General features: G+C 30.8%; 2 protein-coding genes across 15 annotated transcripts; both read right to left on the bottom strand.

The window, feature by feature from the left end:
• Positions 1 to 10,769: 10,769 nt before the first annotated feature.
• On the bottom strand, positions 10,770 to 36,955 carry LOC148619712 (uncharacterized). Of its 14 annotated transcripts, XM_088579915.1 has the most exons (26): positions 36,834 to 36,955; positions 34,745 to 34,852; positions 33,772 to 33,885; positions 32,252 to 32,368; positions 30,640 to 30,753; positions 28,671 to 28,784; positions 28,218 to 28,331; positions 25,267 to 25,380; positions 24,657 to 24,770; positions 23,844 to 23,957; positions 23,367 to 23,480; positions 21,486 to 21,599; positions 19,413 to 19,526; positions 18,533 to 18,646; positions 17,885 to 17,998; positions 17,531 to 17,644; positions 16,631 to 16,744; positions 16,013 to 16,129; positions 15,597 to 15,710; positions 14,963 to 15,076; positions 14,636 to 14,752; positions 13,605 to 13,721; positions 13,141 to 13,254; positions 12,707 to 12,823; positions 12,203 to 12,310; positions 10,770 to 10,839 (listed from the first exon to the last, which is right to left on the bottom strand). In XM_088579915.1, exons 1-26 carry the CDS (start codon positions 36,901 to 36,903, stop codon positions 10,811 to 10,813), a joined length of 2,838 nt encoding a protein of 945 aa, XP_088436041.1. In that variant the 5' UTR covers positions 36,904 to 36,955; the 3' UTR covers positions 10,770 to 10,810. The 14 variants fall into 14 exon arrangements, with proteins under 14 accessions (XP_088436041.1, XP_088436046.1, XP_088436045.1 ...); XM_088579920.1 differs by lacking the exon at positions 25,267 to 25,380; XM_088579919.1 differs by lacking the exon at positions 23,844 to 23,957.
• A 3,582-nt stretch (positions 36,956 to 40,537) lies between these two features.
• On the bottom strand, positions 40,538 to 48,224 carry LOC148619713 (uncharacterized). The gene is made up of 12 exons (XM_088579931.1): positions 48,120 to 48,224; positions 47,447 to 47,557; positions 45,726 to 45,839; positions 45,300 to 45,416; positions 44,959 to 45,072; positions 44,556 to 44,669; positions 43,984 to 44,103; positions 43,380 to 43,499; positions 42,664 to 42,783; positions 42,163 to 42,279; positions 41,467 to 41,577; positions 40,538 to 40,615 (listed from the first exon to the last, which is right to left on the bottom strand). Exons 1-12 carry the CDS (start codon positions 48,184 to 48,186, stop codon positions 40,599 to 40,601), a joined length of 1,242 nt encoding a protein of 413 aa, XP_088436057.1. The 5' UTR covers positions 48,187 to 48,224; the 3' UTR covers positions 40,538 to 40,598.
• Between the last annotated feature and the right edge of the window lie 3,027 nt (positions 48,225 to 51,251).

Genomic DNA, 51,251 nt, shown 5'->3' on the forward strand with positions numbered 1-51,251 from the left:
AATAGCTCCTCCAAATGTGACAAATTGGTTATCAATGAGAAAATCAAGCAAGCTACAAGAAAATTACTCTTGAGATGTAAAAAAATATGTCAATTTGTAACCCAGAACATAATTTCTCGAATCATGAAACGATGTACGAACTAAACTTACTTTGGCAGTTTTTCCCAGTGTATCCATTGTTGCATTTGCATTTGTAACCACGGTAATCAAGAGGTAGACATTCACCTTCGTTCTGACAACGTTTTGATGCGCATGGATTAGGCATAAATACAAACAAATAGAGAATTTTCACATATTAATCTTAAAACTAGCAGATGTTTGAAGCTACTTGCATAATATTTGAAAAAAAAACAGAAAATAATGACGTTTATTTTACAAAATAAATTCGCCAGTACATATATTTTGATTGAAATAAAAACCCTCCATGTCTAATTCGCGGCAATGGCGAGAACAGTAACTCTAAATCATATAAAAGAAATAACAAAGGCAAATAAGGTTAATCAAAAACTGACACAAAATAAAGTACTCTTTGTATATAACATTCATCTAAATAAGCAGCATATAATACTTCGTAATCTTACCTTGACAGCGTTGTCCGGAGAGGCCGTTTACACAAATACATTTATAATACTATGGTGGATAAGTAATAGCAGCGATGCATTTTCCACTGAATTTGCAAGCAGAACATGTAGATGGATCCTCTGAAAGTGAAATAAAAAAACTATTACAATATGTCAATATTAATTTTCTGAGAGAAACAGTAGCATTGTTTTGGGTTAAAATGAATAAAGACATTCAATTTCTTCTTGTAGCGATGGCATTTTTACAGATCTGTTTATGTGATTTAAAATCTGAATAATATTAAAGTTCGTACTTACTGTCACAAATTGAACCAATATATCCATTCTTACAAATACATGCATAGTAAGAAGCAGGAGCAGAAAGCGAACAATCATCACCGTTTTGACATGGCCCAGAACTGCAGGCATCATCTAGAAGAAGAAAAACGATTCTATATGGATGTCGGGTAGTTAAACATAAACATACTAAAAGCTTTGCAATTTTTGTCCATAAGGTGTACAACATACGATGTAGCAACATATTTTAAATTTGTGAGTATTTTGTAGAAGTCTAAGGTAATTTTTTTATGTGGTTGGTTTTACAGCATGAAATATTAGTGTTGTGATTGTTGATGGTTATTTGTTATCAATGACAGAAGACAGACCACTCCCTAAAAAAATACCCTTAACTTTTAAACCTATAATGAAAAGTCATATAATAATTTTGAAAGTACTGATGACTGATACAATTACAAGTTAGCCAAAAAAAAAAAAAAAAAAAATAAAATAAAATAAAATAAAAAACACAACACAAATATAAACAAACAAACAAACAAACAAACAAAAAACTAAACAAAAAAAAAAAGGAATTTACTTTCACAGTTACTTCCAGTAAATCTGTTTATACATGCAAATTTATAGTATGGAGATGAAGTAACTAATAAACGCTTTCCATTGTTTTGGCACGGTCGAGATCTGCAGGGGCTAGCTGTAAAAAAAAATAATATATACATGTGGTGTTTCCCGTGGCAAAAAGTAAAGTTGCAAGCTATGGACCTTCAACTAGATGTTACATTTCTAATTTTATTCGTTCACAACTACTTCATCATAAAAGCATCCATTTTTACATTAAGTATTCGATAGAGTTCTTACTTAAACTACCAAACATTGTTATTGCAAATACATTTTACTATTGCTAGATTTTACATTTGCAATGAAAATATTTCTGCTGCCAAAACAGGACACGTTTCCCCTCTGAATATCTTATATCACTCTCAGATTTATTTAGGGAGTTCAAATCGCAAATGTTAATTTCTTTTGTCCTTTCTTGTTTTCATCATATTCAGTTTTATTACGTTATCATACTTTTGTCTACATGATGTCTCTGTAGAATCTATACATTTTCTTTGGAATATATTCAAAATATATCATACAATTGATGATCTGCTAAATGAACGTTAACAATCTGTTAAAATGATCATAAATCTTACTTTGACACTTGTTCCCTGTATAGCCATTCTTACACACACATTTGAAATAAGGAGATGAAGTACTCATATAACATTTCCCGTCATTTTTGCAGGGTGAAAAATCACATGGTGTACCTGTAAGACAAATTTACTATTGCTTTATCTTCCACTCCTAATTGTTATTTTGTCAATAATCTGGATTTTCTCTTGAAATAAATCCACGATAACAATAACTTTTACTACAAACAATTTCCAGAAATTGAAAGTTTGTTACATTTCGATTTTCATTGTTGATTCTTTTTTATCTTATCATAAACATATTTATTTACATTTACATATTTATTTGACATCTGTGATACGGTATATATCGGGTTCCGATGCAAGTTCCACCGTTGGCACATCCGTTAGGACTACAGGCTTTACCTAAAAAGAAACCAAATAAAATTTTTAAACTGTATATTTATATTTCTCAATTCACCGGATGCATTTCGCCCTAATGTAGCTTCGTTCAGTTAGGTACAGTTTAAACGAGCGATGAGACTAATGAAAAAATAGCAGTCTACCCGAGAATCATGCACGTTTGATATAAAGGGCAAACTAAGAAATACAAATATATTTACATCAAATATCTTGCTTAGAATAATTCAAAGTAATATAAATGATATACGGTTATCATTTTTTCTTCTGAAAAAAAAATAGAAACATTTCTTTTAACTTGGGCCGTCTTGAAGTTTTAGTTTTTAACATTGTAGATATGCCATTCAAAATTATATGCAGCGTACTCATCTATTTTCCCACTGGTGACTTTCGAATATCTACAAAGGACAAATGGGAAGTTTTTAATGGTACTTTGAAGCAAATTCACTCATTTTGTATAAATGAAAGTGTGTATCATATGAGAGGCTCTCCTTTAACATTTCAAACTGGATTTTATTTCAACATTTCAAATAAAAATGCAAGTATAGTTCCACTTAAATCGAATATATGGAAACCAACATGATTATCAAAGCTAATGTATTCTTTCCCTGATAGAAATCAGACACAAATCAAACTTTCAGAGTTCATATTTTCGCAGTAAGGTCCATAAAAACATTGGCAATGACACTAGTAGGGTCTGTAGACAACGGTTGAACAATAGCCTCCATTTTGGGATGGTTTGCTTGCACATGGGTTTGGTTTACCTATCATGAGAAAATATTAATTCTAGTCGGGGAAATATGATATTAGAAGGTTAAGAGTCCATTAATCCGATACTTGATATCATATTTAAGTGTCCTTTTGTTCCGATAATAACAATTGTGTAATCTTAAGAACATAGGAAAAAGAATAGTACCTGTAGAGCATTTTACACATTAATATTTAATGGTTTACAGCTCTCAAATGTTCCATCATTGTCATTTTTTTTAAAACAATTTTCGTTCGATGTTATTTTCTTTATACAGAACAAAAAGATCCTCAGAATATTAATAACTTGTTAATTTTTTTTGTAAGGAAATAAAATTGATGGAACATCAGAGAGCTGTAAACCGTTAAATATCAATGTGTAAAATACTCTACAGGGGAGTGTAATTAACGTTTGCAATACTTAAACATCTACAGAATATCATCGTAATGATTATGACAGAGAGAAGTGAATGCCGCCAGACCTCTATATTCAGATGAAAGAACTTCCAAATCTATGTAAGATTAATTTGGAGTTCATGGGCCATTTATAAATTAGATGACCTTATTCAGATATTTCGTGACTCAAGTTTGAGAAACTGTTTTATTGTCTATAGAACAGAAATTGACCTATGTGCAACCTTGAAACTACTGTAAACTATGAACAATTCTAATTCTGTTTTGTGGATTTTTGTGGGTATTTTTTTTTATCTTTTTGAATTATCTTATTACTTAAAGTATAGGTTTTTTTTCTAAACTTTCCAGCAACATTTCTGCTCAATGGTGAGTCCATACATTAAAATAATATTTAAGGTATAAGGACAGTTGTATGAAAAACCTTTCCAAACCCCACAAATCAGTGATTTATTAAAAAAATTACATTGTGTGCCTTTAAATTGTATAACTTAAATAAACAACATATTGAATTAAGTTTAAAATATAGAAATATAGTTTGAAGGTAAACAAACATGTAGCAAAGTTTTTTTTCTGTTATTTTCTGTGCAATGATATTGTATATGAATTAAGTGTAACAGTTTAACTATTCGTTTTCCGAAAACTCTAGTATGGACGGAGCAACAGCAAAGTCCTATATATGTAGAAAGTAGGACCAGAACTATGAATGGCTAAAAATTTACTGACGGAAGTCGAAATTTGTCACGGAAGTAGATGATTGCGCAAGTGCGGAGGCGCTGTATTATCGATGGATACGATTTTATATCTACAATGTATTTATGTATTTATTTATTTAAAACAAAATTGGAAATTGTTGGCTGTGAAGAAATGTGTTAAGCTTTCCCAGGAGAAAGTCTCTCATAGAATGAGACTGCGTCCACAGCAACATGCGGTAGGTGGAATTAAAGACAAGAAGTCAAAATAGGGGAAAATGTACGTTTTAATTCCTTTTTTGTTTTTATTCTGTGGACTGTAAACATATAATGAGCTCCGGCCATCATAGGCATAGCCTAAAGACACACTAGTACTTATGAATATTCATGAATTAATAAAACTATTTAAATTTTGTAATTGAGATTATTTGGTTTGAAAATATGATTTGTCCGTTCGATTATTTGCAATAGGTGTGAATTCGATTGATCTTGTCCGGAGACGGATTTTGGAATTAGATTGTACTGACGTAGTGATGGAAGTAGTCCTGATTACATTGAGTTTGACATAATCATGTTCAGTTGAACGACAATTGGCATGGTGTATATGCCAAAAAGACAATCCATTGATTTTCAATGGACGAGATGAAACCAATTATATACACTTTTAGGTTATTTGTTCCGATAATTACATGTAATTAACATAAATGTATATATTAATATATATTTACATGTTGTGAAAAAATAAAATCTTCTAGTCGCCATGAAAATAATCTAAAAAAAATAATAAACCCTTCTAATGGTTTTCATTTACAATAACTTATTAGCATAGCTTCATTTATTTATATACTAGTTATTATTAGAGGGTACTAAAATATCCTAACATTGATATTGCACATACATGTTTAATATTAACTGGATTTTACTGACTTTTTATATAAAGGCCTTCAAGTATATACATATACTATATACGATACTATACTAGTAGACAGGACTGGACCATTCTAACATATTTTATAATTTGCATCTCTTTTACTCTTATCATATAAAGTTACTTGTATAAATAAATTAATTTCAATCTCTCTTTTCTAGTCAACTTTAGTTTTCATCGCTATTTAATGTGAAAAAATTAGAGAGATAGATTGTTTTCATGGCAGCTACAATATTTTATTTTTCACAGTATATATATATATATGATGGTATATATTTATCAAATAAAACCTCTTAGAATTGTTGAGTTGGTTAATTAAACCATATTTGGCTATGTCAACACATTTTTGGTTCAAATAGTCAAAAATGTCTATGCCAACGCTTATTTGGATGGAGTGAGACGGACTTTTTCTGAGTCAAAACTTTATGCGTTGAAGTGTATCCATATAGAGCTATTCAAGATAACAAAGCTGTTCTATCCATAGTCCCATAAAAGGTTGACTTAGGAACTCGAAAAAAGTAAATTTCATCACATAAAACTATTTTTATATTAGGAATTAAAACCTTTGTTAATACTGTAAAATAATAAAAAAGTTTATATTCCAACAAATTGATTCGTGAATTAGAGGTATAAAGGTGACTAAAAATCGTTTGAAAATTTATTCATGGAGAGATTGTAATCGTATGCAATTTTTGACAACTAATGGAAAACACAAGAAGCACGGTGAAAAACCGGAATTTTTCATTAAGCGTTCAATACTATTTCAATTTATAAGGCATTGAAACCGTTCTCAGTATAAGTACAGAGGGACATGTATATAATCTTAAATACTGATCTGTATGTATTCATATCATATAATCAGTATTTCAATAGTTGCGTAGAAATAGTTCTTTATCGTATTCCTATAACCTTGGTTCCATTGATTACTCTTTTATATTGTTTCGTAATGAAAGTGCTGATGATTGAGATGAGTAAAAGTATATCTAATTCCCACAGAATAAATGTATTAAATACATATTAGCTGTCTAAATGAATTGGTTGTAAATAGAGCTGTAAAGTCAAAATTTCTTTGTAACAAAAACCTTATTTTCACAGTTACTTCCAGTAAATCCGTTGACGTATCTACATTTATAGTATGGAAATAAAGTAACTAATAAACTTTTGCCATTGTTTTGCAGGGGCTAGCAATAAAGAATAAACATATATCATTGGTGTTCCCCGTGGTAATAGTTAAGCAAACTATGAACATTCAGGTAGATTCAGCCATTTTAATCTTACTCATTCGCAATAACTTCACTATCATAGCTTCATCTATTTATATACTAGGTATTAGTAGAGGGTAATATTGAAAATGCATTTTGATATTAGCTGGGTTTTGCTCACGTATTATATAAGGAGGGCAGCTAGTAAAGCTTGACATGCTTATTCTTTTGATACATTTGATGTCATTCCCGGATTTTGTGTTGTATTTTTGTTTGTTTTCCACGTGAACTGTTCTTTGTCCCTTGATTACATTCTTTTAAATTCCGAAATGATTTCCTAAAACATTTACTATTTTTATAAAAAGTCATACGATTGTGGATTTGTTCGTTTTTCTGTTCTCAATTTATCAGCTGGCTAATGTAACCTAAAAGAAAACTGGAAATTACTTATCGCAACATACTTTAACAAGTAAATAAAAAACTTTATAATTGCAAAACACGTTTGGTATTCAAAACGTAATAACTTTCTAAAGTTGGTGACTGAAACAATATTACGCCAATGTCAGCACCATGAAAACTGATTTATTCAACGGATCATAGTTTTCCTTCCCTCGTTTGTCTATCCCGGACTTGACTTTTTATGAGCAACTCGGCGGGTGTTTCTAGAAAAGCAGAGGACGCTTACCCTACCGGTGCACCTGGTCTATGCTCCCAGTTTTTAGTGGAGTCCGAGTTGCTCATTTGCTTTTGTTACTTTGTATGTATGATTTTAGTTACTTTATGTTCTTTGTTGTGTATGTCTGTTTTTTATGTATGGTCTTTGTCCCTGGATTACATTCTTTTGATTACCGCTATAACCTTGGTTCCCTTGATTACTCTTACATTATTCAAATATCTTTTGCATCAATAGATAGAACCAATTTAAGCAGATCATGAAGTAGGGTTAAGCATTTCAAGAACTTCATACCCAGAGGAAAAAGTATATAAACCGCTTGGTTATGCTGGTAAAAGATCATTTCTACAATTTTCATGAAATAACTATGATCAAGCTACGAGTATTGGCAGTGATATTGAGTTGAGGTTACGTGCATGCGTATTATAAACAAAGTAACTATTTTTACAAAGTAGACTATTCATATTTCAGTTTATTGATATATTATTTTAGTAAGCAAAATGACGTTTATGCATAAAATACCGTTGCAAACTTTTGATACAATAGCTACGGTTCGTTTGTTTTTTTTTCATATTATCATTATTTTTTTTAGTTCTTATTTTCGTTATCTTTATTTTTTTAATGCATTTTATTATTCGGTTCACCACATTGTTTATGCTTACATTGTTTAGTCTTTGTTTCATGTTTTTTTTTTCACGTTTAGTTCATGTACTTGGTTCTTAATTGTCAAAAGAAAAAAAAATCTCCTTTGGCGCAGTTTCATGAATTATATGTTTACTTCAGTAATGTTTTTTCCTGATACTGATACTGGTAAGCGTCTTATGTCATCCGCCGAGCTGCTCATAAAAATTCAAGTCCAGAGTAGACGAAAGAGGAAAGGAAAACTACGGCACGTTAAACAAATCAGTTTGTATGGCGCAAATGAATACACCGTAGCGATCCACGAGTTCAATTTGGTAAAACATAACCCTGTTCCAGAAGCCTAATTGTAAGAAGTTTAGCGCGATACAAAGTCTGCGTAGTTACGACAGGCTCTGGCATAACGTATGAAAACTACAAACGCACGTGCTGAAGGGATGTTACCACAGATGAAAGGAAAGTTGAACATACGCAATGAAAAGACATCGCGTTTGTCGTACTGATTGGTTAATAGTTTTCCTTTGTCATCAAGTGTAGGTCATGATATGAGGCTGTCTTCACAGTGTCTGTTCTACCCTTATACTAAGTTTTCTGGAGTAGATGCGATGTATCAAATTCCGTAACTCTGATTGTTTAACGATGATACGTCATCCAAATAGAGGAATCTGAGATGAATATTTCCAGGGGGCATAATGAAGACAAATTTTCATTTTTTCAATATTATCTTCAATATGCTTTTACTACTTCTATGTGTCCACTAACTTTCATTTTCATATCTGGTATTTATTCACATTAAGAGAATAATTGTGAAGTGTATATTATACACATATTGCTTGCCGTAAAAGTTGGTACGCCAAAGTAACACACGAGCTAGATATGTCACCTCAGACATAGTCGAGGGTGATATATTTTCTAAGTGTGTTACTCGGTGTATCCCCCTCTGCTTCATGCAACATGTGTAATATTATACTAAATACCCTTTTTAATACATCCCGCTTTTATGAATATGTGCATAACATTTAAAAAACACAAGTGTAATTGTTACAAGATACAGTGTATAGTTAATTGCAAACTAGAATGAACTTTACAAGTGTTTTTTTACATTTAAATTAATCAACAATAGCAAAATACATGTAACAAAAATGAACACTAATTAGAAAAATAAATAGTGGACGTCTATTCATTTTCCTAATTAAAGTCATCTTGAATGAAAATGAAAAGTATGGACATACGGACAGGAGAGGAATATATCGTGATGAAGGTGATATATCGGGTTGATATATAATAGTGATATATTGTAACTACCAATCATTTTTAGGGAAATGTGTGATTTTTGTATGAAGTATAATATGAAATATGTACACAATTTAACTGTAAATCTACATATGCAATAAAATCACTCTTTCCTTTTGTTTTAGATTCAATTAGAATCATAACGAGATTTGTATGTATACACTATACACAAAACTATATTTAAGTTTGTACACACATCATTTTAAATTTAGTTAAATGCATGAATGATATGATTTAGAACAACTTGAATTTATCATTTTAAACATTAAAACAATCATGGTCTCACCAATTGTCTGAAATAATTGTATCATTTAAAGTGTAGTGACTGTCATCATTATAACTATACGTCAAATATTTAAATTCTATGAAAGTTTCCTTTTTTCAAAGAAAACCCATGCTCATCAAATCCATGTGCCAATGGTGGAAAGTGTAGAATAGCAGGATACGGTTTTAAGTGTATCTGTATACGGGATGTAGGGGGACAAGATGTGAACGTAAGTATCACTGAAATTCTTCTGTATTAACGCGCTTCAAAACCTGGTTAAAAAACCCAACATCATCGGAAATGCTTGTACAGAGACTTTGCAGTGGTTTCCAACTTTCCTTTTTCTATCTTAAATCGCCATTGTTTTATACAGACATTCCAATTTTACCTTTCCTTTTGACTAATGTTGAAAACTTTATCATTTCGGTAATTTTGTTATTACCCCTTACCGTCTACTGTATCAGTTTCCAGAATAGCTGGCCAGTTGTTGTAAAATTACCAGAAATTTTGTTCATTCAGATAGAAGAAGATTCTAACACTAAACATATCGTAACTAAATAAATGGAGTTATTCCCTTAAATCACAATCAAATGAAAAGTTTCAGAACTTCGTAAAGATAGAACATTTTACTCTTTAGAGAAGTTCATTGATTTGTCGGATTTATACAATTTTCTACCTGAATCTTGTCTGATTTGTATCGATGTTTGTGCATTTGAAGAAACTTTGAGTTAGTCTACATTAATGAGAAACTATCACATGAAGTTAACGAAGTAACATTTTGAAATTAAATGTAAAGTAGGTGAGCTATTACCTGTAGTTTAGAAAAGGATTTTAAAAAACCTATAGTACCTTAAAACAAAATATTCTCCATTTATTTATGTTATACGTGATATTTGTAATTTATGTTTTTTTTTAATCTTTATAAGAAAAAAGATATCTTGTTCGCATGAAGTATATAAGATTACAAAGGGCATAGCCACTGCTGGGCAAAATGGTTTTAGTTGCTAAATTTCAGGTGTACCAGTAGGATAAGCGTCCTATGCTGATCAAGGATTACCGAAATAAATGAGAGGAAAGGAAACTTATGAAATGGTGAATAACACGGTTCTTATGGTGCAGATATACATCAGCCATCCACAATTCGCGAAGATGACCATTAAAATTTTGTTTTGCTGATTTTATTATTGTAGCAACATGACAATGTTTCTGAAGCTTGATTGTAAGAAGTCTTGCACGGTACAAAAAGTCAATTTTGACAAACTCTGAATTAACGCATGGTTTCTGTTATGAAATTTCCGCTCGCATGCAGTGATTAAAAACAGCCTTTTATTGACTGTTTAGTGTTTGAAATATTTTTTGTGTCTATTACTGTATGGATTCTATCGCTCTGTTTTTCCTTTGTCTTTTCACGTCAAATTTTAAGAAAAGCAAGAAGAGATGAATGTGTTTGGTAGGGAAAATTAGACAAACACGTTAAACAGAAGCAAATTTAATTACTGTCAGATTGATTTCATTTATCTTTTATAGTAGTACTTGGCTTTACCTGTAAGAAGAAAAAATAATACAACTGTATTACGCCCTGCAAAACTAAAGTCTTTAAATGTCATTGACATGTACATCTCATAAGAAAGGTAACGATGAATGTTTGATCTGTATTGTTTACATTCTATGTGGACATTTGCTACAGTTTGACTTAAGCCCCCAACTCTGCCTAAAATGCTGTGAAAATTTCGTAATGCAAAGTTAAAAACTGGCATAATTTAAGTGCAAAAATGAAATATCTTAAATCACATAAAGTTGAAAAAAGCAATCCAATGGTCAAAAGTCTTCGTTTCCTGAGAAGTTTATTGTATTTAAGCCTTAAATGCCAGTTAATGAAATCAAATTTTAAGTGAAATTGCCTTTATATAATAAATCTTGTCGTTTTTCGTTCCGAAAATTGCATCGATCTATTCCGACTTAGGGTAACTACACATTTTACTACTCTTTAAATATTTTTTTGCGTGTCGTTTATATAGTAAATCAAAATTATGTGTCTTGATAACAAACTAAAGTGGTCATGCACATCGTGTGATTATGGAGAGTTGTGAGGACCACTTGTGCATTCCCCCAAGCTTATCAACATTATTATGCATATATACTATACATGACATAGGATGTTTGAAAAATAATTTAACATAATGATAACCACGATTAATTTGAATGTCAAATTAAAAATGTATACCCCCTTTCAGGCGATTTACGTATTTTTGCTTTTTTTTATTATGATACGTCAAACTTCTTAATTGTACTTACAAGGTTGGTGTATATTCTGAATATTTTTAACTTCATAGATTGCTTACATTTTAATTACTTAACTGAATTTGAAACAACAGAAAAATGATACACCTTCCACTTTATACCTAGAAACGGAAACTTAAACAACACAAAACGTTTGAAATTAAAAATATGATTCATTGTTTTAATTCTAATGTTGATTTCTAGTGTATGTGTTCGTATGAATCAGGTAAAATAGGAAAAATCTGAACAATACATGTCAAAAAACCAATAGATTTGACAATATAATTTCACTCATTTATACTTTATTTGAAAAGATCGACCATTAGTTGATCTCTGCATCACTGGATTTGCTCAGAAACACCTACTCATATTACCGATTTATCAATCCTTATAGTAAAAAAATATCAGAAAGCACACCCGACCAATTAAGTTTCTTTTCATTCTTGTCTTTATTGATATTGTGAATTGTTACATTTTTTTTACATTAGCAAACCATATTCTGTCTTTCTATTGCATTTCAATTTTCATAGTCATTTTTCAAGTTCACAACTGATTCTGTACTTTAATCAAGTAGGTTGAAGAAAGTAATGATCAGCAGTTCTAGGTGTACTTAACAAATGTCTTACGTTGACAATGTCCACCGGTAAAACCTTTTTGACACCGGCAACTCCATTTATATTTGTTGCATAAACACCTTCCACCATTGAAACATCCTCCGCATTTATCAACTCTCTCTACGAAAATTCATTTGACTGTTAATTGTTTTGGACTCCATTTTTGTTTAGGTCTCTTTCATTTTAGTTGATTCGTTATTGTTACAGCTGTTTCAGTATACACGATTATAATTGCAGTAACGTATTTTATCTTTTTTTCATAAGGTTTGAGTATCTAAATTATTTATTAGTGTGTTTATCTTCCATTGAAAAAGAATGATTCCTCGTACTTGTTGCTTTGCTTGTAATATAATATAAATCCTTTCACATTATTTGAATTCGTGTATGCATCATATAAAGGATGATGAAAATAAAATAATATAAAGATTGTATCAGGTCCATATTACAGTAAGATTAAGACGCCGTATATACTATGAACAACGAAAATAAGTTCTAGTATAATATTTTAAATCTTACTTTGACACCTGTTTCCAGTCCATCCGTCCCTGCAGCGGCACTTGAACATAAGGCCACCCAAGCATTGACAAAAGCCGCCATGTAGACAAGGTCTAGCATCACAAGGATTAATTTTTTCTGAAAATAACATGCATGATTATTTTATTTTAGCTTTCAGAGTCCGTTAAGTTATGAACTTATCATACTAAATATTCTACTTGTTTAACTACAATTAATAGTGGAAATCGATTGACAATTGAAATATTTTAAAAATAAGGACAGAAAATCAAGGTGCTATGATATGAAATCGAAAATAAGTTCACCTTCATCTTAGTTTGTTCAAATTTATAGGAAACAATAACTAAAACAATGTACAAGGCACGATTTGAATTCAGACTTTTTTAATTTCGCCTTTTATATTCTGTTTTTTTTTTACCAGATTATTCTAATCTTACTTTCACAGTTGTATCCGGTATAGCCTCGTTTGCATGTACATTTGTAGAATGGTTTACAATTTATTGATGAACAGAAACCACCGTTTTGGCATGGCTTTCTACTACAAGGGCTTACTACAATACAAAATTGCTTTCAATTGTAATTATAAGTTGAATACATATGAGACAAGAAACAAAATTTGCTTCAAACTAAAAACTGATAGTTAATTGCAAACACATAAAAGTATTACGTTTTGAGAAATTAACAACAGGTACCTGGATAAAAAAAAATAAATAACAATATCCATGTTACGTTTATGTTCTTAATCTTTTTGTTTACATTTGCCAGTGTGAGAGGGATAAAAAAATCACTGTAAGATCTAAGATGAACACTTGTGGAGGGCATTGATTCATTGAAATTTTACGGTATGTAATACTTTTTGGACTTATGTTCGCTTGGTCCATTGCCCTTGTATTAAACTTACTTTCGCAGTTTTCCCCAGTGTATCCATTGTTGCATTTGCATTTGTAACCACGGTAACCAAGAGGTAAACATTCTCCCTCGTTCTGGCAAGGTTTTGATGCACATGGATTAGGCTTGACTACAATGAATCAGAGAATGATTTGGTGAAATGCAACAAATACAATATCGTCTAACCAATATCGTCTGACCATATCTGGTCATTAAAATGAACTAAAGCCTTTAAACATTCATTTTCCGAATATTTATATAGTATATTATGGTTTGACTAGTATTACGTTTCAAGAAAATCCATAGTATTTTGCCTGTACACCTTACAAAATTTATAAATATCATTTATTTTTATTAAAACATACATTTTCTGTACATTTATTACGATTATTATTGTTATTGTTGTTTAAATCAATCACTTTTAGCCGACATGCATACACTTAATCACACCCCTAGACGAATACCGCGCCTCTACTCGTAATACACTTGATGTATAGTAATGTTATAATATGCGACTAAAGGCAATGACATGTCAAAATCTGTATCACATGCAATATCAACGTTCGAACTATATCCTCCGAGAGCTGGCTGCCCTTGGAAAAATATAGGAATCTCGGGTTTAACGGCACGTGATACAAATTTTGACATGTATTATTCTGTATATACACAGTATTACTTTTGTTTTTGTGTTTACAAAACATAGAGGACACTATATAGTAAAGAACATAATCTGCATTAGTTCTATCGTATAACTTTAAAACCACTGAGCGCAATATTTGAGTCCGACAGGTAGTAGATGTATTCTACTTTACAAAAATAAAAGACAAAATACTGGTCAGTTCGGAGCCCAGGAAAGTCGTTGCAAGTTAACAAGGAACTAAGGCGTCACTCAACCTATGGTCAGTGGCATATCTACCGGTATAAACGTTCCTGCTAATAACTTTATTTCCTTTTAGGTTACAACAAAAAATAGAAACAAACTGAAAACAAATGATTAACCCCTTCTCTATGAAACATATGTCCCGTGTAACTAGTAAATCTTACTTTGACAGCGCCGTCCAGTGAAACCGTTTACACAAATACATTTATAAAAGTATGGTGAAACTCCAGAAATGATACATTTTCCACTGTTTTCACAAGGAGCACTATAACAAGGGTCCTCTGAAAGTGAAAAAAATGATCCATTAATGATAGGTCGTTATCCATTTCCTAAGAGAAAGAATAGTACAGCTCTTGATTTAAGGAAATACGTACAGATATACTTTCTTCCTGTCTGTAGCAATGATATTTGTGTCACTTTTTTTATCTCCTGCCTTCATATCTGTGTGCAAATAAATGAATAAATCACCTGATATTATAGCTGAAACTTACTGTCACATATTGAACCAGTATATCCATTCTTACAACTGCACTTGTAGTAGGGATCTGTAGCAGAAACTGAACAAACACCTTTGTTTTGACAAGGTCGAGAATAACAGGCGTCATCTGAAAAACAAAGGAAATCAATTTTGTCTACTTGTTATTTAGCGAACAACTAACACTAAATTGGTGATACAACATTAGCCATGTATTCGCGTAAATAACACATTTTTTTCTCTGTGGACATATATACCTTAATTATTACACATGAAAGTTGGTAAGTTGGTGTCCTTACTTTTTTAAATTATCAAATGGTTAGTAAAATATTTGTGAAAATATAGAGAGTAGATTTCCATTATGTATTCAAAATTTTGAAATTACATAATGACAATGATTACAGATATGTTTTACAACTTCTACAGAAACAAACACTATATTACTGTATCGATCGGTTAAGGTTTCAAGCATCTCCGATATAATCTTATACGAGAAAATAGAGAAAACAACTGTGACACTCACTGTAACGATGCAATGTAGCAATAGGTTAGCTTTTCTACACTTAATTAAGATCTTACTTAGTTTTGTAGAGAAAATAAAAACGCATTTATTCATTAAATGATAACTATAAAAAAACATCATGTCTTACTTTGACATTGATCTCCTGTGTATCCATCCTTACAAACACATGAGTAGAAAGGTTTAGAATTTGTAGCAGTGCATGTTCCCTGATTTTTACATGGATATTTACTGCATGGACTCTCTACAAGACACCAAAGTCAATATTTGATACCAGCCTTATTCAATTTTTTATATGTTTGTTGCGCAATCTAGTCAACAAGAACATGTGGTCATTCCGTTTTTTTACCAAAGGGGACTTCCCTGTTCTGTTGATGTTATCCTGAACAAATGAAATATGCAAATTTAGTCCAATCTCGATGAAAACAGAAAGTGTAAAATAATGTTAGAAAAAATAAACTAGATGTTAGTTTTAGTTTTAAATAACGGTATCCTTATCATTACATGTTATGTCTGCTATAAAATAATTAACATGTGTTATAATACCTGTGCACTGGTCTCCTGTGTAACCATTAACACATTTACACTTGTAGTTGTAGTAACCAATGCGAATGCATTCACCTTCATTAGCACATGGCTTGGAAGCACAAGGATCAGGCTTGACTAGACAATGAGAAATAAAATACATTCGCAATAATAGTCGTTGGCATGTATTTCAGTATTTGATAATTGTAATTAACATAATCTTTGTGGGCTTATATTTTAAATATTCAAAAAATAAAAGATATACTGTTACCAACTACAATCATAGATAAACGCCTGAGGTTTCTCGTTAAAGGTTAATTTCTATTTCAAATTTTTTATGCATTGAAATTGTCCATAGCCGAACTACCCTTATATATATATTGAAATAATAATCTATATACAGTAATATTTTTAAATCATACTTTTTCTAATGTTGCATAGAAACAAAAATACTCATCCTATTCCATTTTAAGTGTTTCCAAAATGGAAATATTCATGATGAGTAAAAGATCATTAAAATTAAGCCAATTGCGGAGATTATCTTTTTTTACAACGAGTGCAATATTCTAAATTATAACGGTTTTCCCGAATAATAAATGAATGAAAATGTCAAGCCAAACTATTTTTAAGAACTCTTACTTTCACAGTTACTTCCAGTGAATCCTTTTATGCATATACATTTATAAAATGGATTAGAAGACGCTAATATACATTTCCCATTGTTTTGGCAAGGTCCAGAATCGCAAGGGCTAGCTGTATAATAAATTAAAGAATATCATTGTTATTTTTTTTCTTGTGATAACAATTAAAGAATGTTCTTTTTTTTTTGTAATTTTCTAACATTAATTGTTTTAATGTGTTCAGAGGACAAGCAAGTATTACTGGAAATTTTGAAGATTTTAATTAACTTCTACGAATCAAATACATATATTAACTAATATTACCATGAATCACCACTTGCAAGTTGCATATATACGTTCGTAATTTTTACACGTAACAAAACATTATGGAATTTTGAAATATCTCAGTAAATAATTTTTATTTTTCAAAAATCTAAATTTAGCTTTATCTTTTTCTTTAACTTTAATATTTTACATATATCTATGCATGAAATGTAAGTAATTTCGTGTGCCTTTTATTACAGAAACTACGAAAAACAATATCCTTATTATTTAGCGTTGAAAATTGATATAAAACATACTAACAAATAGAAAAAGAGAATCAATATATGCTTGTATTATATTTGTTTTCCAACTATTAAGAAAAATAACCTATGTTTGTTTTATATCGATGCTTGTCTTAAAAAACTCGTTTAAGACATTTTTTAGTTACTAATTACTAAAATATTATTTTGTTGTTGTTACGATTATACCTGAACTACACCAATCATAGAAATACGTTATGTTTTAATGTTGAAATAAACACTATAATATACGATTGTTTTTGAACGAATGAAAATTTATTAATCGAGTTATAAATAAATTTGAATGATTTTTCTTATTTAACACTAATTTGAATTTGTTTTTCGAATGTCCTTACTTGTACATGTGTTCCCAGTGAAGCCATCTCGACAAGTACAAGTGAAGTAAGGAGCAGAAGTAGATATAGAACATGTACCACCGTTCTCACACGGACGAGAATCACACAGACTTGCTACAAAAGACACCAACTACTTATATTAAGTTATCATTGTGCATTCTTTTGTGGCATTCATTTTGATAAAATTGAATGAGAATTGAATGTCTGTTATGAAACATAAAAGAAGTAGAATCATTGTAATAATTTGGTCAGTAAGATATATTTCATCATTTTAAATTATCAATATAATAAAACAGAAATAGTAAAAAAAAGTGATATTTATAAAACACTCTGAAAACTAAATTGAAACCTTACTTTGACATTTGCCCCCGGTATAGCCACCTTTACAAGCACATTTGTAGTAAGGTGAAGAACTAGATACTGAACATGTACCTCCGTTTAAGCAAGGTCCCGAATCACAGGGACTAGCTACAAGAAAATAGGATCTTTACGTAGAAGAAACTTTGATATTAAACAAGTAACCTATTTATTTTCAATAAATATTACTTAACTTTTACTTTTATTCTGAGATTTAAAAGCTTCAAATGTCGTTCTTTTTTTTTATCTACGTCGTACGTATAAGTAGACTTATGAAAGAAATTCCTGTTCGAAAATTGTTATATTGTTTTGTTTTATACAAAAGTATAATGGTTAAAAACTTTGAAACTATTTTTTTACACTGCACAGGTATAATTATTCTAATCTTTCCGTTGACTCCTTTTTTACAATTATACAATAAGAAATAAGAAGGAATTGACAGTAATACTGCCAATTGTTCGCGGATTTAATTCAATTCACAAGGATAAATTTGTTGTTGCTAAAATAAGTTTGTTTTCACCCAATTATGTTCTTTTTATCAGTTAATTTTTTTTCCATGGAAGGAAAAACGGGTTGAAACAATAAGCCAGTTTATAATATCCTTCATTTCGTGATATCGTTAACAATGATTAAGTGAAATCTTACTTTCACATTTGTCCCCAGTATAACCATTTTTACAAATACATGTGTAGTAAGGTGCAGAACTAGATACCGAACATGTGCCTTCGTTTAAGCAAGGTCCAGAAGCGCAGGGGCTAGCTGTAAGATATAATTTAATTTCAATTTATGCAAAATGTACTCAAAAATTTCATTTTACAATGCCCTTGTATTTTCGAGAAAAAAAAAACCAATTATTCACTTAAAATATTCAGTTGTTATGGCTTGTAACAATAACTTAAAAAATCACTCTTTTATTCGATGAAGGATGATTTTGAAAAAAAATGTTTTGTAATTGTTGGAAGTATTTGTCCTATGCTGAAATTGTAAAGCTATCTATATACTTAAAACCATTTTAACTCATGTTTTCTTTGTATTGGGAATAAGAAATTATGAAAAAAATACATTGTTGCTGCATTATTTTATCTTTAATAAAAAAGAAATAAATATCTTGAATACTAAAAATATTAAAAAAAAAACAATTACTGAGCCACAAATACCTACATACTTTTTAATAGGCGCTACATTTCATTTTGACATGAACACAGAGAGTAATTCAACCATATTTGCAGTAAAGAACAGAACAAAAACCTTAATGTTCGCAATTATATTTGTGTAGAATGATGGTGAAAGACATGTCTTTTTATCTCTCGTTCATCGATTATATTTTAAGGAGGTCATTCGTGTTAGTAGGAATCCTTCAATACGGGAAATTCCTAGAATTATTTTTTGCAATTTAAGAAAGGCCTTTTTACTACGGTTCGTCTTTATCCATATGAATAATAATCTTTGACATAATATCTGATAAAAAAACCACTTTTATTTTTCCTCTCTCGTAATTTAATACACAATAAAAGTGAAATCTTACTTTCACATTTGTTCCCACTATAACCATTTTTACAAATACATTTGTAGTAAGGTACAGAACTAGATACCGAACATGCGCCTTCGTTTAAACAAGGTCCAGAAACGCAGGGGCTAGCTGTAAAAGGAATGTTATTTCAATTTATGCAAAATATTAAATCAACATGCTATTTTACAATCCTTTTTATTTTGAAGATGACTTTTGAGAAAAAAATAAAAATGATAAGAAACTGTTTTGACGAAGTGCAATACAAAGAAAATTAAGACCAATATTGTTTAATTAATCAAGCCGTCGTAGTTGGTGCAATTTGGCCGATATCTTAAAATTGTCAACCTGCAAAAATAATTTTAAAATCAATTATCGTAAAGTTCTCCGTATTGGGAATAAAAAGGTGATGCAAGAAAACCAATAGTACAGCCTTTGCTGCAACATTATAAACAAGTTGGACTGGAAATAATTATTAAATATTCAAATAATTACTTAAATATATTAATTGTTTTTTTTAAGATACATTATTTTTTTCTCGTACTTTTACATTAACTACTTGTATAGCGATTTTTTCCACCATGCAGTCAGCAGAAATACAAATAAAAATAAAATGAGAAATCCCACCGATTTTGCACAGAATTAAAGGAATTAATACCAGCAATCTGTGTTCTTTCTCTTTCGGTAAATTCTACATGTATATTTGTTTTCGAATGAGACAGTTCAACAGTGTCAATAATGGTCTTCCAACGTTAATTTGCAAATTGATTTATAATTAAAGTAGTAGACCTGGGTTACCTCCAAAAGTTTCCCATAATTTAATTTTCTTTAAATATGAACATGACATTACACTAACTGTAGCGCATCATTTGTCAATGTTTTAAGAAAATTTATCGTGCAGATTTTGAACAATGAAAACTAAAATATTGTTATTTTAAGAAATATAAACCATTAGACAAACTGAACCATATCTGGTATTTTAGGGTCATTTTATTATATATTTAGATAAATAACTGAATATTGAGTCAAATTCACTTCAAAGGGATTTATACATCAGATTTAATATGGAATTTGTTTTATCCATTTGTAGAAGAGATACTAGGCTTTTAATATACCAAAATAACAAAGAAGGGGGAAGTTTTCAGCTATTTGCTTAAATAAAAACCTCTATTTTGCAATAAAAAAAAATCCATGATTCAATTTTCATACTAAACTTATATCATATGGGCTATACATATGCAAATCAATAAACACATTTTTAGAAAAGCTGATAGTGTATTTTTTTTTTATTGATTATAGTGTAAGGCATTGGAATGTTTTTGAAAATAATATATCATTATGGCTAAAATCATGTCAATATTCAATAAAGTTACCAAATATCAAAATATGATAACTTATATTGATGAAAAGATTGATTGATTGTTGGGGTGTATCGAAGGGACATTCTGATATGCTTAACATAGTTTAATGCTCGATCACAGTGTGCTGGATAGAGTAATATGCTGACCAAATTATCTAAATAAAAAAGGAAGCTTGAAGTCTCGTACAAAATTATTAAAAAAGTATATTTTTGTCTCTAAAAAAGCTAATGAGTTTTGACAAGGTTATTGTTTAGCCATAGTGTCTCATGACAGAGATTATTTTCACATTTCAAAATTAATTTTTATTCAAAGATTTGCAGTAGAAGGCATCATTTCAAACGTTTTCCCACCTTATAAAAATATAGCCCTCAAAGTACCCATTGGAAATATTTAATCAATACTTTTAAAAAGCAGAGTTATTGGGACTGGCATCTGTTCTAGAAGTTGAACCCAGGGAGCTATTTCCCTTTAACATCAGTATCACTTTGAAGCTTGTATACTATAAGTTCTTCAAACGCACTAATGACTAGAATCCTTTTAGTTTGGATTTCCTCCCTTACCCCAGGTCTACTACCTAAATGAAGCAACATTTTACAAAAATCGATCATGCAACTGAATGTCTTTTATCAAGAAGAGAGAGAGAGAGGGAGAAAACACTTTCAATTTATATGAGAACAGTATATAGTTTTAGGATTTCTTGATATAATGAACAATAAAAATTAAATCTTACTTTCACATTTGTCCCCAGTATAACCATTTTTACAAATACATTTGTAGTAAGGTGCAGAACTATATACTGAACATGCGCCTTCGTTTAAGCAAGGTCCAGAATCGCAAGGGCTAGCTGTAAGATATAATTTAATTTCAATTTATGCACAAATACAACACCAAAACTTTATTTTGCAATCCTCTTGTATGTAAAGGTTATTTTTTTGTGAAAAAGACGAGAAAAAGTAATTGAACACATATGTTTCACCTCCTAAAACGTATGGCTTTCCCTATTGTACGTGTATCGAGCGCAGCTTGTGTGTGTATCTTGAGATCCTGTAACGTGCAGAATCAGAGTTTGTTTAATATCGAAAACAATAATATGTTAACAAATGCTTGTTTTTGTCATCCGTAAACGTAATGTGCATGTGTATTTTATGAAAATTTAATTTATTGTTGATAATTTTATGACCTCACACCAATCAAAAAGGTATCATTTAAATGTGTTTCCATTGATTCATGTATGCCAAAATTTGCATTTTCAAGAGTTTTTTTTTAAGACCAACAAGAAGATGTTAAAATTATCCGAAACGCTATAGTACTTGAGAATCGGGAATGTTTTAACAAGTTTCTGAAAGTTTGAAATTTCATACACTCAGATCAATGAAAATGCATTCACAATGTAACATTCATGACATAAAACGACATTAAAAAGATAAAAAAAACTCCACCCTCTCCTTTTTTATAAAAAAATTTAAATATACCTATATAACACCGAAAAGGAGTATATGTTACCAATCCTTTATAAAATGTTGATATTCATATACTCCATATACCAAAGAATTGTGTTCCCCATGATCCAAATGTAACAAATGTGGAATTTGTTAGATGAAAATTTCATATTTTTTATTATCAGTCATTCAACCAGTCAAAAATACTATATTACCTAAAATATTGAGTATACTTTATTATATCAATATTTGTTTACTACAAGACCAAAGAAAACGTTTTTTCCAATGTACTACGTGTAATTATTTCTTTTTTAGACAAATGAGTAGGGATCGCAGTAGTTAAAATAACTATATTACATCATAATCAAGTATATTGTACCAAACATGTATAAAAATTTGATGTTTTCGTACTCCCAGATCAATGAACCAATGAAAATGCGTTCCACGTGATTCATATATAACAATAAAATGACTTTTTTCGCAAAAAAGTACATTCTGTTCATGTTCAAATAAACTTGATGGAACTCAAAAATACTTGATTACCTAAACTTTAAGTTTATTTTATCCCAAATATATAAACTTTTGGTATATCTATATTTCTAGATCAATAAAATGGTTCAATGGAAAACAAAAATTGACAGTTTGCAGATACTTTTGTCTTCGGTCGTTCTAAAGGTTTTATTATAGAACATTAGACTTTTTTGATAAAATGTTAGAATGTTTAAACCCGGAACAAATTTTCAAGGAAAACAATAATACTTATTGCGTTAAACCAATATCGAAATTACACGAAGAAAGGATATCGCATCTTTTATGAAACTTTTAAGTATGATGGCAATGTTAATTTTTTGATAAAGATAAATAGCGAATACATCGAATTGAAACCCAGAACTGTTTGAATGTGTAACAGTATTGACGACAGAATCATATTTTCGTAAATTGTTTGTGATTGCATTGTAAAACTGTATGATTATATAAATGACGATGTTCTCTTCATGCTAAAAATACGTATAGAATACTAGATCGTCAAAGTTACGTTTCGCAATTTGATATTGAAATTTAGCAACAACCAAAAAGAAAACTTACTCTTGACACGATCGGGTTTTTGAAAAATGAATTTTGGTATTTTTTTCCATATTGTAATATTATTCACCATAAAAATGAAATCTTACTTTCACATTTGCTCCCGGTATAACCATTTTTACAATTACATTTGTAGTAAGGTGCAGAACTAGATACCGAACATGCGCCTTCGTTTAAGCAAGGTCCAGAAGCGCAAGGGCTAGCTACAAAATGAATTATTGTATTTTAAATAATGTAATATATAACCATATTTTAATTATAAAAGCTGTGATTAAAACATCAATCAACTTGAACTTGTTATAGAAATATTACTACTGCTCATGATGAAAGTTATGCTTCTATTATAATGTATACTATTGAAAGAAAATATATTGCTATTATGATTATTTTAAGAGATAAGTTAATTAAATAATACTGCTACTTTCATCTATCCCAATGTTCAATACTTAATACACATGCACAAATGAAATAGAAATACGTTTCTTTTATAAAAGCTTTACCGAACAATAAATGTTTTTAATTATGACATTTGTAACAATATGACAAACGACTTTAGAAAACCTTACTTTGACATATGTTTCCAGTATATCCGCCTTTACAAGTACAAGTGAAATAAGGAGATGAATTTGAAACTGAACATGTGCCGCTGTTAAGGCATGGTCCAGAATCACAGGGACTAGCTGTAAAAGAATAGCTTTAAATATGCCTAAACGTTTTAAATGTTAACACTAATCAATGACATTAATGTGATAGGTTGATAATTCTTTAATTGAAACTCGTAAAAATGCACCTAAATATGTTTTTTTAAATTGAAAGTATCCATTAACTGTATCCAGAAACATAGCCAAAAGAGCAACACAAAAGTAATATAAAAACTAAATTTAAACCCAAAAGAAAATGTCTAAAACTTATTTAACACAAGGTATTATCGTTTTTTTTACAGAGCACAAATTTTGTTATCCCAATTTGCATTTGTATCTAGGGTAAGGACTAATACATTTAAATTTATTGTAAGTAACAGAACGATAAGCTAAACGTTATCGTTTATTAAGGGTTTGAATTGCATGTATAGCTAAAATTTTACTTGTACTTAAGTTGGATTCCATTTTTACAGTTAGGTTGTTTGAATTGCCAAAAAAAAAAAATATATTTATATATATCCCTTTAAAGTTTTTATCCAATTTATTTGGATTCAAACACGATGCCATTATACTATCATGATGATAAACTATAAAAAAATGTGTTTTAAGATTTCAATTCATTCCTAAGATACCAGTATTTTTGATGATTAAAAAACCACACAAGCCAAATTCGTTTTATAATATTTAATACATTCGCATATATAAGTCATTGGAATGAAAGCTAAAACAAAACCTTACTTTGACATTTGTTCCCAGTGTAGCCACCTTCACATATACATGTGTAGTAAGGGGCCGATTTTGAAACTGAGCATGTGCCACTGTTAAGGCATGGTCCGGAATCACAGGGACTGGCTACAAGAAAATTCCTTTATTCAGTTAAGTATGTTTTTGCTAAATACTTATGAAGTTGCTTCGATCTATGTAAAACGACCACCTTCCATGGCTACACCATGTTCAAAATTCCAAAGTAATTGTGCAAAACAATTTACGTTTACTACAACATATCTTATAACTTTTTAGGATCACATTAATTCCTATCTGTGCGTTGACATTTGTCCGAGACAAACTATATATGCAACCACATTTGAAGTAAAAACGGAACGAAAACTCTTCAATGTTTTAGCGCATCATGAATAATGCAAATATATGCGTTTCTTGTCCACAAAATCGGATGATTTGTGTTACGAATCCTAAGTAAGGCAATTTTAAAAACACCATAAAAACAAATATCTTCTCTTTGTGGAAAAATAATCCCAAATTATTATTTTACTATTCTGTATAGTTCTATAATTAATATCTTTTCAAAAGTTATTTTGCAATATCAAGCACAATGAAATTGAAATCTTACTTCCACATTTGTCCCCAGTATAACCATTTTTACAAATACATTTGTAGTAAGGTGCAGAACTAGATACAGAACATGTGCCTTCGTTTAAGCAAGGTCCAGAATCGCAGGGACTAGCTGTAAGAGAGAATTTGATTCCACTATCTGAGAATTATAAACCAACATACGTGTATTCAATCTTTTTATTCGTATGTTTTATTTTTGGGTAAAAGATGAAATATAGTTTGAAAGGTCAGGTAAGTTTTGACAGTTGGAAGCATCACATACATGTATGCCGCTATTCGTGATAGTTCAATATCACAGGAACTATCCACAAATGTAGATTTTTTTAAATTAGAGAACGCTAATGTTTTACAATTGGTCAAATCGTTACAGTAAGTTTTGGTGGATATTCTGAAATTGTAAACATGCTAAAATTCATGTACAACAAATGTATATTTACGTGTTCTATATTTGAAATTTGAGGTAATGAAAAAAAAATTGAAAAAAAAAATCCTTGCTGGAAATAAATCGAAGAGTTTTATATAGAATGCAAGAGATAAAAAAAATAAAAAGCAATTTCTTGGACAAAACTCTTTTTGCCTATTTAAAAAAACACTTTTAATTTACGTACGTTGACATTTAACACCAGAAAAGCTAGTTATATTTTCATATTTGTAAAAAAAAATCAGATGCTAAACATACTCCACTACTTTGGAGCATAAGCAGATGTGCAGGTCCCAGCTGTAAAATGGAATGTAATTTAAGAGTTAGTAAGGGCACCAAAATTCTAGCGGAAATCAAAAGAATTAAATCCAGGGACAAAGACGAGGCACGGAAAACAGATAAACACGACAAAGAACATAAAGTAAATAAAATAATATATACAAAGTAACCAAAGTAAATGAGCAACTCGGACACCACTGAAAACTGAATGCATGGACAATGTGCACTGGTAGGGTAACCGTCCTCTGCTTTTCTAGAAACACCCACCGAGTTGCTCATAAAAAGTCAAGTCCGGGGTAGATGAGAGAGGAACAGACAAACTATAACAGGTAGAAAAAACCAGTTTAGATGAATATACCGTAACGATCAACAAGTTCAATTTCAATAGCGTCATAAACCTGTCCCAGAAGCCTTATTGTTAGAAACCTAGTGATACAAAGCGTCTACGTTGTTACAGCAAGCTGTGGCATAAAGTATGGGTTGTGATATGAAAACCTCATACGCAGGTGATAAAGGGATGTTGTCACAGATGAAAGGAATGTTGAAAATTCTGAATAAAAATTCATCACGTTTGTCGTAAAGTCAATAGTTTTACTTTACCATCGATCTCTAAGTGTAGGTAAAGATATGTGTCTGTAGTATCCTTTATCTCAAATTTTTTGGGGTAGATGCGATGTAAAATATCCCCGAAACTAAGATCGTTTCACAATAGTTTATTTTATTTGTTTACTATCAAAGTATGAACAAAAACAAACTTATTAAGTTCATTGAGATATTTCATAAAATTGGCTAACATTTGAAAGGTGATTGAAGAAATCAGACGTTATAAGGGTAGTTCATTTTACCTTTAATCCAATGTTTTTTTTTCTTTTGATTACATTTGTTTAATCTATCCTAGATCATTTACAAATGTGATGATGTAATAAATGTTTTAAAATATCGCAAAGCCATATATATGGATACTTGCAATTCATAATGGCATTTTATGTTTTATAAAACGCATTTGGATTGTAGTTTGACAACCTATTTCTAAACAGTTTGTACCGGTAGGAATATACTTGATGTCTTTCTTTGACAAATATCACCAATATAACTATTAAAAAAAATACAATATGATTTAAAAGCGTGAAACCGGACGCAACAAATCTTCAACACAACGCAATATTACACATCTACTTTATCACATTGCTAGAGACGTGTTACAGCACTAGAAAAAAAAACATCAATCACAAATACACACGTACGAACATATCTGTCAGTCGTAAGCTAAAATGTTATCTATTAAAACTATTTAATTATGAATCATCAGCAACAAAGCACTTTCATTTCATCGACTGGTTTGCAACATAAATGTCATTTGATAAAAACATACATATTATTCCAATTTTTACACCTTCCTACTTTGAGGTCATGTACACACAAACATTTGTTTTACTGGAAAGAACCAAAATTTATTCAATTTTCCAGTATATACCGTCAAAAACGGGTCAAAGATAGAAATTGCCGAGTTTCATTAAACAGGATGTAGATATCCGACAAGCATGACCTCGGATGTCACGATATGAGACCCGTACTTGATGCTGGATAGCAAATATCAACACGTTTCTGAGAAAAAATGTTATGAAAAAATTGCCCCACCTGTCCAACGCCCAACGCCCGCCCGACCAAAATACTATCACCCGATTTTCACTATGTAAAATTCTATAGAAAGCACAAAATATCATACAAATATATTAAAAAGGTAAAAGGATGACACAAGTCTTCCAGAACATCGAGAATTTTCTTTTTTACTATTTCCGACAGAAATTGTCGGTATAAATGATGGAAATTACTCATTCTTGCAAAATATACTTATAATGCGTAGACGCACTCGGAATTTTTTTTTATGTGAAGATTAAAGGAATGATTGATTCTTTTTTATTTTGAAATGTTTGTTTTACATCAGATTTAACCGTATTTATAACACAAAGTGAAGACCACTTTTTAAATGATAGAAATTATGAGTGGAACTTTTATAAAGAGGTTTTATCAAAGGTGATTCATGGTAAAATTTAACTGTATTGGAAAAGTGTAGTTGCAAACATTAACCCCCAATGTTGCATTAGATATGATTAAAACAATAACGAGAAGTGACAACATTACCGAACTGATTTGCAAATCTCAATCAGCTTTTTTTTTTGTTTTATCAAATTACTAATGTCTAATAGTCAATTAAAGTACCCCTCAAATACGAAGAATTTACGTCTTACTTTGACAGTTATCACCGGTGTAACCTTTTGTACAAATGCATGTATAATAAGGAGCTGAACCGGACACTAAACATTTTCCTTCATTTTGGCATGGTCCTGACTTGCATGGGCTGTCTGAACGAAAGCAATGAGAAATAGAAATAATGACCTTTTACACAAGATCGAATCTTATTGAATTTATTGTATCATTTGTTTTCATTTAACTTAATAACAAAAATAGCAACACACATTAGACAAAAAAAGAAATCGAAGTTTTAATTGTAATTAGAAGGAAGTAAGCAAAATAATATTTATATTTAAAAGGTCTGTCATTCGCCATTTAAGGATGTTCATTTTCAACCTTTAGACGACTTTCGTTCCATTATCGATAATCAAGTATGGTGTCGCCTTTTGTTTTGATTTGTATATTAAATGATGCCTTGATATGTTCGATAATGCATAAATAATACCCACTTTCACACCTTGGTCCGGTGTAGCCATTTACACATTTACATCTGTAGTATGGGAAAGAACCATAATTAAAACATTGGCCGCCGTTTAAACAAGGACTAGAGCTGCATGGGGGTACTGCAAAGAAAACAAATTAATATGAAATGGAACAAAAACATGTTAGCTATTTGCACATGAACAAGAATTATAGGATATCTTGTAGCTATTAGGTTGATGCAAAATGACGAAGAAACTTGAAGATTGACTAAAAATCAGGGTAAAACATTTTTTTTCAGCGCAATTTTCTAACAAAATATTCTAGTTTTCATTTTCAGAATTAAAACGCGTAAACGGTTGTTTTCAACACATTTAAAATATGAGGAGAAGAATAAAGATATAATGATTGCTACAGAAATGGACAGATCACTTATTCGACGTGGCAGTGGTGGTGTCTGTAGAAAGGTTGTCCTTCAAGTCATGAAAGCCTTTTTAATTGGTGTTTAATACTAGATCAGCTTTTCAGAGTCATTTCAACGTATGGAGAAGCACATTGTATTAAAAATGATTGATATTAATTCTGATTTTCATCAGTTCAACTTGATATAAAAGGAAGTGGGAGCGTGGTTTGTGTCAAAAAGACACAATTGGAAAAAAAAGATAAGACTACAAATAATCATGGGGTTTCAATGAACAGTGAAAACTTTCCCCCACACACACCGTCTGGATACGACTAGACAATTAAAACAACTAGTTCAGATAAACAAGTATCACACAATACCCTATGAATATAAAAACAAAATTTAAAATCACAATAGATAATGAAACCGTAGAGGTTCCTGGTTTGGGAAACACGCAAATGATGCAGTGAAAATAAATTACACATCTGGCAGACACACAAACACACTCGATAAATGTACGAAATTGATATAGCTAAATCTCGCATTTTTTTTTTTCAGTTTTTAAGCCTTACACATATTTTCTATATTCTTTCACATAAACACATGTATTTTTATTGTACTATGCGATCAATACTTAGCTATTATTCAATTGAAATAAATGTCAAGTAAATGAAATCCGGTAATACACCTCACTTGCATAATTAGTTGGCGGAGTGTCTTTACTACGATCATACATTTGTATGAGCCATATTGCAAAATACAAGCGGAAAAAGAAATTTTTTAACATGCCAAAGAACCCTTTTCACCCTACGACGTTTTGATATAATTATAATTTTCCGAAACCATTACACCTTTCCTCTCTTGTTTTGAATTTACATTTAGAAATCGAAATTCGTAGCATACCGAGCAGTGTATATTCCATAGATGAGTTAATGGTGAAGAAAACTGTTTAAAACAGCTTAAATCTAGAACGATGTATTCACGTTAATGAACGAAACTGAATTAAAACATCACAAAATGAACTTAAACTGGTCAATTAGTGTTCTTTATCTTATATTAGTTATTACAAGAACAGCTGTGGATAATAATATGCATAAATGTGGAAATCAAATCATTCATACTAGGCAGGAAGATAAGTATTAAGTGAACTGGCGAAATCAAGGGTAAATATATTCCTTTCTAAATACAGGCATTTCGAAGGGACACGATACGCTAAGCTGTTTTTTTTTCATTTATACGTGTCAAACCTTCGGCTTCCAAAGTGTCCAAACATTACAAAAAAAAAAAAAAAAAAAAAAAAAAAAAATACTACTAGCAGTTACAAAAATGTCAGGTCCGCACTTCGATTATGCTGATTGACAGGTTCAGCCGGACCAAATGGCTCATCAATTGGTTTACTTTCTAAACTACCTTCGGAAAGCTTTTTCCGATTTACGTTTCATGTGACTGTTATCCATTTAAGATATAACAATAGAAAAGCGATTTTCTTCTTCAAATATCATGTTTACAAAACATCAATTAGCTGATAATATTGTTTTCATTCATTAAGTTAATCATCGCATTCATATATCGACGAAATGTCAAACAAAACCTACTTTCGCAATTTTTTCCCGTGTAACCTGGTCGACATCGGCATTTGTAATACGGTGATGATAATGATCCTATACAAGTTCCACCGTTGGTACATGGGTTAGGACCACAGGCATAATCTACAAAAATACAATCTTGATTTGATAAAAAGTGTATGTTTTTTTAACATTCCACATCAAAACAATATTGCTTATTTGGTTTAAGTTTATACGCGTCTTGAATTGGACAAGATTGCTATAAGTACTTTAATGCTCTGTTTTTATTCATGTCATGAATTCTAACAGAATTTGTTACATCAATACGGTTGTGTTTAACCACAGGCTGGTCATTTATGTCGCATTGTTTTACCCGAGTGAAAGCAAGGAATACAACGACATAAATTCCAGCCCGTGGTAAAACAATGATAAAATTTAGTTTCCGTCATTTATTTCGATTCTAATATTGTATAACCGGTTTTGTTTTCAATGTTTTGATATATGCACGAAATGATGTTCATTCGCACGTGTTTATCTTTTTGTCACCCTGGCTGTGGTCTAAAGAGGTTTGAAGCACGTCATATTAGAAACATGTACAATTCATAACAATATTTTTACAAAAGAAAGAATTGAATTACCAATCAGTTTCAAAGGAGATATATTCAATAGATTGTTTGCTGTCGAGAAAGTTGAAAATAGACAATAAGGTTTTCTATTGTTGAAAATGTAACAAACTAAGTCGTTGTTGAATAAAAATGACGGAAAAGAATGTTCGTCTACACTTCATAACAAAACAAAATACCAGATATGGAAGACATTCAACCAACGTTTTCGTGAGAGTTTGGTTCACAAGAACTACTATTATTGATCAATTTGAAAACTGGCCAAAAATACAGAGCTCCTACAAATACTTTGCAAAATGAGGGTACAGTATGCATATTTAGTTTTCAGATATTCTACCAAATATAGGATATATCAGACGGGCGGATTCAGTAGATATTGGCTTACAAGGGATTAAAGACGGCGTCTATGATTTTGCCCCTTTGTTGTTTCTCGATGGGCACCCTACATGCAAAAATGCAAAAACATTAATAACTTTTAATGCACAATGATGACATTACTTTTTTTCATTCAAACAGCTGCCCACCAAATAATCATTATATGAAGGGAATAATAAAAAGACCGAAATATTGCAACTTAAAAAAATATTTTTGAAGAATAGTTCATACTGTTAAAATACCTCAAAGAGTTTCCGTAACAATTGTAGTATTTATCATAATAAAATAGATTAGCATTGGTCAGGTAAGTATTGCCACATGCATTGCACTCGAAACAACAAACATTATTTATATTAGTAGTCGGCTCATGTCGTAGATTTTTCTTGAATAAGACTAGCTTACGAAATCAAGAGTTGCTTCGCAAATTGACTTGATTTTGTACATTTGCAACTCGGATATCATAGTAGACATACATGAATTGCATACAAAATAAATTCTCAATAATATTGCACGCATTATGCATTGTACTAAACACTATGCACGATCTAAGTTGATTTGTTAGAAAAAAAATGCTATTGCATAACACCAATGGCTACTTCTATATGTAAAATTTGAACAAAATGTTTAAAATTCATGTTTCTTACTTTGACAGCATGTCCCAAAATAACCGGGTTTGCAGTAACAATTGTACCCTTTGTAGCCTCTAGCTTCACATCTGCCGTTGTTTTGGCAAGGTTTTTTAGCGCATGGATCTGGTTTTCCTACAAAAATAAGCATAACAATGAGTGAAAAAAAATTTCAACTCGAATGGGAAAGTTCCACTTCCTATTGACCAAACTTTACGACAAACGTGATGACTTTTCATTCAAACTTTCATTTCATCTGTGGCAACATTCCTTCAGCACCTGCGTATGGAGTGTTCATATCACAACTCATACGTTATGCCAGAGCTTGCCGAGACTATGCAGACTTTTTGTATCGCGCTAGAATTCTAACAAATAGGCTTCTCTGGATCAGGATTATGTGGCTACAAGATATTGAAGTCATCACTACAGAAGTTTTATGGCCGTCATCATGAACTCGTGGATCGTTACGGCGTATCCATCTGCGCCATGAAAACTGTTTTGTTCAACGTGTCATAGTTTTCCTTTCCTCTTCCGTCTATCCCGGATTTAACTTTTTATGAGCAACTTCGCGGTTGTTTCTAGAAAAGCAGAGGACACTAACCCTACCGGTACACCTGGTCCATGCTCCCAGTTTTTAGTTGAGTCCGAGTTGCTCATTTGCTTTTGTTACTTTGTATGTATGATTTTAGTTACTCTATGTTCTTTGTTGTGTGTGTCTGTTTTTTCTATGTCTGGTCTTTGTCCCAGATTACATTATTTTGATTACCGCTATAACCTTGGTTCCCTTGATTACTCCTTGAAACGTTTTAATCACAAATATGTTCAAATGTAATGGCCTCTAAGAATAATAAAAATGATCGTTCGTTATTTGATCTTAAAAACATTGAATTTCTACCAAAGTGTTATCGTTGGTGCAGTATAATACAAACATTTAACGAGTAAATGTAACTTGTTCCTTTGGAAAATTTAATCTGCGTACATTTTTGAAAGTATTATTGTTATTGATACATATTATACGGATCCCCCGTTGTTTTTGTATTGTTAAGACTTTTAATAGATAGTTTTAGAATATAGATTTCAAACAGATACTTGTGAATTGCACGTTGATTCTCAAAACATCAATAACGGTATATATTTATACGAAGTATATTATCCTAAAAAAAAAACCAACAAAGAGACGAAACCAAAAAAAAAAAAAAAAAAAAAAATGAAGTATTAAAAAAACAGTTTTTATAGACATCAGATCCCATAAAAGAAATATAAGCTCCACGATATAACTAGTGGCTGCGTGTATTTGATTTTTTTTCAAATTAAAAAATTAAGGCCAATGAATAATCAGAAAACAGTCACCCCTTTGATTTATTTTTTGACTAGTATTACTCTCTTTTGAAGTAACAGTAGTTTCGTTTACTTAAATATTTCTACATCTGTGAAAACATAACCGAAAAAAATACTTGTACACTAAGACAACACTGTTACTATCTTTTAATACATGTACAAAGTATATTTAGTCGTACTTATATTCTAAAGCAACTTACGTTCACATCGTGTCCCGGAAAAACCATATTTACAAAAACACTTGAAGAATGGATAACTATAACATGTGCGACAGCTGCCACTGTTCATACATGGGTTTGGTGAACATGCACTTCCTTTCAACAAAACAAATGCAGTTTTATTCACCTGACATTGTAAGTACTTTCATACCTACGACAAGACTAGATAAGAACACTATTTAGTGTGAACAAAATGATATCTAGTATAGCCGATATCCATTGAATTCAAGCTTCAATACATTAGGTACATGTAAAGTGAAAAACAATATTATGATTGAATATTACTAATTAAAAGCCAGTTATATCAATTTATATTTATGCACAATTTTACAATGATACTCACTCTTGTATACAGCAGGGAGAGGTTCGTTGACTTATCTGTCGTTTGCATGATATTTATGTTTGTGCGTGTTTTTATCGATTAGTATCGGAGATTGAGATTGTGGATGGACCTGATTTAAATTTTGGAGAATACGTAAAACGTTTACATTTTTTTCTATTCAGGAATATTGGTTCTGTACGATTTATGTCCTGTTGTTTATTTTTGAATCTAATATAAAATTTCGATTCCGCCGTTTGATCGATGTACCCTCCTCCATATTACACTTGAAAAGTGCTTATATTTTACAAATCAGGCAAATTTCAGGTACTTAGAAATAATGTTCTTATAAAATGTTAATGTCTTTCTTTGTTGAAAAATTATAACCTCTGTTCTGCATAGTGTTGCAGAGAAAATAAAAAAAAATAAATAGAAGGAGTAAAACGTGAATAAGTGTTTTTGTTTTCGAGACATTTTAAACAAAACTTTAAATCTTATACCAAAAGAGGTATAGCAATGCTTATCTAGGTAATATGCATTTTAAAGTCATGCTTGTACAAAAATAGTTCAACTTCAGTCACTCTTCTTACATTCACTGATACTAAATACGTGCAGTAGGAATTCAGTAGTACTTACGTTCACATCTGGTCCCTCTGCATCCTCGTATACAGGTACACTTAAAACCTGATCCTGATATACCACATTTTCCTCCATGGATACAAGGATTTGGTGAGCATGGATTTTCTAAAAAAGAAGTGGAAATAAAAATAACTCTATTAATACTAAACACTAAGAATTTCAATCATATTTTTTAGAATTAAAATAATATAAATAACGCAAAAGTAGTCTTATTTTTAATGCAATGTAAGATTATATTAATCAGTGAATCGTATTGCAACTGTATTTGGGTTAATCGTACTGATTTTTATACTGATAAATAATTCGTTTATTTGATCTTTCACAGGTTTCAAACTTGATGGAAACTCTTTTTAAAGTAAATATACATTATGTTTCTTTGAAAAGCCCATGTAGCCTAATCGTATTTGAAATATTGTAATCAATAAATTAGCTTTTTGTACGCAGGTCCCAACATTTTTATTTTTGAATTCGTATGAGCTGGATTGTTGGTGAACAATTCGCATTGGAGTGAACAAATATAAAACTTACTTCAGAGAAGAATAACATCGGCACTTTTGGAAAATCGCCGGAAAAATTCAATTAAAATGAATATTGCATCGTGCTTATTAAAAAAATGAAAGCATTAAATGCTGAATAGAAGTTCTAAACCTAACGCTTAATTTCCTAGCTTGATAAATATCCAATCTGCTTATTTTTGTCATCAATTCACGTTTCGATTCAACATAATAACTGTACCAGTAGTGATCAAGGGAACCACGTTTCTAATGGAAATCTGAGAATGTATTTTTAGGGACAAAGACCAGACATGGGAATAAGGGTAACAGCAAAATTACCGAACAATAATGCGATTCATAATCAAGTCAAGTCCAAAACATATCTGGCAAAATAGAAATTACACCATTAGAGCAGCTGGTACCGCAATTTTTCTGACTTGATACAGACATTTCAAACGAAATGATGGGTTAAAATGTAGATTTTACTGCGCGCTTAACCTCTCTCTTCCATTACGGCGTGAATTAAAAAGCATTTGCCTGTTATTGCCATAATCGGTAAATCAGCGGTAACATCTGCACAAAGAACAACTACAAAAACAATCATTACTCAGAGTATCTTAGAGTATTTACAACCAAGGACTGATATCTAAAAAAAACTTGGCAAGAGACGCATTTCCTCATACCCCTGATTCGGGAGACAGGAAAATAAACACACGCAACAAAAAACACAAGATAACCAAACCTTATACGTTCAAAGCAACAACAGTGAATGAGCAATTCGGACTCAATTAAAACTTGGAGCATTGACAAGGTGAAGTTGAAGGGTAAGCGTCATCTCCTTTACTAGAAACATCCGACGAGCGGCTCATAAAAGGCAAGTCCGAGGTAGACGAAAGAGGAAAGGAAAACTATGTTATATTAAGACTGTTTTATTACTCTAATTTTAATTAGCTTATTCCATAACGATTTTGCAGATGAACATTGGTTCAGATATCACTATTTAAAAAAAGATTTAGATTTAAAACAGCCATTATATATCATTAAATATCAAATATTTAAATTATCGTTTTTAGAATCGTTTACCAGTTTGCTTTTTTTGACGTGTCAAATATGGAGATTTTTTTCTTTACCGAGTTCTTCACAAATATACAGATAAATGAATTTTAATGACCAAGTAAAATTAGTAAGTACATGGAACACAACACCAATTAGCCTATCGTGATCCCTTGTCCATGCATGACAAAATAACTAAATTTTCATTTATGTTAACTTTAAAAAAATATATATAAGCAAATCCATTCCGCATTTGGTTGTAAAAAAATACGAATAAATGATATTTATCTTGTTTGGCAAAGTAAATTTTGTACATACTAAAACACGCAATATTCGCATTACGTGTTCTTTCCACAATAACGTACATGATTGTAATATTGCACGATATAAATCTTATATGTTAGAGCATACGGAAAAGATAACACATTTTAACTCCAAAACTTACGTTTATTAAAAGGTTGTCTATGGTATTATACGCGTTCCTCTTAATCTTTGTTTTCGACATATAATATGAATTATCTACATAAAAACATACTTACTTGGTTTATAATAATATGCATGCGCATAACACACGCTCAATATCACTGCAAACACTGCTAACTTGATCATTTTGGTTGTATAAAAATGCCCGAACTGATGTTTTACCAGACAAACTCAATAGTTTATATACTTTTTGACTGGAAACATACTTCATTAAATCCTAAAGCCCACTTCATATGATATGTTTATACTGATATATTTGTTGTTGCAAAAGCGATTTGAATAATGTTACATTGTTTTATTCGATATTCACAGGAATATTATTACCTTTTTTAAATATCAAATGGGTTTGGCAATTATCAGTTCTTTATTAGCTATACACATTTTCAACCTGTTACGAAAAGATGTTTCCTGGATCACCTTCACGTTACGTTAGCCTTAAACCAGCCGGTAAATTTAGAATTTACTTTAATCTGAATACTTTTTTCTATTTCAATTATATTTAGCGAATAATTTATCAACAACAAAACTGATTTTCGGTATTTTTGTCGTTTTTCGGCAATCAATCAGCAATTTCTTATTGGTCTCTACTTAATTTGACAACATATTAACGTATCACTTGTTTAGTTATGTTAACATAGAAATTCAACTTTGCAGAAAATCTTTCACTATAATTGCAAACATTGATTATCTTGTATAGTTTGGCATTGAATTAGTTGCTCTGGTGGCAGAGACATACAGAATATTTGTCAAAATCTGTATATCATGCTGTATAAACCCGATATCCCACCAAGGATCACCGATGTTAGGGTCTCAGATTATTAAATATTGGCAACCCCCCCCCCCAAAAAAAAAAAAAAAAAAACAATATTTGATCTGCCATGTCTATTTCATCATATTCTTCAGATGTGCTCCGGCTTAGGGATGCGATGCAGGGTATGCGGTATAGGCCTTGGGATACAGTAAATGGTATGATAAAATGGTAGAGGGTTTAAACAATGCATATACCAAACATATATATTTTTGTCTTAATATATGATATAATATAATTCATTCTCTCTTTTTTGGTCGTGTCCTATTGTAATTTATTTTGCATCATTAGCAATGGAGACGTGCAAATGTTATTCGTGTGAAATTGAGCAATCAAAAATATACTTGTTTTTTTTTTAGTAATCTAATATTTTCAAGGTAACAGACTTTTCATTTAATATAAGCTCATACTTACTTATCTAGCGTTAAAACCATGTTTAATTTGTGTTGAAAATGTTTATCAACTTGTAAGATTATTATACAAGCGCCGACATTATAATCCATGAAGAATTTTACGAAAGTCGGCCGTGTTCTTGAAACGTGAGGTCATTTTTTAATTGACATGTATCACAAGAATTCTTTGGTTATGAGGCGCTTTTTATTGACGATTTTTTTTTAAATGTTTGATGAGAGAGAAAGCTGATTATAAATGTTAATACCTTCTTTTCTTGATTTTGCACTTGTGAATAATTCATACACAATTAAATCTGTCTTCAGTGGAAAGTAAAAAAAAATTGTTCTTGTTATTGTGGAAAGAACACGCAAGACTCCAAAGAAAAAGAGTGTTTGAAAAAGTAAAATGAGCAAGAGATAGAATATGCAAATTCATACTGTAACAAAGAGTAATCAAGGGAACCAAGGTTGTAGCGGTAATCAAAAGAATGTAATCCAGGGACTAAACCAGACGTGGAAAACAGACATACACAACAAAGAACATAAAATAACTAAAATCATACACACAAAGAAACAAAAGCAAATGAGCAACTCAGACTCTACTAAAAACTGATAGCATGGACCAGGTGCACCGGTAGGGTAAGATTTTCTAGAAACACCCGCCGAGTTGCTCATAAAAGTCAAGTCCGGGGTAGACAAACGAGGAAAGGAAAACTATGAACTGTTGAATAAATCAGTTTTCATGGCGCACAACGATCCACGAGTTCACGATGACGACCATAAAATTTCTGTAGTGATGACTTCAATCTTGTAGCGACATAACCCTGTTCCACAAACCTATTTGTTATAGTTATAGCGCGATATAAAAAGTCTGCGTAGTTTCGGCAAGCTCTGGCATAACGTATGAGTTTTGATATGAACACTCCATACGCAGGAGCCGAAGGGATGTTGCCACAGATGAAAGAAAAGTTGACAATTCTGAATGAAAAGTCATCACGTTTGTCGTCAAGTTTGGTCAATAGTTTTCCTTTACCATCGATTTCTAAGTGTAGGTCAAGATATGATGTGACTTCACAGTGTAGTATCCTTTATCTCAAGTTCTTTTGGATAGATGCGATGTATCAAATCCCCGAAATTAGGATTATTTAAAGATAATACGTCATCTGTATAGCGGAAACTGAGATTAAAAGATTTAGCCAAACGATATTCCTTCTTTCTGAAAGTTTAGAAATCCAGTACATAGACGGTAAATCATCGTCCTCGGTAGAGAGACCAAAAGAGGATAGCCCAGATTTATGGTTTTCCACAATCTCTTCCTTGGAGAGTGTGGTAGCGGTATAGGTCTTATCACAGCTATTATTTTCTACGTGTACCTCTGATAATAAATATTTGATGTCAAACAAAACGTTTTGCAGACAAAAATAATGTTGTTTTGGGATTTGTCTGGTGGAACGACAACATATTTGTCATGTATAGTAAACAATGTTTTTGCTACATCAGTGTTTTTGAAAACTGGTGTAGCTTTGGCACTCATTGATCTACTTAAAACTTTCATTCGTTTCAAAATTAAAGACCTTACGGCCTTTAACCACTCTGACAGAGAATCAATGTCTTCTTCTCGTTTTATCCACTTTCTTGCATAGGTGGTTTAGCCTTGAAGTCTTCAATCTCGAGGCTCTGTAATAGCCTTTTATAATTGAAAATTTTGATGCAATGGGTGAAGTATAGGAATATGAAATAATTAGTACGGATTTGTCTTTGAAATATGGGAGAATTTTGTTGTTGACGTTTTTGTGATGGAGGATGTTAGCCAAATTAATTGCATCTATACTTTTGTTGACACACGGTAGTGGAAGAAATGATCTTTTTTCTTCATCTTGACTTTTCACACAAACTGGTTTAAAGAGTCTGTGGAAACCAATATCCAAAATGATGGCAACACGTCTGTATAATAATGAGGTGGGGTCAGAAACAGGAGTGTCAAGACTTGTTTTGTAAAGGGAGTGTAATAGAGTTGGAGATATAGAATAAAGTTTGGTTATAATGTGATGAAGTCCAAGAGGTTTTTGTATGAAAGGAAGGAGACCATCTATGGAGACATCATGTAACTTAGGTGATGTATAGTGGCGATGGCCATGACTCCTTTGCCGTCTTAGATTTTTGTCAAATGAATTCATCACATTTATGCTATTGTTATATCGGCTTGAAAGGTTTCTTATACTCTTAATAAATGTTTTTGCTAAAACATTAGCGGTATACATATAAGTCTCAACAGTGTTTGATGAGCGGTAGTTTAAGAAATGAATGAGGCAAGTCATTTCGTAATTTTCCTTATGGAAACAAGTATAGTTTATTAGTCGTACTAGTACTATTAGAAAGACTCAAATATTCAAATAAGTTGAAGTGTTTTTTTTCTCTTTGTGATTTATTAAATTTGTAAGAATAAAATATTCGTGTATGTTTTCCAGTTTGCAACATTACTAGTCTTTTGCTTGTTTGCATGCGGATTTCACTTTTAACTTTAAGTTTTTCAATATCAAATACTTAAATAAAGATAAACTAAATATTAAAGATTTATTATATAACTTTACGACTCTGTCCTCTGCTCTGAGACATTTTTCTTAATAGTATCTTTTACCTGTAATATACACGCAAAATATATTTAATAACAACAGATTACCCCACTACTTGAAACTCTTTGCATTATAAGTAATCAAGAGTATCGAGAATCGAGCGGAAATCATAAGAATACAATCCAATATTTAAGACAAGACACGGAAAACACATACATGACAAAATTATGTTTAGTATTCTTAAAAACTGAACAATCATGGGTGCATTATAAATAATTTCAATTACATGCTAGGTCACCGCTAAAACCTTGGTTCCCTTGATTACTCTTTAGTTTTTTTTTCTTTTTTGTGAGTTCATATAGCTACCTATAGTGTTTTTAGTTTTTTGTGTGATGTCTTGGATTCCATCTTTTTACTTTTTATTCGGCTCGCTGCATTGTGTATGTAGATCGTCTTTGCTTCCTGTGTTGACGTTTAGGTCATGTTTTGGGGTTAGGATAATTCCATGATTCAAAGTATTTTAAAATCGTTTATAATTTCGTAACATAACTACACATTACCACTTGATGAATTACTCAAGTTACGAGAGTAGTAAAATTAAAAATATTTTACTTCTTCTCTCCATTAAAAATGGTACATTTTTGAAAAAAAGACCTATTTTATCTTTAGTGCGTTATTGAATGAGCAAGTCCGTAGATGTATCTTTAGCTACCAGGTTACACTACTCAGTTAGTAAAACATGATTTTCATCTTTACGTGTTTGTCTAATGTTGCAATTATAATTATATAATATCAAAGATTTCTTTGTTATTTTAGAGTTAAATGGCATTTGGTTCGTAAAAATTCAGGATCGTTATTATGTTCCGTGCTTTTGTAGAATTTCATAGTTAAAAACTCTCGCAAATCACTATCTTACGTTCACAATGGGTGCCACTGTAACTAGCAGGACATTTGCATTCATAGTTACTCCCACCATTACATTTACATATACCACCGTTTTTGCAACCTCCACAACGATCAGTGCGTTCTACAAACACATGTAGAAGTATTAATTGAATCTTCCATCAGCAGAAATGACCTAGTAATTGATTAGTGACTTTATGTACTCTCCCCCACAAAAAAAAAATAATACATAAATAAAATAAAATAAAATAAAAATAAAAATAAAAACAAAACAAAAACAAAAGCAAACAAAGTGAAACAAAAATTGCACCTACCGAAAGGGTACCTTACGTTAGAAAAGTACATGAATTTGATTGACCCGATATAGAATTAAACGACATATTAAAAAATACACTTTAAACGAATCATTATATTTACCGTATAGTTTTTTTTGTATATTTTGTTACGGTTATTCCTTTGACAAATCAAGGCTTTCATTTGTATCCAGATAGGAATGTAAGTTATGTATGGCCCAGTTGAACAAATGAACATAAAGATGCCTAGCCTCCCAAAACTCTACTACAGTAAAACTTGTAAAGGATAATATTATGTAAGTTTTTTCTATTAAATTTTGAAAGGCTTTAATTAACAAAAAAAGTATGTTTCACATTTTAGAAGTTTTTGTTTCTTGATACTTTTAGGTGGTCATAAAGGTCGCTGAAATTCTTACTTTCACAGTTTTTTCCATTGTATCCCGACTTGCATGTACATTTGTAATTGTTGCCAACTAAGCATGTACAGCGTCCGCCGTTCTGACATGGTTTCTTAGCGCATGGATTTGGCTTTCCTATAACAAAATCATTAATTGAGGCAAGATTTCAACACACTATATTTAGTTCATTATCATAAGTTTGAGCAAAACATTTTTGTGTCATTTCAGATAATGTTATAACGCAAAAGTATAGACCCTTTAGGAGTTATTGGAAAAGTTAAATGCAAAAATGACACTCATACATATATTGATAATGTTAAAAACGGTGTGCTGTACACGTTTTTCAGGGAGTATTTTCTCTTCACAGAATATGAACCAAAAGACGCAGGAGTATCTAAATTCAAAATTAAATAAAGATTCCTTACAAAACATCAATTGAATCGAATTTGTATTCATTTCAAACATATAAGAGGAGAACATAGACAGATTTAATGAACAGATTTAGTTACTAAATCTTACTTTCGCACTGTTTGCCGGTGTATCCATTTTTGCAAGAACATTTATAGTAGGGAGAAGAATAAGTTTTTAAACATCTTCCTCCGTTCTGGCATGGTTTCTTGGTACAAGGATTAGGTCTTTCTACAACAAAATTGTTTTGTTAATGTTATATCTCAATATATAATTCATGCATCGTCAGTTGACAATTTCCTGCGGAATACTTTAGATATATGGACATCGGTTTTTGCAAAAGAATTTGTATATTCTTTAAGGTGATATTACATTGAAATAGGATTGACTATTTTAGATAATATTGTAAAGTTAATTGAAAAATACCATTCATATTGATAATGTAAATTTTGGTGTACTGTATCCAATGTTCATGAAGTAACCTCCTAGCATCAGCATTAGAACGATATGCAAAGGAAGAACATAATTTCAAATATATTAAAATATATATTCCTCAAAAGAAAACATACCGAAATTAGAATTTAAAAATAATCGTTTCTTAAAATATAATGTTTGAGGTGTAAATGTAACCTCTCATAAGCAGCATTCGAAACAATAAAAAGGAAGACACACATATATAAACAAAAAGTATACAAAGATTCTTATAAACCAAAAATATCGAAACTGTACGAAACAAGGAATTGTATTTCGCTTCTTATAGACAAATACGAGAAAAGGTGAAAAAATAAAGACGACAGTTTTTAGGAAAATAAGTCAATAGATCTTACTTTCACAGTGTTTGCCGGTAAATCCATTCTTGCAGGAACATTTATAGTAGGGAGAAGAATAAGTTGTTGAACATTTTCCTCCGTTCTGGCATGGTTTCTTGGTACAGGGATTAGGTCTTTCTATAGCAAAATTGATGGTTGAGATTTAAATTCAATATATTACACTTAGTATTTAGTATTTTGGATATATAATTCTTGTATTATCATTTTACAACATGTCGCATAATGGTAGTGCATGGAAATTAATTTGAGAAAACATACTTTTAAATTGATTTCTATGATAATACAATTAGACAGGATGACCCTTTAAAATGGTAAGGTTAAAAAATGAAAGCCCAAATACTAATCATACTGCTAATGTACATTTAAGTGTGCTGTACATGTGTATTAAAGATTAACCTCTAGCGTATGAACTAAATACATAGATAAATTCAAATCAGAAAAATATATACAAAGATTCCTTAAAAACAAAAATATCATTTCGTTGACTTTAAAAGAATAAGAGAAACGAAATATAATTTAAATCTAATTTATCAATTTCAAGTATATGAAATAAGGAAGAAAACGTAGTTTTGAGAAATATATTTAAATTATTTAACCTTACTTTCGCATCGTTTGCCGGTAAATCCATTCTTGCAGGAACATTTAAAGTAGGGAGAAAAATTAGTTGTTGAACATTTTCCTCCGTTCTGACATGGTTTCTTTGTACAAGGATTAGGTTTTTCTATAACCAAATTGGTTCAATGAAATTGAAATTCAATACATTACACTAATCATTAAGTTTTAAGGCTATGTTAATCGTGTATAATCTGTTTACAAAGTCAGACTGAAATACTTTGTGCATTGATATCGGTTTCTGTAAAAGTACTTTTCCATAATTTCAGATGTTATTACAGTGGAAGAGGAATGACTCTTTTAGATATGGTTTATTTTTTTTAATATGTCCAAACAACAGTATTCAAAGCAGTATATAGGAATATCTTAATCTAAAAAATATCAATACATTCCTCAAAACAAAAATACCGAAATTACCGGAAAAAGTAATTTCATTTCGTTTCGTATCAGAGAAAAAAAGACAATAGAAAACAAAATTTAATACCATTAATATTCTTTATCAGATATAAAGATTAGAATGAAAGTCATTTAAATGATTTGAATAAAGTCATCTAATCTTACTTTCACATCGCTTGCCGGTATATCCATTCTTGCAGGAACATTTATAATAGGGAGAAGAATAAGTTGTTGAACATTTTCCTCCGTTCTGGCATGTTTTTTCATTGCATGGACTGTCTACAGTAAATATATCAGGACGGTTTTACTTGATTTGATTACTGCATTTGACTTTTCAATTCTTTAATGACTACATATTGTTTCTGTCAGTTTCGTATGTATACACATATACAATGGAATATTTTAAGGAACTCAGGACAGTTTTTGTTTTACTTTTAATTGTGTTTGCTTTATGTATGAAATTTTCTTAAATCGTATTGAAAAACAAAAAATTGATGAATTTTAACATAGTACCATAATAAAAAAATGTATGCTAACCAATGTTGCAGTAACACAAGATCATTCTTACTTTGACAATGTTTTCCAGTATATCCTCTTTTGCAAGAGCACTTGTAATATGGAGAGGAGTACGATGTTGAACATCTTCCTCCGTTTCTGCATGGTTTAGATTTGCAAGGACTATCTATAATAAAAAATAAAAAAGAAATTTACGGTTTAACCCTACTGTCAAGATTTTATGCCAGCTTGTTAGATTTAAATAAAAGGATGTTTATGTATTGAATCTTATTTTTATACTTTTTACTTTATCATAGGCCTTCTGTGGCGTATGTGGCTACTTTGTAAAAGTCGATTATGTATTTCAATTAATTGATCTGAAAGTGATATCTAGATTTATTTGAAACAACTTACTTTGACATGTCGGTCCAGTGTATCCACGTCTACAGGTACATTCATACTTGTTGCCACCAATACATTTACATGAACCACCGTTCTTACAAGGTTTTGAGGCACATGGATTTGGTTTCTCTTTTGCAAAAAGACAAAAACAAAATTAAACTTGTAATACATGTTATTAATAGAAACTAAACTAGGCTACGACATTGCTAATTTTATTGAAAAAAGATAGATTGATAATTTATGATTTAATGTTATAAAAGCTGTTGTCATTAGTAGAACAAGAGTGTTTCTATCATAATATAATATTTAGATACATTAAAGGTTCATATTTTATTATACTTTTGTACCTAGTGGTTTGTTTCAGGTGACGTTACAGAAGAACCGGAAGTAGAAATAGTTCAAATCATAGCTTGTAATAAAATAAGCCTTGATACTCACTTTCACATTTCTTTCCCGAATATCCAGATTTGCAGCTGCACTTGAAATATGGATGGGAGTATGAGGTTGAACACTGACCATTGTTTTGACAAGGATTAGGACTACAAGGACTATCTAAAAAACATTCAAGTTTCTATAATTTAGAAATTATTTGAGTTATGAATCCAGATTTTATCCTTTTAATCATCGGAGATGTTATACAAATGTAAGTAATGGTTTAAAAGCGTGACTTATTAAAAACTTCCACGAAGTAAAGGTTGGAAAATAAGGTTTTTTTTTCAAATAGATTATGTTCAGATGAACATAGAAAAAAAAAAAACACTTTTAGTCTTTGCAGGCATCACTTATAACAATAATGGGTGATTTTCTTTTTTTCTCGATTGATTTCGAATCATCTAATCAATGTAAATGAGTTTAATAAATAACAACAGTAATAGAAAAAAAAAGAAGCCGCGTCATAAGTGATACACATGTCCCCATAATATTGGAAATGGATTTTCCATATCACAAACCAAATGCTATTTTGAAGGTTACACTTACATCAGAGACTTTTCAGCACATTAGAATTATTGTAAATGAGAACTTTGATGAGCAACATGTCGTTTTTTTTTTAATTTTGGATGACATGTAAATTCTTCATCATGCCCTTTATAAAATTAAGTCTCATGACTTAGAAACCAAGATTTTAGTTTTGTTTGAGTTTTAAAAGATAAAGGGAAGGTTAAGAATTTCAAATAACCCTAAAATTACTTTGACAATATTTCCCAGAGTGACCGTTTTTACAAGAGCATCTGTAGTTGTTGCCCTCTAAACATTTGCAACTACCTCTATTTGTACATGATTGCGATGCACAAGGATTGGGTTTGTCTGAAAATAACGTAACAAAAAAATATTGTCCTGTTCTGAACAACTATCCGACCTATTACAATTCCATGTAATTTTGTCAAAGAAATCTGCCCATTTATTCTATCTTTAATTTCATTTTAGCTTTGTTGTGTTATTGAACAATATTCAGCGTACTGAATTTTTATGACATTTGACATACAAGATATATCATAAAAAAGAAAATACTTAATGTATCCTGAAAAAAAAATATATAATGACTGAAAACGTATATTGCAGTATCAATAGAAAGATCTGTGACAATAAACCATTTCTGGAATAGGTAAATGTTTCAACGAATGGTCAACGGCGGATTGTGGATGTGGAATGGAAATGATATGGTCGTAAAGAGATGCGTTAAGAATAGAGGGATTGAGACAGTTTAAGTAAATTTATTATATTTTGTACCTATACTTAATTATTGGGAAAAAAGATATAGGTATCAAAGGGTTTATAGGATAATACAAATTCAGTAATCAGTCAATTATAGAAAACCCAATTTGTGTTATTACTTTTTTTTTCGGAACTTAAAAATTTCTTTGAGGTATGAGGCAAAATTGGTATAGACACAGAAAAATAATTGAATAGATTTATAGAAATATTGCTTTCGTGAACCAACTGGTACTTCCTCGTAAGTAAATCTAGAGCGCAAACATCAGCACAAATGTTATTGAATATGACAGCCTCTGATGGTATCGAGTATCTGCAAGTGTATACAAATACAACCACACCTAGTATATAATATATCAAAGACGGTTAATGGGATGTGGGAACTCTACCATCTTATTTTCAAGTGCATTATTAGATAGAAGCTACTGCTGTATATTTAGTTTACATACTTTGGCATCTGTGTCCACTGTATCCACGTTTACAATCACAGGTGTAGGATAAACCTACAACAGTACACTTTCCCTCATTTTCACAAGGATCAGACTTGCATGGGTTGGCTTCTGAAATAATTACATATTTTGAATTTATTGTAAATTATCTAAGCATGAAATCAAAATCATTGTTTTAAATGACGCTTATCTACATGAGCAACATGTCAAATGATATTTTCTTCTGCATCTATGCATTATTGAGTACAAATTAAGATTCGGTCAATTCTTTTTCTGTCAATATCAAATCAAGTGAAAGCATACTTCTGTTTTTCCTCCTTAAAAACCAGATACTTGGTCTTTATTCGTTAAAACTTTGATCCTACAAAAACACTCAATCACTAAAAATGTTCATTAAAAAATTACTTCTTTTCCACTTGCCAGAAGAAGAAATTAATCAAAAAATGACTTTGTAATTAAAGACACATCATTTGTGCAATATAAAAAATATTTTCAGACTTGTAAAGTTTATAATCTATGTAAATTAATAAAGACTGTCAATTAAGGTACATAAATTAAACATTATCTGTCTCCGACTTAACAATCCGAATTGGTTTATTCGCATTCAAAATTCGTAAAAATCAAGGAAAATTCTTAAAGGATAGCATTTCCGCCTAAAATTTCAGGTACTTACGTGGATAATAAGAGTGAGCTTTACAGCACACAAAGAAAACAATCGTCAATACGAACAACTTCAACATGGCAACTTTTAGATGCTAACCCCACTGTTACTGTTTTTGTTGCGGTTTCTAGCGCTTATATACTCTTTTTAAAGTGTCATGATCAATTATACAAGGTCATCGTATGATAGAAAAGATGTAAAAAAGATTATATCCATCGATGTGTAAACATGTAATCGTAAATAACATTGTTTTTTAATAGGGTTCAAAGAAAAAACACAAATGTAAGTAGAGCTACTTGGGTTGGGCAATCGACTGTTCAAGGGGCTAAACATTGTTTCCTGACACCAACCTGCCGCACATCAATGTAAATTTATATTACTTACCATGTTTGATAGGTTACAATTACAATTATAAGCCGATAAGTGATTAGTTGTTTAGTCTGAATGAAACAGTTTTTGTATGAATGATAAAAGGTCAAAAGATCCTGGTAGTCTATAGCTTTTCGTGTATGATTTTTTAGTTTTATTATCATTTATTGTAGTATAATCGATTTCTAAAGTAGTCCGAGGTTATATCACTTAGATTTTATCAGCAGCTAAAATAATTACTAATAAGATGTGCAGAGGCTGTTCACGTAAAAATCAAGCAAATTCTATAATATGTTGTGACACAATATAAACTTTTTCTCACAGTTTTTTCTTTTGTTCCTATGTTACTTTTATATCTTATGTATATAAGATAGTTGAAAGGATTATTCCTATCGACAATGGATGACTCAGAAAATGATTTTAAAGTTCCCTAAACAAGCAACCAAACATTCACGAGATACACAGTTATTTCCTTTTTCAATTTTATCCAATGCTTCCAATGTACAGTAATCGTTAATCAGTTAATCCAAACTTCTTCTATGAAAAAATATGCATTTGAATTGTGATAAGAAATAGATGACAATGTTTTGAAAACAAAACCTACTGCCTGCATTTATAAACATTTAATATCAAATAATTTGGTGAACACTTAATGTACCAAAATGTAATCAATAATTTAATTAATACAACAAATAGCTTTGATCAGCGTAGATTTCCTTTGTAATTAATTTTTTTTCTACAATTCCGATTTAATCTTTGACTTTGATTTAGAGTATAAAAGACTAATTAAAGGAACTAAGATTCTAGCGGAAATCAACAGAATGTTATCCAGGGACAACGACCGGGGATGGAAAATAGGCACACACAACAAAGAACTTTCACTCCAAAAAAAAAAACTGGGAGCATGGACCAGGTGCACCGGTATGGTAAGCGACCCCTGCTTTTCTAGAAACACCTGCCTAGTGGCTCATAAGAAGTCCAATCTGGGGTAGATGAAAGGGGAAAGGGAACTTTGACACGTTGAACAAATCGGTTTTCATGGTGCAGATTGATTACTATAATGATTTACGAGTTTGAAGCCTTGCGTGGTACAAAAAGGTGAGAGACATATAAATTACCATGCTATTTTAAATTTAAAATTTTGTGCAAATATTTTAAAAAAATTGTACATTTCTGACATCAGCAGATTACCGTCAGATCAATTTTACTTAAAATTCATCAAGATAAGGGGAGAAAACTTTTTTCAGATTAATAATTTCTGTATATCATTTTTGAATGTTTTTGTTATAAGGGACGCCTTTGATGAAAACACATTGATTATTGCTTAGTTTTACTCGTGAATATTAAACGATATCCACTTAACACCTTTAAGCATTATGATATTTAAACAAAGAAAACGCTAAAGTGAAATTTTGCAAAGGGACATAATCCGTAGATATTAACAAAGAAAGTGCTACATAGTAAAGTTGCTACAGAAATATACATAGTGGTTATTTGCTAATATTCGAACCCAATTTAAAGAACACTAAAACAGACAAATTAAATAACAATTTTTGAAATCATCATCTGTCTTCCAACCTTGTATGTGTTTGTTACATTTTATACTGAACCGTTCTTAAATTCAATAGTTTACGTTGAAATCATTTAACATAATTCATCCTCAATATGTAAAATTCTGCCTTTCTGTGTCACATATTATCACAAATTTTGAAGACTGTTGCATAATGGCATGAACAGATAGTTATACTCGATGTCTCAAATGCTAACAATGAAACTAAAATCATGTTTAAGCAAAATCCATACAATATTTATGGAGGTCCCGACATCATTTATATTTTAAAAGCAAATGCACACTGGTATTGCATTTGCATGTATACCTATCTTTAAAATTGTCAAACTAATCCATCACAATATTGAAGGAAATTTCGGATACTTTTGCTTAGGGGTGTGTTGATTTAACTGATTATATGAAATCCGACCATAAAATTTATGTAAACTTATCAGAATTCGAAAGAATAATCAAGAAAGAGGGGTACGATTCTAGCCTAAATCAAAAGAATGTAGTCCAGATACAACGACCAAACAGGGAAAACAGACACACACAACAAAGAACATAAAACAACTTAAATGACGCATACAAAATAACAAAAATAAATGACCAAATCGGACATTAAAAAATTGGAAGCATGGACCAGGTGTACAGGTAGGGTAAGCGTCCTATGCTTTTTTAGAAACACCCACAGAGTTGCTCATCGAAAGTCAAATCTAGGGTAAACAAAGGAGAAAAGGAGAGCGGTGACAGGAAAAATATAAAAAAATATATATATAAAAAATATAAACTAAAATAACACATGACAGGGAAATTATTGTTTAAAACTTTTACGCCTTACAATTAATTACAGAGTTCTACAAAAAAATTTGTATTTTTGTCCTTTGTTTTTTTGTGAATCTTGTCCAGTATCAAATAACAAACAGAATAGAAAAGTGCAAGAAAGAAAAAAAAGCAATATTCATTGAAAGGTAATAACACGATTATTAAAATGATAATTTTTTATTACCTACAAAATTATCGAACTGATAAAATCTAAGAAAGAAGGAAAAAGTAGGAATAACCAAAAAGTAAGAATGAAAGTAATCTGTCACCAATGCAGAGAACATTAAACGGATATTTGGGTTCATTAGGCCAGGTTTAAGACGGTAATTCATTTGAAGTGGTGACATATCCATGTCCCAGTAGTACTACGGTTGTTTTTTAAATAGCGTACATAAAATAAA

This window comes from Perna viridis, chromosome 4 (genome assembly GCF_037379345.1).
Source record: "Perna viridis isolate PV_CMFRI_1.1 ecotype Kerala chromosome 4, ASM3737934v1, whole genome shotgun sequence".
NCBI lineage: Eukaryota > Metazoa > Mollusca > Bivalvia > Mytilida > Mytilidae > Perna > Perna viridis.

Coding starts and splice junctions, on each gene's coding strand:
- LOC148619712 (XM_088579915.1), bottom strand. CDS start 36,903: ATGATCAAGTTAGCAGTGTTTGCAGTGATATTGAGCGTGTGTTATGCG. Junction 17,999..18,532: donor TACTGGGGACAAATGTGAAA/GTAAGATTTCAC, acceptor ATTTTCTTGTAG/CTAGTCCCTGTGATTCGGGA. Junction 16,745..17,530: donor CACTGGGAACACATGTACAA/GTAAGGACATTC, acceptor TTTATTATACAG/CTAGCCCTTGCGATTCTGGA.
- LOC148619713 (XM_088579931.1), bottom strand. CDS start 48,186: ATGTTGAAGTTGTTCGTATTGACGATTGTTTTCTTTGTGTGCTGTAAA. Junction 44,670..44,958: donor TACTGGAAAACATTGTCAAA/GTAAGAATGATC, acceptor TATTTACTGTAG/ACAGTCCATGCAATGAAAAA. Junction 42,784..43,379: donor TACCGGCAAACACTGTGAAA/GTAAGATCTATT, acceptor ATTTTGTTGTAG/AAAGACCTAATCCTTGTACC.